General features: G+C 44.8%; 1 long non-coding RNA gene across 1 annotated transcript; it reads right to left on the reverse strand.

Moving 5' to 3' along the window:
• Positions 1–5158: 5158 nt before the first annotated feature.
• Positions 5159–44673, reverse strand: LOC144771515 (uncharacterized). Its single transcript, XR_013599318.1, has 4 exons — positions 44553–44673; positions 40046–40177; positions 31702–31803; positions 5159–5256 (listed from the first exon to the last, which is right to left on the reverse strand). It is a non-coding gene; the product is annotated as an uncharacterized LOC144771515 (long non-coding RNA).
• Between the last annotated feature and the right edge of the window lie 27416 nt (positions 44674–72089).

A 72089-nucleotide genomic window follows, 5' to 3' on the forward strand; every position in this document is an offset into this window, starting at 1 on the left:
GCGGTAGCCAGAGTATATGGAGGAGGGGAACACCCAGGAACAACACTGGTGGCGTCGGTGCATGCTAGGAGTGAAGCAGAGGTTCTGTTGAAGGTATTAGATGAAGATGATAAACCCCTGCACGAACCGCACCATATAGCCAATAGATTTTGCAAATACTATGCTGAGCTGTATAGGTCCCGAAGGACTCCTGATGACGCAGCCATGACGGACTATCTGGAGCAAATCAAAATGATGTGGATCACCCAAGATCACAGGGAGCATTTATGGCTCCACTGTGCCCAGAGGGAATCCGTGCAGCGCCAGCAGATATGACGCCTGGGACGGCACCTGGCACGGATGGCTTAATAGTGGCTTTTTATAAGACATATCAGGATCTCCTGATACCGCATTTAATTACGCTATATGAAGCGATGGTACAGACTGGAGTAATGTCCCCATCATTGCGTGAGGCCCTCGTAGTTGCAATTATAAACCCTGGCAAACCTAATATGTGCTCCTCTTATAGGTCTTTATCGTCGCTAAATGTTGACGAGAAAATATATGCTAAAGTTGGCTGATACTACCAGGAGTGGTAGGGCCGGAGCAATCGGGATTCATCCCGGGCTGGGGTCTGCATACCAAACTCAGAACGCTGCTGGGTACAGTACCGCTACTGGATCCTGAAACAGAAGTGGCAGAAGTCTTTTTAGATACTGAAAAAGCATTTGGCTCCATGGAGTCTGGATTCATGAAAGCAACCTTGTGGGGATTGGAGTAGGAGAAGTTTTCCAGCAATTAGTTATGACACTATACAACAAACCAGTGGCATATATTCATATTGTTGCAATTATGACGTCCAAAATTTCTATCACAAGAGGCACCTGACAGGGCTGCCCATTATCGCCCCTGCTCTCATATCAGAGTCACTGGTGTGTGCGCTTCGAGAATACCATGGTCATAGAGGGCTACGATCCCCAAGCTACAGGCTGGTCATATTAGTATACGCTGATGACACATTATGTTCCGGAGCCAGAGAATAATCTCATACCTATGCTAGGAGAAGTGGTAAGATTTGGGGGACTTTCGGGACTAAAGGTCAACTGGGATAAGTCCATTATTTTTCCACTTACCACATCTACGAAGCCGCCAGCGTCAAAATTCCCCTTGCGATGGACCGCAGAGGCTGTGCGGAACAGCGAAGCTGAACCCACCATAGCTGCTTCGGTTGCCACCGGGGCAGTTGTCTCTGCCCTTTGTACTATTAAGATTGCAGTCTTTTGTATTTGGACATATTTGATGTTCAATAAAAAGACAACTTTGAAAAAAAAAAAGAAAGAAATACAAATTCACACAGACCCAGCAAAGGTCATACTGGAGAACTATGGCAAGGCGATACAAAAACTGGAAGCAGATGTGAATCGTTGGATAAAACTACTGCTCTCCCTTATTGGGCGTATAGCTACTATGAAGATGATAGTTTTACCTAGGTCTTTAATCCTGTTTTTGAATATACCTATTCTTCTACCTAAATCAGTCTTCACAACACGGCGCACAGTACTGACAAAGTTAGCATGGGCGGGAAACCAGCCAAGGGTTCTGTGGGAGGTCCTCCCTCTACCGTATGACATGGGAGGTCTTAGTGCACCAGACCTAGAATTGTATTATAAAGCGATGCAAAGCTCCTTCGCTTATTACTGAATTCATGGCTCACAAGATATGCCTAACCAACACTTAGAGAGAGATGCTGCATACCCCTACACACTTCCTCAGAAGCTTTTCAAGGCTCTAAGTTGCTGATATGGAGTCTTTCACTTACTAAACAGTACAATACACGCATGATGGGACTTGCTAGATAAACAAGCGAGCACTCTCTTACATTGCCCCCATGTCTGGTTGGAGTGGTGCTCTTGGTTTTCACTAGGACTGGAGAAGAGTGTGAGAACTGCTCTGCAAAAGCAAGGGGTTACAAAGATGGGAGATCTGTTCCAGGATGGGGTGGTGGGGAACTGTGGGAACATCCCGAGCAAGGAACCCAGCCATCATCTCTAACTCCATATCATTGCCATAGAGTCCGACATGCATTGAGGGAACTGTTAGGGCAAAACTTTCAAGAGCCCCCTGACATGCCTGCACTGTCTGCCATAATACAGAAAGTAGCCCCTGATAAGTTAGTAACCGTGCTATACACTTATGCACAGAAAGCCCGCAGGCCCAGCGTGAGTAAAGCCAGATTGGACTGGCAAAGAGACTTGAGTAGGCCCATAGAAGATAAGGTTTGGCAGTACTGCTGTGCAAAAACTAAGGAGGTGTCTTTACATGGGAGGTACCAGTTAATACACTTTAAATACATAAATCGTGTGTATTAAACACCAGAACGGTTGTTCAGATATCGCCTGCGGGAATCTGCAAACTGTCTGCGATGCAACGCATGTGAAGTGGGGTTTATGCACGCTGCTTGGTACTGTCCAGTGATTTTTCAGTTTTTGGAGGGCGTTTTTCAGGAATTGACTGCCATAGCAGGCCTTGCTATATAGATGGAGCCAATGTTAGCCTTGCTAGGCTATGATAAAGACATCGATATATCGGTCAGGAAGCATGTAGCCATGGGACTTATGTTGGCTAAGCGCAGAGTAGCGATACGACACTAGGCTTGGGACCCTGCCCCAAAATTAGAGGACTGGCACTTGGACATGACATACTGCAATGGAAAGTCGGATGCTTTTACTAAGCTTCAGCTGCTGGGGATATGCCCTAGGGATTACTGGGCCCAATATAAGGCCATTTAGCAGGCAAAGGTGAAAATGATGAGGAGGAAAGGTGGATTGAGGGGTGATGTCTGACATGGGATACTTAGGGGCCCATTAGGATGTCGGGCGGATTGCCTCCGCCAGGGTAGCGGTGGCCACCTCCACCCTGGCGGAGGCAATCCGCCTGACATCCTTCCCTGCATTCCCCCCCGCCATATTACGATGGCGGAGGGGACCGCAGCGGTGGGAAACACCGCCCGCCTGTTTTCCGCCCCGGTCGCCTTGCGGCCGGGGCCGAAAAGGGATAACATGGTGGCTGTGTCTATCAGACACCGCCAGCCATATTAGCATGGGCATTTTGCTATGCCTTTCCGTGGCGGCAATGCCGCCACGGAAAGGCAGGCGGACTTCACTCTGGGGGCCCCCTGCGGGCCCCCAGAGTGAAGCACAGTAGGGGGTTGCACACGGGGGGTACCTATGGTACCCCCTGCATTTGCATAATGAAAGCGGCAGGCACCGCGCGGTGCCTGTCGCTTTCATCAGACAAATGCGGAAAATACAGGATGTGCCCGCCACTGTGGCGGGCACATCCTAATGGCACTTCCGGTACCCCCGCCCTTAAGGCGGGCGGTCCCATTTTCCGATAGGGTGGCGGCATCCTAATGTGCCCCTTAGAATGGGTAGCATAATGCAGTGGGGTTGGCTGTTTAGTTGGATGACAGTAACGCCGCAGACAGTACACCTGATATCAGGATATGACACGCCATGTATGCTGTGGAAGAGCACACAGGCAATGGGAATGGATTTGCGGGAAGATCAGTCTATGAAACCAATGACTGAAATAGAAATGTACACTAGAGAATGCTATCTAACACTAAACGCTTTGTAATACTGTTTGTATTATGCAAGATAATGTTGGGTGGCGGGCTGTGGAACACTCAGATGTCTATGTGTAACTGTTCAAATGTTAATAAAAATGTTTTTTATTAATACATACAAAATACAATTATTGGCATAATGGCCTCCCCTAAGTAAAATACTGGCAGTGGCATACCAGAATGAATTCTTGGAATACGGTGCACCCCTGGAATAATCCTGGTACTGGCATACCTGAGGAAGATTTTGGCATTGGGGCACCTTTGGAGCTGGCTCATTGGACATACTTCTTAACATAAGAGAGGGAAATTGTGGTATATGGAAGGTGGCAGCAAGGATAAAAAAAAAACAGATCCTGAAATACTAGAGGTAACTTTGACATACAATATATTAATGGAATTAATTGCAAAATTCTGACACTGCCATATTTTTTGTAATTTTTGGCATAATGGTGCATCCATGGCATATGAGAGGCCTGCATGATAAACTGCTGGCTCTGGCGCAATGGAGGTGCTCTTTAGCATCTGGGGGCTCCCATAGCACATGCTGAACACAATGGGGGTTCCCCCTCATTAGGGTCAGGTGTTGTTGCCTTGGCACACCATGTAAGGGTTTGGATATGAAAGAGTGTCCTTTCAAAGTCTATGGCTTTTTAGAACAATTATGTGAAAATTGTACTTTTAAATACACAATTTTATCCATTAAATTAAAATTTTCTCAGGGGGAGAACCTCAAAGGCCTTCTAGAAGAGGTCTGGCTTATAAACAATTCAAGGCGATACTTCCCACTACTTTCAAAGGTCATGTAGACCCCCAATATAGGTGGTTTCTAAAATGGACATTTTGTGTTGAGTTATGGTAATCATGCAGCTATGGTACTTTAGCTAGGACAATCACTGTAATGTCTTAAGGTCATCGTTTAACGCTTCCTGGGGATATTCAGGGGAAAAAGTCAAATGATGTCAATTCCGGTGAAGTCATTAAGATGTGATGTCATTTCCGCTACCGCTGACATTTTGGTGAGTTGACGTCCATGTGAACATGTTGAAACTTACTCCAGACACCTTATTATCATGAGTGGTAATGAATGTGGCTTATATGGCACTCAAAAAACTCAAGCTGAGTTGATGGTTCAGCAAGGCTGGGGGTCTTCTTGACTTTCATATTTGTATGCTTTAGCCAGTGCATTAGCTGGTGTGTTACACGAAACCCACTGTGAAAATGTGTGCACACCTTTAGATAATAATAGGCAACTGTTTTTTTTGGCTAAATCGATGTATCATTGTGCAACAACTATAAGATTAATTCCGATCCATGTCCTTGGAAACGTGATAATGGGTCGATGTGATGGCTTGCTTAATGTACACTGCATATCAACCTTAATTCAAATGCTTGCGTGATGTTGTCAACCAAAAACAAAAGAAAGCAATTGAGACGCAAAAAGACCTGAGTCGAAGTTAAAGTTAAGTAATCAGGGAACATTGGACACTTGGTTTAGAAATTACAACCATATGGATAAGAAGAACGCAAATAAAAACACTTTCAGGCTAGAACTCAATTTCCTATATTATTTATTAAGCCAGCCACTAATATCAGGAAAAGCTGGTAGACATTAACAGGCTCGACTAGATTCCACTGTACTTCAAGGAAATCTGAGGAGAAAAAAAAAAAGGAAAATAATTAGCTGGTAACAAGAGTACAATAATGGTGCTTCTGTTCATGAAAACCTAGGGCCTCATTAGGATGACGGGAGGACTTTGCCCGCCCGTCATCCCATCGTAAACCGGGACCGCCCGCCATAAGGGCGGGGGTACCGGGGGTGCTATCCTGTATTTTCAGCATTTCAGCATTTTCTGCACCGTCCGCCACAATGCTGAAAATGCACTTTCACATTGTCATTTACAAAGTGGCAGGCACCGCGCGGTGCCTGCTGCTTTGTAAATGACAATGAAGGGGGGTACCACAGGTACCTCCCATGTGCACCCCTCACCTGTACTTCACTCAGAGTGAAGACCGCATGCCTTTCCGTGGCGGTATCGTGGTAGTTTAGGGAAAGATAGTGTGCTCAAGTTCGTTAAACAGAATTGATTGATGCATTTTAACTTCAATTTATTTTTTTGATCCCCTGAATCATCAAAGAGTTAGATATTTGCTTTTTATTATAGAGAGTAAATCTCTTCAGGAGATTTGGACTTATTGTACTTTGATATGATTCTGCTCAGGTTGATTTGCGTTGCCTTGTTTCTAATTCTATAGTTAAACTCTACTAAACTCCGCTGGAGTAGTCGATTGCATTAATGTGTGGCTACATGGGTTGCACTGTATTGAGATGCTTACTAGTGATTTTTACCTTCCCTGCTTCCTTTGTGTAATGAGCTCAGACTTTAACAATCTTCAATCATTGTCTGTACTCCCCTTTCTCTAACCTTCAAATCTCTCCACCACCTTATTCTGAGCTCCCTTTGCCTCCAGTGACATAACACAAACAGTATCTGTTAACGGCTCAAACCTTGCCCTGCTTGACCTCAAATAAGCCTTCTCTCTGGTGTGGAGGAGTGTGGCTCAATGGTTAGAGCGGCACACCCTGATGCAGAGTTCTGGCCAGGGACCAGGGTTCGATTCCTGCCTCGGTGGGCTCACGGGCTTGAGAGAGCGCAAACTGATTTAAATGTATGAGTACACCACACTTACCTGTAGTAAGCACAAATCATGAAGAGAAATGCCATGAGTGCTAATAGTATCTGCAAATATATTCTGAATGTATAGCTAATATAGAGATTTAAGTAGAAGTGGAACTAATACAGAAATGTGTGACATTATATGATTTTATTAGACGTGATTATTTTTGAATCCATGTCGTGAAGCTGCTAAAACATAAGATAGTATGTGGTTAAAAGCAGAACGTGGTAGGCCTCAGGGCCAGAGCTGGAGGGAAAGGGAAGGTGGTTCTTTTCACGACACAGATTATATTAAGGTTTTTGGTCATTGCATTTAATAGGCCATGATTTATAGAAATGTTTACTTAATAATAGAATAAGAGTATTAACATGCTTTAATTAAATGAAGAAGTTGAATGCTATAATCATAATGAGAAATATTGTAGGCCTGAAATGTTTTAGCATTTATTTACACGTACATGTCTGGGCTGAGAAATGTTGCAAGCCTTTTTCTTTTAGAAGTCTATGAGAGTTGGGTTCTTGGCTACAGATATCTGTCTGCAACAGGAAAGGGGGGATCCAATTATAAATGAATGAATAGAGGTCTGTTCAGTGGACGGCCCAGACATGGAGGAGGGTTCTGGAATGTTTAAGGGGTATCAGCGGGCCGGAGAAGAGACTGAGAAGCAAGGTCAACTCTAACGTCTGAGGCCCAATACAAAGCATCATGGAAAAAGCCTGAAGTTGCACCACGTGAGAGGCGTTTCGCAAGGGGCGTCTCAAATGTTGTTGACTGTTTTGTATTAGGGACAGCACCCCTGGGTGGAGTTAGAGCAGAGACCTGAGGACCCTTTAGAGAGCGGATGGGTAGGCAGTGAGGGGTCATGACTGGAGAACTTTAGGTTTTCACCAAGAGACTTAGAGTGAGTGACTTCCCTTGGGGGTCATTCACTGCTGACACCTTTATTAGGTTGGGATTTGGTTAAGTAGGGATACCATCTAGAACAGGGTAGGGACGCCTAACCTGTGTTTGTTTTCCTCCAACCTAAATGAAGGAGAGATATGCGTCTATGCTGATAGCTTTGTTATTCTTAGAACTTGTGTTAGTGATTTCTGTTGCTCGTTTGAGGGCTTTTCGAGAGCACATGTATGTAATTGGACCTGTGTATCTCGTGAATCTCATTCTGAGATGCCTGTATTTGCAGCTCATTATTTCTTTACAATAAACTTTTGAAAGTTAGAAGTTGTCTGTGGTCTTTGGGAGTAGAGTCCTTTATTGGGTGAACTAACTTGCAGATGGGTGTACTGTTTTCCTCCTAGACAGGCAACAAAGGTTCAGTCGACCAGATCGAGGTTTGGATCAATAGATATAAGGTATCGATCAAAATCTCGCCCTTTCAGTTGGTAGCTATAGAGGATGGTTGCCTTCTTGAGGACGGTGACCTAGGCCAGGTTAGCTTACCCCAAGGCCCCTAGAAATCGATGATCGGAAGAACAGCCCGCAGATGAAGATCCGGATGACGTGAGACAGAAAAAGCAGCAGTATCGGTCGAGAGTGAGTATAAAGGGTTATGCGTGTTAGATTGCGGTGTTTTTTGTATTGTATCTATGTTGTAATGTCTGGCGGAGTTGAATGTCTGTAGAGTGACTGTGGAACAGGTTGTGAGCGCGCGCAACCGGTGGAAATCTTAAGTTCAAGGAGAGCTTAAGTGGTTCGGGTGTATCGGACACCCAGAGTAATTGTCAACTAGTGTGAAGGGGGTCATGAGGTACCATTGATCACCCGAGAGACCGAGATAGGGGGAACGTAAGAGTGAGTGCGTGAGTAACGGACGCTGGTCGGAAGTTACTGTGTGTGTAAGCAACCTATCAGAGAGACGATAGACATCTCGTCAGTTGTGTTGACAATTACAGATAGACTGTGGACGTACAGTCGAGAGAAGTGACCGCTTGGTCGGAAGTAGTCATTTTTCGGTGTATGAATGGGACGCATGCATAACCGGGAGACGAGTTGAGAAAGGAGGGGTGCTGCTGCGAAGCGGAGAAAAGAGACGTCAGGTGGTGTCGCGCAGTGATTGGCTGACCGGAGAAAGACCGCGCTGTGATAGGCCAGCTAGCGAACACGTCAGACAGGGTCGCGACGTGATTGGCCGACAGGAGAAAGACCGCGCTGTGATAGGCCAAGCTAGCAAAGCCGCGACAGGATTGGTGGATTGTCATCAGGAAGTAAACAGAGTAGCGAGGCTGGATTTTGTGCGCATAATTATGAAGTGTTTTAAATGGTTGAAAGCGCTGTTTAAAAAAGAGAAGCGGGGATCGTATGAAGGGGAAGAAGCCCCGCCGGAGGGTACGCCAGCTCGTTATATGGCAGTAAATGTTGGGTTGCATACGATCCTTTGGATATCAGAGTGGAGTAAGATTACTGAAGGAAATGAGGAACTGACGTTCCCGAAGTACGGGACGTTCAGATTAGAGGTGTTACATCGATTGAAATCAGTCATGACCTCAAAGAGACCCTTGCCTAGACCAACCCAGTTTGAAGCTCTTGAAGCATGGATTAGGGCAGCGCATGAAAAGAATATGAACAGACGACAAGAAAGGGTGAAACGCTCGGTAAGGGCAGTGCAGGATGCCAGGTGGGATGCGGATGCTAAAAGATGGAGAGTGCATAATTTGGAAATAAATAAACTGTACCCAGTGTTAGAGGCGCCAGTAAATAAAAGTCCCCTGGAAGAAGATGATGAGAGCGAAACAGAGGACAGCCTGATAAACAGATTACTGACAGACAGGCCACCCCCGTATAATAGAGCAGGGGGAGAGGTCGAGAATACTGAAGGAGCAAAGGGGGGCAATGCAGGAGAGCATAGACCGCTTCCCAGTTCAGAGTGGGATCCTGAGCCAAAGAAAGAGTTGTTCCAGCCTAGTCAGGTGCAACAGGTAGTCGGTAGGTTTGTGGTACAAAGAGCGCCGGAAACGGAAAGCGCCACATCCTACCCATTACCAGATGCACTACAGGTACCTGTTACCATAGGTCCTATAATATCGATATATGATCAAGAGAGAGCAAAAGGGGAAGAACGGAAACGGAAAGACAGAGAAAGAGCAGAGGAGGCAAGGAGGAACGATACCACTAATTCCCCGAGTCAGATGCCGATACCCAGAGAGTGGAGCACCCCGATGCACACAGCAGGGGACCCAGGAGGAGATCCTGGGGGCCCTAGATGGCCAATGGATCTGAGGGGATCGGGACGAAAATCCTTTCAAGAGCTAAATGAGTACATGAAGCAGTGGGATGAGGCAGTGAAGGCTCAAAAGTGCATCAATGCTGCGGAAGCTGAAAGAGAAAGTCAGGACAGCAGAGCACGGACTCACTGCGGGGCTGGGGAGAGTAGCCCGGAGTGGGACTGTAGAGGGAGTAGGGGAGTCACCCATTGGGCCCGGAGTGGAGGTAGAACAGACCTGGAAAACGGGGGCCCCGGGAGTGGAGGGGTGGCGCGCCCAATACTCAGTGAAGAAGAGAGGAGAGCACAAGAGTACAGAAACAGCTTTAAGTGTCCACACTGTGTACCTGGCACCAGAGAACTGAATGGGAGTTGTGAGAGGACGCACCATAGTCCCTGTGATGACAGAAATGAGCGCAGCCCAGGGAATATGGGGAACCAGGAAGGATCGTATCGGATACTGAGCGATACGAGGCAAAGGGAGTGTAGCGACCAGAGAGAAAATAACAGAGAGGTGTGCAGTGAGAGGAGAGAAGAAGAAGAGAATGGGCAAAGCCAGAATAGGGGTAACAGGCCCGTGTTCCATCACCTTCCAAGATCGGATGGCCGAGCATGGGACCTGGAGAGATGGGAGCAAGGGAGGCCACCCATTAACTCTCCTGAGCCCAAACGCAGAGCTCGAAGTTGGGATGGTAGGGAGACCAGCGAGCCCCCTTCGAAAGACATATTGCGAGCTGAGATAAAAGCCAAGAGACTTGATGTCTCCAGCTTAAGGTCAGATCTGGATGACATGGTAGATGGTACCCTGCCTTTAGAAAGAATGGAAATGTATGAACAGGATGAAATACTGTATATGGCAAAGGACATCACTCGAAAGGCGAGAGCAGTCCATGAGAAGTTAGTCGAACTAGCAGGCAAATATATGGTGGACTTGTCAAGAACCAAAGCATTACAGGGTAACCACAGGCTACATTACTCAGATCGAGACCTAGATGAGAGGAGAACGATTGGGCTGAAAACACACATAAGGGAACTGATTACTGGAATAAGGACATGGAGGGCACTAGATAAGTGGGAAGAGAGGTGGTCCAAGAAAGGGACCGGCAGGAGAAGCATGATTGGTATGACACCAGGACAGCAGGGAATAGAAGCTTACCCTTTGCGGGAAGTTGCAAATGGGAACTATGTACATGTCCCTTGGAGTAGGGGAGATTTAGCTGCTTTTACCACCTCTTTCCCCAAATTACGAGAGAACCCTGTGGAGTGGTACAAGCAAGTCGAGAGGTTTGTAAAAATCTCTAAGGTCCTTTGGATAGATCTGAACACGTTGTTTGACATTGTAGTACCTGGAGATCTGTGGACAGCATGTAAGGTTAGCGCTGAGTGGCCCACAACGGAGCCAGAGAGAGATGCCAAGACTAATGGGCCGTCCGAGATTGTGATGGCAAAATTCGAGAGAGTGATGACTTGGCTGAAAGAAAAGGTGCCAATGCAAGACATAGATTGGGTCAGAATAGACCGAACGAGACAGGAACCCAAAGAGACAGTCCACGAATATTACGAGAGATTGCTGAAGGCGTTTAAACAGTATAGCGGCTTGGATGTAATGGACCCAAAAGACATAGGACAATTCGTATCCAAGTTCGTTCTGGGACTGAGACCGGATATTAGTTTAATGATTCAGCAACACTCGATTTGTTGGCAAACTAAACCCCTAGATGAAATACTGAGATATGCCAGGTACTGCTGTGATGAGATAGATTCCAAGGCTAAGAAACTAAAAGAAAAGTTGATGGTGGTACAGATGCAGGCAGCAGGGAAAGGGGGACCGCAGCAACAGCAGCAAGGAACAGGTACAGGAGGAAAGAAGCAGTACAGTCAGAACAAGGGTAATGAGGAGAGTTCCACCTTTAGACCCAGAATAGACATAGCTACCTTGAAGAAAACGACTAGGTGCCACCAGTGTAACGAGCTGGGGCATTGGAAACGCGAGTGCCCCTACAATGTAGAGATAGGAGAACAAGAGATAGAGGAGGAAGAGGTTCAGAGCGCGCCTACAAGAGGGGTAACGCCATACCAAGGAAAGGTGCTCAAAGGGGGGGCTCCTCCCCGAGCCCAGTTCCCGCAACCTCCTCGAGTAGGGAGTATGGGTAAGACCTATAGACAAATGCCCCTGTTTGTGGAAGGGGAAGAGTGCTATTATGTGGACCCATTAACCGGACAGAGAGTGGAAAGAGAAGACTGCACCCTTGGGGCAGCCTTAGAGGTAGATCAGAGGGGACCCTATGTGGAAGCAGAAGTAGCAGGGTGCCCTACGACATTTCTGGTGGACACAGGAGCCACTAGATCCACGATCAGATCAGCTGCAGTTCCAGACCTGCCCATGTCTGGAGAGACTATACAGGTGGTAGGGGTCGCAAACAGGAGAATTACCAGCCAATTGACAGAACCGGTGCAGGTGAAAATAGGGAAGTACAGTGATGAGCACCAGTTTGTGGTTTGCGATTCAAGTCCTGTGTGTCTGCTAGGAAGAGACCTGTTGTGTAAATTAAATTGTACTATATACTGTACACCTCAGGGAGTGGAGGTATTGACTAATGATGATGATGCAGATTTCAAAGTTGCAAACTCCAGAATATGCGTGGAGCTGTACCCTACTTTGACAGTAGACGAGCTTCCCTGGGACTTGAGAGAGACAGTGGCACCAGAGGTATGGGATTTCACTGGAGAAGAGATTGGATTGGTCAAAGGGGTGGACCCCGTGAAAATTGTAGTGAAACCGCATGCTGAGTTCCCAAGAACACCCCAATACAAATTGACTCCAGAAACGATTGCAGGCATAAAGCCCGTGATCGAGTCCATGATTAAACAGGGAATACTGAAAGAAATCGTGGGTAGTCCATGCAACTCCCCGATTATGGGTCTGCAGAAACCAAATGGGAAATTTCGGATAGTACAGGACCTTCGAAAGATTAATAACATAGTCGTTTCGTGTTGTCCAGTGGTACCAAATCCATCAGTGATACTGTTTCAGATTCCATTCCAAGCTGAGTGGTTCACAGTGATCGATCTTTGTCAGGCTTTCTTTTCGATCCCTTTGGACGAAGATAGCCATTTTCTTTTCGCATTTAAGCTGGAAAATCGCGTCCTAACATGGTGTCGTATCCCTCAGGGGTATACAGAGAGTCCATCGATCTTTAACCAGCTTTTGAAGAAAAATCTTGAAAGTCTAGTGCTGCCCCAGAAGTCAGTTCTGGTCCAGTACATAGACGACCTCCTTGTGGCGTCAGAAACAGAAGAAGCTTGCAGAGAAGACTCCATTGCTTTGTTAAATCACCTAGCTGCCAATGGGCATAAGGTGTCCCCGGGAAAATTGCAGTACTGCCTGACAGAAGTGCAGTACTTAGGACACAGAATTGAGAAAGGCAAACGAAAAGTGTCACCAGACAGGATAGAGGCGATCATGAAAATGAATGCGCCTAAGACACAGAGAGAGGTCAGGATGTTTCTAGGGATGGTGGGTTATTGCCGACAGTGGATCGTGAACTTTTCACTGAAAGCAAAGCCCTTGCAAAAACTGACGCACAAGGAGGTGAGTGATCCGGTACCATGGGACAAAGACTGTTTGATGGCATTCTTACAGCTGCGAGAGGACCTGTGTCGTGCTCCGGCATTGGGAATGCCTGATTACAATAAACAATTTTTTCTTTACTGTTGTGAGAGAGAAGGTTGTGCGTTGTCTGTGTTGGTCCAAATCCATGGGAATGCCCGTAGACCAGTTGCTTATTTCTCGGCTACTTTAGACCCAGTGGCCGCAGCGTTGCCCGGATGTCTCAAGTCCGTTGCTGCAACGGGTGTCAGCATTGAAAGATGTGAAAATATCGTTATGGGGCACCCGTTAGAGGTGTGCGTGCCACATTCTGTTGAACTGTTGATGACCAGGACCAAAACACAGCATCTGACCAACAGTAGGCTCACGCGCTATGAGCAAGTTATTCTTGCTGCAGAGAACGTGACCCTCAAGAGATGCTCTGTTTTGAACCCTGCTACATTGATGCCACTTCCAAATGATATTGAGGATGATGATGAATGTACAGACCATGACTGTCTCGATGTGACTGAACTATGCACCAAACCTAGACCCGACATCGTAGATGAGCCACTGACCGACCCAGACGAAGTTTTCTTTGTCGATGGCTCATGTGTAAGAGACGAAGTTGGGCAGTTGAGAGCAGCTTATGCTGTTTGCACAATTGAAGGAGTTGTGGAAGCAGGGTGCCTGGAAGGAGTACACTCCGCTCAGGTAGCCGAGATTATTGCCCTGACACGTGCTTGCTTAGCAGGCAATCAAATTCGAGTTACCATATACACCGACAGCCAGTATGGGTATGGGGTAGTTCATGATTACGGGCAGTTATGGTCTCAAAGAGGGTTCATGACCTCTTCAGGCTCTCCCATTCGCAATGGAGAGTTTGTGCGCCTGTTGTTAGAAGCATTGCAATGCCCAGCAAGTATCGCAGTTGTAAAGTGCATCGCACATACCAGAAATGAGGACTTTGTTTCGAAAGGCAATAGATATGCTGATGAAGTTGCGCGGTATTGCGCGGAACAAGGTTACTCTTTCACAGAGGTGGATGTGGGTGGAATAAATGTAAGAACTGAATTAGCCATGATACTGGAAACTGTTGATACTTGGGATGAACTGTCAACCATGCAAGAAAATGCTCCTGATTCTGAAAAAGAAACATGGGAAAAGGCAGGATGTGTAATGGGTGAGACCCATTTTTGGGTCTCAGCAGACGGCAGAGCAGTGTTGCCCAATGAGATGGTGAGTCCAATGGCTAGGCTCATACATGGTCCCGTACACTTAGGGAGAGATGCTATGCTGAGAGTGTTTAGACAGACTTGGTACAATCCTAAGTTTAGAATAGCAGCAGAAGCAGTGTGCCAGCGTTGTGTGACCTGCCAGCAGCTGAACGTAGGGAAAAGAACACCAGTTGCACTAAGTCACATAGGGAGGTCTGGAGGTCCATTCAATCGAATGCAGATAGATTTCATTGAAATGCCAAGGTGCAACCGCCTCCGCTATGTCCTGGTGGTTGTTTGTGTGTTCTCCAGATGGGTTGAGGCATACCCTACACGTAGGTGCGACACCCTCACAGTGGCCAAGTTACTGCTTAGAGAACTCATCCCTCGCTTCGGGGTGCCGGCCTTTTTGGAATCAGATAGGGGAACACATTTTAACAGCGAGCTTGTGAAGATGATCTGTGTAGCACTAAATATTGACCAAAAGCTGCATTGCAGTTACCGACCAGAAGCCTCAGGAATTGTGGAACAAATCAATGGCACAATCAAGGCCAGAATAGCGAAAGTGTGCTCCTCAACGACCCTGAGTTGGCCTGATGCCCTGCCATTAGTTCTCATGAGCCTTCGTAGTACCCCAGACAGAAGAACAGGGTTGTCACCACATGAGGTGTTAATGGGGAGAGCAATGAGGCTGCCATCTATTCCAGCTACTGCACTGTTAAATATCACAGATGATATGATCCTGGACTATTGTAAGGGGCTGTCTGACGCCATGCGTTCTGTGTCCCTTCAGGTGCAGGCTGCAGAGGTTCCAGCGTGCCAGGGCCCGTGCCATGACCTGAACCCTGGGGACTGGGTCCTGGTAAGAAAACACGTGAGAAGAAGCTGTCTGGATATTCGTTGGCGTGGGCCCTTCCAGGTCATCCTGATCACAAACACAGCTGTAAAGGTGGGAGGCCTGCCCAATTGGATCCACGCGTCACATACGAAAAGGGTTCCAGCACCTCTGGAAACAGCTCCTCTCTCGGATAGACGTCCAGCAGAGGACCGAGAAGCCATAGAGGGGGCTAGCCAAGCTGTAGAGGTGCCAGCGGAAGCAGGGAACGAGTCTGACCAAGCTGAGGACGGTCAGTACAACAGCGAAACAGAAGACGCTACAGAAGGAGAAAGTAGCTGGGAGTACGAGTCTGACCCTGACAGGTCTGAAAGAGAGCGAGAACAGACCATAAGGAGAAGGAGTAGAAGGGCACGTGGAGAAGCTAATTGGCCGCAAAGAAGGAGCTCTAGCCTGAGGTCAACTCCAGAGTTAACCCTTCCTCCGATATCAGAAGACTCAGACCCAGAAGAAGGTGCTCAGGGCGCTGAAGCACCGGACCGAAGAAGGTCACGAAGAGTGCGTGTGCCTAACAGAAGATACTCCACACCTGAGTGGACATATCTGGCGACAAATGTCTGTGAAACCGGAGACAGGGAGGATCCGAGCGGTGGTGGTGTCCAGTTCTGAGCCCATTATCACCGTGGAAATACGACTGTTGGTACCCGGTGTCGAACAAGAAGGGTCACTAACATTCGTGCTCCCCAGACCTCCCCGCCTCAGCAAGTTAAAACACATGTTTCTTACAGAATTGCAATTCCCCGACTTTGGTACAACGATAACAGCACATGAAGAGCACAATCTTCGTTTGGAAATACTGAACTATGCTATTGAAGCTGCAACCACAAATCTGATAGTAGACTGTTAAAGGACTTTGTAAATAAAGCAAGCAGAAAAAGAAGATTACCTAGCGCCCAGGAAGCAGAGAATTTTAGGGAACTTCCCTTGAGTTGATGGAGAAGGGCTAGGGTTGTCTTTTTGAACTGTTAAAGGACTTTTGCGAAGAAGGTTGTCAGCCTCCAGTTGTGTGGATTCTAAAGACAAAAGGATTGAAAAGAGACTGTAAAGGAACGAGAGGAAAAGAACTTTTTGCAAAGATAAAGAGAGAGCTAGATTGTCTGACGAAATGGAGGCCGGCACCCCGAACCGCAGAGCTAAATGTATAATAGGTACACTAATAGTAGGAGTGATAATATTAATAGCTTTAGTGGTAACAATTTCTTATGTAAAGGGACATGAAGAAGAGGCAAAGGTAACTGATGTGAGTTCTGCAGAAACGCTTACACCCACAGTTGCTGGTGAGAAAAGGGAAAACACTCAAGAGAAAGCGTTATTGGCTGCAGAAGCCCGCAGGTTACATGTAGACGAGTCCCAAGGAGACTTTAGGTCAAATGCTTATGCTAAACTTTTATATGAATACGTGGATGCCATGGAGGTTAAGGATTGCTACGTCTGCATGCAGTTGCCTGCGTCTGTAGATGAAGGAATTCGCTATCATCACCTCCCTCTGACATATGGCATTACATGTAGCTTATTGCTTAGTATATTTTATGAGAGAGATAGTTTTGAATACTATTTCTCTAATTATGATTCAGTGTTGCCAGAAGTCCCGAATTATAAGCAGATGAATAAATGGGATTACTGGAAGAGTGAAGACAGATTGGCCAAATTCTTCATTCCTTGGATTACCTTAGATACTTCACATGCCCGTAGAAATAACCTGACATGCAAGGTGTCAGAAGTCGAGAAGAAGTTCATAGGGCAGGTGGATGATCGTTACAGGAGACAAAAGATTTTGAAAAAATCAGGACAAGGGAAAATAGATTGGACCGAGGAAGAGAAGTCACATAAGAGAAAGGGTAGTAGTGGTCCAATAGCTTTAGATAAAGCGAAGAGAGGAAAGTTATGTCTTCACCGAGCCAAAACGTATTATGAAAATGTATACGTAGGTGAAGTTGACTGTGAGCATGCTTTTAATTTAGAGTACTACACTAAGGATTTCCTGAAGGGAATGCAAGTGATTCCAAATGTGTATTTTGTATGTGGAAGAAATGCTTACGTGAGACTACCTGACAACTGGTATGGATCATGTTACTTGGCAATTGTCTTCCCCAAAATATATCATGCACAAGACTTAGTGATCATTGAGGGTCAGACATCATCGAGGGGAAGGAGAGATGTAGGTGATGCCGAAATGGTTGGAGATGTCTTTGGAGCTATGTTCCCTCTTTTGGGAATAATCCTTAATGATGTTAAAATTAGACGACTGGCAACAGTTGTCGACAGGTTGTCTGCCAGCACTGCTCAGTCCTTAATGCTGGTAGAAGGAGAGATGCAATCGATAAGGGCTATGGTTCTTCAAAATCGTCTTGCATTAGATGTCCTACTAGCAAAAGAGGGCGGAGTCTGTAAGGCTTTGAAGGTCCAGGAATGTTGCACTTACATTCCAGACAATTCGAAGCCCCTTGAGAAAGTTATTAAGAACATAACTAATATTCACAAGGAGATCGAAGACTTGAGTAGAGAAAATGTCTGGGAAAAGGTGGGCCACGGAATGAGTACAGTTGGAGGGTGGTTTTCCGCCTTAGGCAAAAGCTTTGTATGGTATATCCTAAAGCCTATCATCATAATATTGATCTGTGGGATAATATTGTGGGGATTGGTGAGGGTATTCAAATGGTACAGAGCAAGAAGGTCAGAAAGGGCCCAAAGAGAGCAGCTGCAGAGATTGGCTGCCATACAAGATAATCAGTACAGGAGCCTGAGAGCTCTGGAAGCGCAGAGAATGCCAGCAATAACTGCAGTTTAAATGTTAGTGATGACCCCGAGAGGTCATCAAAGGGGGGAACTGAGAGAGCGCAAACTGATTTAAATGTATGAGTACACCACACTTACCTGTAGTAAGCACAAATCATGAAGAGAAATGCCATGAGTGCTAATAGTATCTGCAAATATATTCTGAATGTATAGCTAATATAGAGATTTAAGTAGAAGTGGAACTAATACAGAAATGTGTGACATTATATGATTTTATTAGACGTGATTATTTTTGAATCCATGTCGTGAAGCTGCTAAAACATAAGATAGTATGTGGTTAAAAGCAGAACGTGGTAGGCCTCAGGGCCAGAGCTGGAGGGAAAGGGAAGGTGGTTCTTTTCACGACACAGATTATATTAAGGTTTTTGGTCATTGCATTTAATAGGCCATGATTTATAGAAATGTTTACTTAATAATAGAATAAGAGTATTAACATGCTTTAATTAAATGAAGAAGTTGAATGCTATAATCATAATGAGAAATATTGTAGGCCTGAAATGTTTTAGCATTTATTTACACGTACATGTCTGGGCTGAGAAATGTTGCAAGCCTTTTTCTTTTAGAAGTCTATGAGAGTTGGGTTCTTGGCTACAGATATCTGTCTGCAACAGGAAAGGGGGGATCCAATTATAAATGAATGAATAGAGGTCTGTTCAGTGGACGGCCCAGACATGGAGGAGGGTTCTGGAATGTTTAAGGGGTATCAGCGGGCCGGAGAAGAGACTGAGAAGCAAGGTCAACTCTAACGTCTGAGGCCCAATACAAAGCATCATGGAAAAAGCCTGAAGTTGCACCACGTGAGAGGCGTTTCGCAAGGGGCGTCTCAAATGTTGTTGACTGTTTTGTATTAGGGACAGCACCCCTGGGTGGAGTTAGAGCAGAGACCTGAGGACCCTTTAGAGAGCGGATGGGTAGGCAGTGAGGGGTCATGACTGGAGAACTTTAGGTTTTCACCAAGAGACTTAGAGTGAGTGACTTCCCTTGGGGGTCATTCACTGCTGACACCTTTATTAGGTTGGGATTTGGTTAAGTAGGGATACCATCTAGAACAGGGTAGGGACGCCTAACCTGTGTTTGTTTTCCTCCAACCTAAATGAAGGAGAGATATGCGTCTATGCTGATAGCTTTGTTATTCTTAGAACTTGTGTTAGTGATTTCTGTTGCTCGTTTGAGGGCTTTTCGAGAGCACATGTATGTAATTGGACCTGTGTATCTCGTGAATCTCATTCTGAGATGCCTGTATTTGCAGCTCATTATTTCTTTACAATAAACTTTTGAAAGTTAGAAGTTGTCTGTGGTCTTTGGGAGTAGAGTCCTTTATTGGGTGAACTAACTTGCAGATGGGTGTACTGTTTTCCTCCTAGACAGGCAACAAAGGTTCAGTCGACCAGATCGAGGTTTGGATCAATAGATATAAGGTATCGATCAAAATCTCGCCCTTTCAGGCTCAATTTCCGCAGACCTGTTAATTCTTGCCTCGGTGCCTATTCTAATCACTGGCCTCACGCTGCAACTCTGGGCAATAGCTTGCTTAGCCTCCACACCGGCCCCAACAGCGCTAAGGATGCCTGGCTTCACCCACTTCACAGGGAAAGCCAGGAGGGTTCCACAGCGGTATGAGTATCAGCGCCAGGAAGCCGCATAGGTGACACCGCAAGGTGACCGTCTGGTGACAGTGCGCTCTATAAGTACCATGACATTTGACATTTACATTCCTTCCCATACCATGGTGGGTGATGGTCCGCTCACTGCACCAATGTGAAGGGATTGATAATATTCCTTAAAAGTGCACATTCCCAGCGATGACGTACTGCCCTGGAGGCTGCCGTCTTACACATCCTTCAGCCAGCCATTTTGCCCCTCCCAATCACCCCTGCATGGGGCACGCATTGTGCCATTAATAGGCCTCAGGCTCGGTGGGGGAGAGGCTAGGCTGGTGAATTCTAACAGTGTCCACATGTTCAGTGTGAGTGGCAGTTTACTGAGGACTGTTGAATGTATGAAGGCACATATGTAAGTGGAATGACAACGGCGCAAAGCTAAGAACAAACCAATGGAGACCGAGAGGTTTGTGAAGAAAATGGAGCAGTATATCAAGGGAGGGTTGGATTGATTGAAAAGAGGTATGGAAATATGTGGCAGGAGGTAGGCAAAATGTGTTTGGCAAGTGGAATGGGGAAGTTGGCAGGGAGGTAGGCAGGGTACAGGTGAAAGAGGCATTGTCAAGGGGTGCAGGCTGTGTAGTGGTTTCAGGTGAATGCACTGTGTATTCAAGAAGTGTGGCCAATAACCCCATAGCATGTCGCCTACATATTTCTTTTACTTAAACCTGAATTGAGTAACTAACTAGGAATCTGCAAACCATGACTATAGCAACAAATGCAGTGGGAAGCAAGTACACTTTCATGAGAAGATTGCACAGCCTAACATCTTTGAAGAAAGTCCTGCCATGTAAGAAGGCTTTTTACCTGGGTTGGAATATTTCATCATTGTCTTTACAGGGCACTAAAAATGTTAGGAAGGCGACCCGGGGGAGGCAGAAGATGTCTGACTGACCACCCCTAGGTCCGCCCCTCCGTCGAGAAGTAGCCGAGCATTACCGAGAGGCCTCCTGAATGAGGGCCCTCTCCTAGGATCGTACAGCAGAGTAATCACAACACTACAAACGGACACCACACAGGAGGTCAAGTTCTCAAGCTTTTATAAGTAATAACGGTTGCGGGTTCTTGGCAGTATATACAGCTGGATCGAGGGATCCGTAAAGTCTCGGACAAGGAGGGTAAGATAGCGGGACAGTCTTACTCTGGGCGGAGGAAGGGATACCCTACGCACAGCTCTCAATCCTCGAGCTGGGGGGTTCCGAGAGGTTCGAGCCGCGGCAGCGCCAGCAGGCTTGCAAGGTGGTTCAGCGAGGTAGGCCGCGGCAGCGCCAGCAGGCTCTCAGATGGTTCAGCAAGGTAGGCCGCGGCAGCGCCAGCAGGCTCTCAGATGGTTCAGCAAGGTAGGCCGCGGCAGCGCCAGCAGGCTCTCTGATGGTTCAGCAAGGTAGGCCGCGGCAGCGCCAGCAGGCTCTCGGATGGTTCAGCAAGGTAGGCCGCGGCAGCGCCAGCAGGCTCTCAGATGGTTCAGCAAGGTAGGCCGCAGCAGCGCCAGGAGGCTCTCGGATGGACGTCGGTTACAGGAAGGATGAGTCGTCTGGTGTCGGCCGTGACAGCGTCAGCAGGGCTTCCAGTCCAGGATACAACTGGCGTCCTACTCCGGGGCGGGCCCAGATATAGGACGGAGGTCCTTTGATGTCCGGACCCTCGCGCCTGGCGGCCAGAGGGGCCAGGATGATGGTGTCCAGACACCCAGCAGGGGGGTGGAGCCAGCGCCCAGGGAGGCCGGAGGGCGATCGATACCATGCGTCCGGGGACGGCTGGAGGGCCATCGAAACTCCTCTCCCTCCGGGATCTGTCGAGTGGCCACTCGACCACCTGGGTGGATCTTGGTGCCTCGATGTCTGGGCTTCGCTGGGGCCGAGGCTGGGGCCGAGGCCACGTGGTCGTGACGTGGTGGGTCCAAGATGGAGTCGGGCACGGCCTCGTGCTTAGGTCGTGAGGGGCCTACGCTGGGGCCAGGCCGATGATGGGGATCCGGGATGGTAGCCGGATCTGTGGTGTTGGGGTGTGCAGGGTCGGGCAGAAGGGGCCGCCCGAGGTCCGGAGGAGGGCTGATGTCGTCCTGGGCCCGCCATGCGGGAGGGGTAGGACCACGCCATGAGGCCGGGTCCAACACGCGTCCCCCCCAGCTGAAGGCAGGGGAGAGTCACCCATTTTCTTGGGGATTCTCCTCGCCGAGGCGGAAGAATCTGGACAGGCCGTCGGCATTGGCGTGGTCGTTGCCGGGGCGATGCTCCACAGTGAAATCCATCCCCTGCAGAGAAATGGACCAGCGCAGCAGTTTCGGGTTTTCTCCCCGCATCTGCATCAACCAACGCAGGGGCTGGTGGTCGGTCTGGACTCGGAAGTGGGTGCCGAAGAGGTAGGGCCGGAGCTTCTTGAGTGCCCACACCACGGCAAAGGCTTCCCTCTCGATGGTGCTCCACCGCTGTTCTCTTGCCAGGAGGCGTCGGCTGATGAAGGCCACAGGCCGGTCGATTCCTTCGGGGTTAACTTGGGACAGGACCGCCCCGATTCCGTGCTCCGAGGCGTCGGTTTGGACTACAAACTCTCTGCTGTAGTCGGGGGCCTGGAGCACAGGGGCGGTGCACATGCCAGTCTTTAAAGTCTCAAAGGCTGTCTGGCACGCGGGGGTCCAGTGCACCTTCTGGGGTAATTTCTTTGAGGTCAGTTCGGTGAGGGGCCCCACAATGCTCCCGTAGTCTTTTATAAATCGCCGATAGTATCCGGTGAGCCCCAGGAAGGCTCGGACGGCGGTCTGGGTGACCGGGGGCTCCCAGGCCCGGATGGCGTCTACCTTTGGTTGGAGGGGAGCTACTTGACCGCTCACTACTTGGTGTCCTAGATAGGTCACGGACCCTTGGCCTATCTGGCATTTGCTGGCTTTGATGGTTAGTCCGGCCCGCCGGAGGGCCGTCAGGACTTCCCAGAGGTGGGACAGGTGCTCATCCCAGTGAAGGCTGTACACCGCAATGTCATCTAGATAGGCGGCGCTATATTCTTCTAGTCCGGCCAGCACCTGATTCACTAGCCGCTGGAAGGTGGCCGGCGCATTTTTCATGCCGAAGGGCATCACTTTGAAGTGATAGTGGCCATCTGGCGTCGAGAAGGCCGATCGCTCTTGTGCGCCAGGAGTAAGGCCGATCTGCCAATACCCCGTCGTGAGATCGAAGGTGCTGAGGTACCTGGCGGCCCCTAGGCGATCGATCAGTTCATCCGCCCTGGGGATGGGATGTGCGTCTGTCCTGGTGACTGCATTCAGCCCCCTGTAGTCAACACAGAACCGGAGCTCGGGCGCTGTTCCGGGGGAAGCGGCTTTCGGGACCAGGACAACGGGACTGCCCCAGGGACTGTTGGAGGGTTCGACTACCCCCAGGGCCAACATCTTGGCCACCTCGGATTGGATGCAGGCCCGAACCCGGTCGGGCACTCGAAAAGCTCGTTGTTTTACAGGGGGGCTGTCTCCGGTGTCCACATCGTGGACATACCACCGGGTGACCCCCGGCGTGAGGGAAAACAGATCCGCAAACTGCCCCAGCAGCTTCCGACAGTCTTGTTGCTGCTCTGGGGTCAGGGTAGAGGAGAGCCGGACCCCTTCGAAGGAGCCGTCTTCCTCGGTGGTGCTGAGGAGATCTGGTAGTGGCTCGGAGTCGTCTTCAGCTCCGTCATCGGTCGCCAGCAGCAGACTCAGTTCAGTGCGTGCAAAGTGCGGCTTGAGCCGGTTAGCGTGTAGAACCCGGAGGGGGTTCCTGGGGGACTCCATGTCTACCAGGTAGGTGACGGGGCTCTTGCGCTCCACCACCTTGAAGGGCCCCGTCCATTTGTCCTGGAGGGCACACGGTTCAACCGGGGACATGACCCAGACTTGCTGGCCCGGCTCAAACTCGATGGACGAGGCGTTCTGGTCATACCAGCGTTTCATCTCCTCCTGACTGGCCTCCAGGTTGGCCTCGGCAAGTTCCCTGAACTTCCGAGTCTGATTGCGGAGTGTCAGGAGGTACCGGTAGACATCCGGTGGGGCATCTCGAACTGCTGTCTCCCAGCCTTCCTTGACCAGGCTAAGGGGGCCTCGAACCGGGTGTCCGTACAAGAGTTCGAACGGGCTGAACCCCAGGGATTTCTGGGGTACCTCTCGGTAGGCGAACAGGAGGCAGGGCAGCAGGACATCCCATTTGCGCCGGAGGGGCTCTTCTAGGCCCTTGATCATTCCCTTCAGTGTCCTGTTAAAGCGTTCCACTAGTCCATTTCCCTGGGGATGATACGGGGTGGTGAACTTATATGCGACCCCGCACTGTTGCCATAGGGACCGCATATGCTTCGAGATGAAGTTGGACCCCCGATCACTCACGACTTCTCGGGGGAAGCCGACTCGGGAGAAGATGCTCATGAGGGCTCGGCCCACCACGGGGGCCGTGATGGTTCGGAGAGGGATGGCCTCAGGATAGCGGGTGGCATGGTCCACCAGGACAAGGATGAAACGGTGCCCCTGCGAGGTGCGAGGGTCCAGGGGCCCTACGATGTCTATTCCCACTCGCTCGAAGGGGGTGGTTACCACAGGGAACGGCTGGAGCGGGGCTTTGACTTTCCCCCCGCTCTTCCCGCTGGCTTGACAGGTCGGGCAGGTCCTGCAGTGGTTCTGTACATCAGTGCGCATTTTTGGCCAGTAGAAATGGGTCACCAGGCGGCTGTAAGTTTTGTCCTGCCCCAGGTGCCCGGCGAGGGGCACATCATGTGCTAAGTTCAGGAGGAAGTCTCTGAACCGGAGGGGTACAACCAGCACCCGGCCGGCCCCTAGCTCGGCAATCTTCTGCTCACTGTAAAGGAGGTCGTTGTCCCAGTAGACCCAGTGGGACCCCGCGGGGTCTCCAGTGGCTTGCGTAGCGGCTTGCTGTCGCATCCCCTCGAGGGAGGGGCAGGTTTTCTGTTCCTGCCGGAACTGTTCGCGGGTGGGGCCACCTTCTTGGCGCCATTGAGCGAGTTCTGGGAGGTGGTTGAGCTCGGTGAGATCTTCTTGGTCGGGCCCTTGGGGGCCGGGCTCGGTGTCGGCGTCCTCGGGGACGACGGGTGGCGGAGGTGCGGGCCATTCTAGCTCCTCTGTTGGAGCTTCCCCCGCTGGGGCGGAGGCTCGGGCGGACATGGAGCGGGTGGTCGCACAGACCCACTCGGGAAGGCCTAGCATCCCCAGGTGCTCTCTTCGTTCGACGCCAGCCCATGGGGAACTTTCCAGGTCGTTCCCAAGGAGGCAGTCCACGGGGGCATCATCGCGGACAGTCACTTTCAGCACGCCCGACACTCCCCCCCACTCGAAGGGGATGCGGGCCATCTGACACATAGTTTCGGAGTTATCTGCGGATCGGACTGGGCACAGGACGTTAGGAAGGATCTGTTCCGGGGTCACCAGATGGCAGCGGACCGGTCACGCTGGCCCCAGTGTCACGGAGGGCTTCGGTCCGGCGACCATTGATGGTGACCCACTGGCGGTACTTCTGAGTGTTGCCGGGGATCGGCCCTCGGGGGATCATGTCGTGAGTACCCAGGCAGGCTAAGGTCATGGCAGCGGGCTCCCACTCGGCCTGCTCGTGGTCGTCGTCCTCTTCCTCACTTCTTTCTTCACCTAGGGCAGCTGCCGCGATCTGGCGGGCTGGGGGCCCGGTGGTGCCGGGTCGCTGGTTCATCGGGCAGAGGGGGTCATTCGCATAATGACCCTGTCGCTGGCATCTGTGGCACGTAATGTTCGGGCGGGGCCCCGGCCTGGCTGGGGGGCCCCCTCTCCGGCCCAGGGATGGCGAGGTGGAGGTAGAGGATGACCCCTGGGGGGCGTCTCGACCCCGGCTCTGGCCTACTCCGCCACCTCGTGGTCGGTAGTTCCCCGGGGACCCCCGGCCGTAATCTCCCATGGTGTTCCGGGGAACTCGGGTGCTGGCCCATCGGTCTGCCTCGACAGCGAGTTTTCGTGGCTCAGTCAATTTGCTGTCGAGGAGGTGCTGCCGGAGTTCGACGAAACAGTTATTGGACAGGTGTTCCCATAGAATGAGGTCGACCAACTGCTGGTAGGTGGTGACCTGGCAGCCCCGAGTCCACCCCTCGAAGGCTCTACTGTAATAGTTCACGTATTCTACCCACGTGGTACCGGGGATTTTTTTGCAGTCTCGGAATCGCTGCCGGTACATCTCGGGGGTGAGTCCGTAGCGAGTGAGGAGGGCGGTCTTCATGTGCTCGTACGAGGTCCTCTCGGTATCAGGGAGCTCCAGCAGGGCGTCTCTCCCTTCGTTGATAAACTTCCCCCACAGGCCGGCACCCCAGTCCCTGAGGGGTACTCGATGGGCAGCCATGGCGACCTCGTAAGCTTTGAACCACTGCTGGATATCGTCATTCTTATAGTACTCTTTGACGACATCCTTGGGTATGTGCACCTTCGTGTCCACCGGGGGAGGTGAGGTCTTACCCCCGGAGGTGGTAGTCTCGCCTGCCTTGGCTTTAAATTCTAGTTCTTTGAGGACGCGCTCGTGCTCGAGCATGAGTTTCTTCTCCTCGAGGTCTCTTTGTCTTCGCTTTTCTTCTAGGTCTCCTTCTAGCCGTAGCTGCTCGAGGGCTAGCTTCCTTTCTGCCAATTGGATCTCTCCTTCTTGTTTGAGTCGAGCAAGCTCCAACTCGTAGAGCCGGTTCCTCTCTCGTTCTCGGGCGTCTTCGTGGGAGAGGCCCGTGTTTGGGTTTGCGGGTCTCTCTCCCGCTGGGTTCAGCTGAGCCTCCGGGCCTCCGTTCGGGCCCGGTTTATCTTCACTCGGGGGTGGCGCCTCCCCGGCGTCCACCCAGGCCTGCAAGGCCGATTTGAAATCTTCTTTGGTGCTTAAGCCTGTGGTAGCGATGCCTAGATCTTTGCAGAATTGCTTCAGCTCCTTGTGACTGTAGTCTTCCATTTTCTCCTTCTGGAATTCTGTGCTCATGGTCGCAGTGGGTTTTTCTGGGTAGCGAGTGAATCACTCTCTGTACGATCTGCGTGGGCTCGGATCCCAGCGCTTGCCACCAATGTTAGGAAGGCGACCCGGGGGAGGCAGAAGATGTCTGACTGACCACCCCTAGGTCCGCCCCTCCGTCGAGAAGTAGCCGAGCATTACCGAGAGGCCTCCTGAATGAGGGCCCTCTCCTAGGATCGTACAGCAGAGTAATCACAACACTACAAACGGACACCACACAGGAGGTCAAGTTCTCAAGCTTTTATAAGTAATAACGGTTGCGGGTTCTTGGCAGTATATACAGCTGGATCGAGGGATCCGTAAAGTCTCGGACAAGGAGGGTAAGGTAGCGGGACAGTCTTACTCTGGGCGGAGGAAGGGATACCCTACGCACAGCTCTCAATCCTCGAGCTGGGGGGTTCCGAGAGGTTCGAGCCGTGGCAGCGCCAGCAGGCTTGCAAGGTGGTTCAGCGAGGTAGGCCGCGGCAGCGCCAGCAGGCTCTCAGATGGTTCAGCAAGGTAGGCCGCGGCAGCGCCAGCAGGCTCTCAGATGGTTCAGCAAGGTAGGCCGCGGCAGCGCCAGCAGGCTCTCTGATGGTTCAGCAAGGTAGGCCGCGGCAGCGCCAGCAGGCTCTCGGATGGTTCAGCAAGGTAGGCCGCGGCAGCGCCAGCAGGCTCTCAGATGGTTCAGCAAGGTAGGCCGCGGCAGCGCCAGCAGGCTCTCGGATGGACGTCGGTTACAGGAAGGATGAGTCGTCTGGTGTCGGCCGTGACAGCGTCAGCAGGGCTTCCAGTCCAGGATACAACTGGCGTCCTACTCCGGGGCGGGCCCAGATATAGGACGGAGGTCCTTTGATGTCCGGACCCTCGCGCCTGGGGGCCAGAGGGGCCGGGATGATGGTGTCCAGACACCCAGCAGGGGGGTGGAGCCAGCGCCCAGGGAGGCCGGAGGGCGATCGATACCAGGCGTCCGGGGACGGCTGGAGGGCCATCGAAACTCCTCTCCCTCCGGGATCTGTCGAGTGGCCACTCGACCACCTGGGTGGATCTTGGTGCCTCGATGTCTGGGCTTCGCTGGGGCCGAGGCTGGGGCCGAGGCCACGTGGTCGTGACGTGGTGGGTCCAAGATGGAGTCGGGCACGTCCTCGTGCTTAGGTCGTGAGGGGCCTACGCTGGGGCCAGGCCGATGATGGGGATCCGGGATGGTAGCCGGATCTGTGGTGTTGGGGCGTGCAGGGTCGGGCAGAAGGGGCCACCCGAGGTCCGGAGGAGGGCTGATGTCGTCCTGGGCCCGCCATGCGGGAGGGGTAGGACCACGCCATGAGGCCGGGTCCAACAAAAAAAAACTAAATTCCAGATATTCCAGAAATAAGTGCCTGGACTCAGTTTAAACCTAAAGTCAGACCAAGTCACCTTTCCTCTAAAACCCCTCTAAACATTTAGGCCTGTATTTAATTTGTTCATTCCCCTCTGTAGCTTTTGTTGCCGCATTCATGTCTGGGGTATACCAGAGTCTTATAAAAGTCCACATTTTTGTTTATTGCAGTCTTGAGAGCACTATTCTTGGCAACATGATTTGAAAGTAGGTGTTAATCAAGGCTGCTACCATTTGTTTTGAGGCAGAGAGGTACAGATCAATGTAGACTACTACAATTTTCCATTTTTGTGACCCTGGGAAATGACACAACCAGAAACGAGGGCCACATTGAGTGTATTTGATCGATGAGGTGGCCATGACAAGTAATAGTTGGCAGGGGTTTGACATGCAGGATCAAATCCATTTTAGGGCAGTCTTTGACATTCAAAAGCATTTTGAATGTCAATTCAGAAGAAGTTTATTGCCCACTATGTGAAATACAATTAGTCAAGAAGGAGTAAAATATTAGATTGCGCAGTAGCAAGAGACATCGAGGCCCAGATTCTCAAAGAATCATGGAACGCAACAAACCAGCCAAATACTGCACTGTGTTGCATGACAGAGAGTGAGCAGGAGAGCGTCATAAATACAGAGATGTGCCTCTTGCTTCCCCTCTCCCTAGTGCCGGCATTGATTTTAGCTGCCCTTCGCTGGGCACACACCGTAGAGCCATAGTGCTAGGGTGCATGCCTGAGTCTTCCATAGGTTTTGTGCTGGAAGAGTATCATTCTAGTGCAAAATACAATGCTGAGACATACTTTAAAGCTTTTCCTACTTTGTCTATGAGCTGCAAGTTGGGGAAGCAATACCACTTTCTTAGCTTTGTTCATCTTCGTCTCTAAACCATGTCTACTAATGTTAGTAGATAGAGTTTACGTCAAAATGCATGGGTGGTTGCATGGGAACACCTACGTACCACCTATGTAACGCCACCTTGACGCAAAGTAATGCAAAGCAGCATTTTGCGGTGCTTTATGTTACTTATACATACAGACGAACACATATACAAATTTGCGTTGGTTTAATAATTCCCAAAAAGGTTTAGCATTGGGTCAGCTTTAAAAAAACTCATGCTAACCCTACGCTAAACGTTTGTGAATATTGGCCTAAGAGATTATTTGTAATGTCAGCAAGAACAGAATTGGCACTTGTAAAGGGCCAGAATTTTGACTGGGGGCCTCATTTACAAGGCCCCTCTGCCGCCGGGTCATCACTTTTAGTGACGGTCTTGCAGCATACACTGCATGGCCATATTTACAATGCTAAATATAGCCGTCCTGCAAGTTACTCTGTTGCCTCACCCTGCGATAGGGAGGTGTGCCATGGGTGTTATAGTAAGTTTTACCAGGTAACACCCATGGAATTTGACATATTCCCAGATTTACAAGATTTCGCAAACTTTGGAATCTATCAAAAGCCTAAGCCTCCCTAGGGGTGGCGTAGGGCAGGTGCAACAAAGACAAACAACAATATTTGTCCTTGTTTTTTTCCTCCTTCAATGTGTGGTGTATTATGTAGCACACATAGAAATAGGAAATCGCCTCCAATGAATGTTTTCCTGCACGAAAACAATCTCCCCTAAAAGGCAGACTCAGCATGGCGCAAGGGGCCCTGCATTGGCGCAAGGGCAAAGGACAGGAATGGACTATATCTGATAGATATGGTGCATTTCCTGCCCCTTTCTTTTGCTGTGGGGCAGCGCAGCACAAAGGCTGGCGGCGCTTCTTTGCATCAAAATTTTTTTGAATTAACCCTCAGTTTCCATGTAGTGTGAGAGCTGCCATATGACCATGTTTTATACGATTGCTCGCAGGGACAGCATTGTGGACATGAGCTATTTTTGCTAAACATTTTGTAACAACATTTTTTGCCTATTTAGAATGTCATAAGTGTGTTTCTAGGGTGCTATGACCTACTAAAAAGATGCATTATTTATTTCCAATATGTCAGGTGGAATGTAATGTGGAGGTCCTAAGTGGTTACTGCAACGCTTGGCACAATTACGAGATTTAATGCTTTCTTTTTCCCAGATTAGTATTTGGGATACGGTAGGTTTTCAGAAGTAAATCAAGAGGTGGGGTTGTAGACAGCACCTATTACTTTCAGTTACATCATCCCCATGCAAATTTGAATTGCCCAGTCGTTACATTAATTGCCATTAAAAACTAGTGCCTTGCATAGTGTGCTATTTTGGATTTGATAAAAGCCTCTATTATAGAACATAAGTTTACTTCTGGTAAACGACAGGAGCATTTCTCACCTTTCATATCCTAAAACTCAAGTGTTATCACCTATCGGCTGTCCCAAGAAATATAGGGGCATATTATCAAGGGATTTATCTCCGCTTTTTTTTGCTTTAAAAGCCAAGAAAACGGAGATAAAATTATCTCCCTATCAGCAACAGGGTGCTAACACGCTAATTCGCATGTTAGCACCCTTTTTCTCTACGCTTCCTCTTGCATCTCTAATGAGATGCAAAGGGGGCGTTCCAGAGAAAAATAATAGGAGAAATGTTGTTAAGCGACATTTCTCCTATTATCAAGGATTTCGCTAACCCTGTTAGTGATAAAAAAAAGCAGGGCTAACCGCGGTTAGCACTGCTTTTTTTACACCTGGTATTTTCCTGACTTAGCCATAATATCCTATGGAAGGTGGATATCATGGCTAAGTTTGTGAGCCCCTATTATCAAGCTAACGCCAAACTTCGAGAGATTATCGTTGGTTTTCCAGCGATAATCTCTCATTTGGCAGTTAGCGCAAGGATTTTTATCACTTCTGAGATAAACCTTGCTAATAGCAAGTTATCTCTGCGATAATTTCCGGCGGTGCTTAGCGTTAAAATATTTCTTGCTAAGCATCGTTAGCGATGAATATCGCTAAACGTTGGTAATATGCCCCATAATTTCCCATCCTGCGAAAAGCAGGAGCACGTGCTTCTCTAGTGTTTGAAAGGGACAAACAAACTCCATAATGGGGAACTGGAGAATGTGTTTCTAGATAAACATATTTTTTCTATGTATGAAAAAGGTTCTTGTGCAAAGTTAACAACTCTGTACGTGTCATTCGTGCAGATTTCCCATTTCTGCGTCGTTGTGAGAATTTTGACTTCATGATTTGGGAAAAATCCATGAGTTTGTATTTGAATCGGGATTCCGGGATGTGTGGCAAAATCACACCCTCATGGTTTTCCGTGAAACCATTTCTCCAGATGTAAAGTAACAGAATGTTTCCTCGGAAAACAACCACTAATTTGTACCTGCATGCATGAAGTACCACAGCAACACAATTTTCCTCAATACTTCCCCATTCATCAGGAGAAAACATGGAAGAGTGTGGTAGTTCTGCAAACAAGAACATCCAAACACAAATTCACCATTAGTTTCAGATGCAGAAATACCAGGCAAGTCCCTTATACTGGAGCAATCAATAGAATCTGCATTAATGACTCTTATCAATTGGAAAACGCTCTATGCCCTCTTTACTGCTGGGTTTCTTTGTAAATCTTTTCAAACTTAGAAATTAAAATCATATAAGAGTAATCCTGTCTTACGGGTTCTTTTAATACTTAAATTATTTTTACTACATTTGATTCAGTATAAAAGTGAATATAAAACTGCATGGAGAGAGGTACATGGCTTCAGACTGTATATTGAGCAGGATCACGTATGCCTACTTTATTGCCCATTCTTACCAGGCTGAAAAGAGTGATCCAAACAGCTACACATTTAGCCTTGCTTTTTCTTCTTTGTGATTGTTGTTTTCTTTTTCCCAGGGCCCTGGGCAGAAGCAGCTCCTTGTGTACACAGAAACAAGAGGGTTGAATAGGTCATCTCATATTTTCTGGCACTTATTAAAAGATGGTAGAGTGGAACAAGGTCATAGGAATACCATACAGCGTTGCCGTGAGAGGCAGGCATTCAGTCGTAAAACAGCACCTGGCAATTTATTAATCAGGAAGGAGGAGAATATTCAGTACTATCTCCTTTCATTCCCACGTGAAAACGGAGAAACTGAGGGGCAGATTTACAAGCCCCATGCGCCGCCGGTGCATCACGTCGCGTGATGCACCGGTGGCGTATCCTGCTAAGGGATATTTACAAGCACAGGTAAAGTCACCCTGCGTGACTTAACCTACGCTTGTAAATATCGCCCCTGTTCACGCAACACTTTGCGTGTTAGGGGCGGGACATGCGTGTTGCTGTGGGTGTTCCCACGCAACACCCATGTCCACTGAGGCATTTTCAGATTTACGAGAAATACGTCAGTTTGCTGCGCCACGATAGGGGTGGCGTAGCCACGTGAAACGAGGACAAATGTTTTCATTTCATTTCATGTCTCCTCATTTTTTCAAGAGGCAAATGCCTGCAGTGATTGCTTTTGTGCAGGAAGGTGCCCCTTCCTTCACAAAAGCAATCTCCCCATGGCACAGGCATCCTTGCACCTCCGTGCAAGAGTGCCTGCGCTGGCGCATGGCAGCTGTTTCTGCGCAAGTACAGGGGAGAGCACAGGAATGCGATATATCATTATAAATATGTTGCATTCCTGTGCTCTGAAAGTGCCGCAGCGTGGCGCTGCCAAAGGGCTTGTGGAGCCACGCTGCGGCACTTTCTTGTAGCTCTGCCCCTGAGACTGAACAAGAAAAACTTGTAGAGATGAAAACACAGAGGCAAAAGTTGGATGGATGGCCAGTGTGTACCCTTGGCATAAGGAAACAAGTAAGAAACGAGGCATCTTATGAAACAAAATAATTTGTTACAGGCGGGGGTAGTTAGAGCTAGTCACACACTATTGTGAATAAAAAACTGGTGCAAATCATGCTCGTGTCGGTGCTCTCTATAGTTTCCATGAGATGTGTACAGTTTGCACTCATGCATGTGTTTAAGCAGCCATTTGCCACCAGTTGCTAACTGGGCTCTCATTATGGCCGGTCTGTTAATAATCCAGTAACGGGTCATCCCAGAATTACCAATACTACAAGTACTAGTAAATCCGGAGGGCAGGAGTTAGGGAGTGGGAGGTCAGTTACTAGTTAAGAAATACAAACACAATCAGTAATTCTGGGCCAGAATCTCTCATTAATCCTTTACTTCGGGCTGGGCATGCTGTTATCAGCCCCGCAGTGAAGGCCTTGGGTTCTTATAATGAATGTAAAACCATCAGAATTACTGTTTCTCAATTTTAAGGCCTGATCTGTAAGTCAGATTTAAAAAATCTAGGCGCAGCCTTCAAAATTCTGATTTGCACCAGCTTGCTTTTGAGTCTGATTGTAGCGATCGGGTCACACCACCCTTTCTGAAGATGCTATTGTAATGCAACATGGGGATGTATGACGTTATAACGCATACTATTACTCCGCAGACCATTACAACGCGACTTTTACTCCGCATACCGTTACAGCGCATAGCGCCTTGGGGCGCTGGATAGTGGTAAGTATAATTTACTATTCTAACTCCAGTCCCCGTGGACCCTAGGGAAGGTGTTGGATAGTAAATTATACTTATTCCCTATCCTAGAGCGCCCCCCAGCGCAATGCGTTGTAATGGTATGCGGAGTAAAAGTCGCGTTGTAATGGTAGTGCGGAGTAAAAGATCCGTTGTAACGGGTGTATACCGCAACATGGTGATTTCTTGCATAGTTCTTTGCAGGGCCTCTAAAATGCTACTAACCATCTCATTCTGAGTGCCGCGTTGGAGATAACTGCAATCGTATATACAAAAAAATACAATTAGCAAACTTTATTGGTTTGTATTTTGTGCCCGATAATAGGTTTTTTTCAGAGTGCAATGGGAAATAACTTGCAGAAAAGATTTGTGACTTGTATTGTCACATAGTGTTTACTGTATCACACTCCTTAGTACAGTTATTTTATTTGGTATTTCCGGGAATGAATAATGTGGGTACAAATTAATTGAAACGTGCAATTTACACACTAACCTTAACTTAATATCGCATAAAATTTTGTTTGCACCGAATTTTAATGTTAACGTGGCAATCATAAATGAAGCCTTCAGTCTTTTTGAATCCCAAATAAACAAAGGACTTGGCAGTGTGGCAGACCCATGAGGGTTAGACATCCTCTGCACACCAAGAGGTGGAAGATATGGGACAGTCTACATTCTAAATTACTTATGAGTTCCTTTAGAGTGGTGGAACAGGTAAACCACCACAATTAACTGATGCTCCCCCTGAGCTTTGCCCCACACATTTACGGTCGCCTACCTCATTTAGAGTTAAGGAAAGCAGAGGGTTTCCTCTAATTGTGCGGCAGCTGTGTCTATTCGTAGATGCAAACACAAGGAGACACTATGCACACACACACAAGCATACACATACACACTCATCTCATGTTCTCCACCCTTTTTGCCTATTCACACGCATCTTTCATTTGCCTTCACAGCATTCATCCAATCATGTATATCTGTTGTCCATATTGTTCTAGATGTCATAATGACATGCATGGCTTTCTTGGAGATTTGCATAAACCTACAGGAATACACATGGAAAGTCGTAGATTTCCATGAATACTTCTGCAGTCTTGCAGCTGCTTCTCCCATATATTATATGGGTTATGGATGATCAACAGGAGTAACATTTATGGAAATTATGAATATTTGTCTTTCTTTCACTACTAACATTGTTTTTACTTTGTGAAGAAATCCATTTTGAAAATGCAATCAAATACATGTCAGTTTGAACACCTTTTCCACCATTTTGGTGCCCAGGTCATATCCTAGGCTGACGACACCCAGCTCCTGTTCACGTGCAGGAATGGAGAGGCGTTTGATGGGGCAAAGATCAGGGACTGCCTTGGTTCCGTTTTTGCGTGGTTCCAACGGCATAGCCTAAAATGCAACTCAGACAAGTCTGAGTTGCTTTTTTTTGGCTGTGCTCCGGACCCATGCTGGAAATCCTGGTGGCCTCAGGACATGTTTCCTCCCGGCTCGGTATCAATGCAGGCCAAAAATCTTGGTGTGGTCTGCGATGTAGATCTGTCCTTTAGATCTCAGATCAATGCATTATCAGGGAAATGCTTCAGCATCCTGAGAATGCTTAGAAATTTTTTACCGATGTTATCACTGCAATATAAGAGAATTGTAGTGCAGGCATTAGTTGGATCACGTTTTGATTATGCTAATGTCCTGTATGTAGGTCTGCCGAAATATCTGCTGGCAAGATTGCAGATAGTCCAGAATTCTGCTGCAAGGGCAATCTTTGGCCTCCCACGCAGAGCCAGAGCTTCTAGTTTGCTTAAGGAGTTACATTGGCTCCCTATCTCTAAAAGAGTTATTTTTAAAACTCTGACTTTGGCCTTCAAGGCCCTGCATTCTGTAGGCCCTGCGTACATCAAAAAGAGATTGGCCTTTTATGCTCCAAGGAGGATGCTGCGATCGGCTTCATCAGCCACGATTGTGGTCCCGTCCATTAAACGTGTCCGGATGGGTGGTCGGTCCTTCCGCTATTTAGCGGCCCTCCATTGGAATGGGCTTCCGATCTCTTTGCGGAAAGCCAATAGTCTCTTTACCTTTAGAAAGGAGCTAAAGACGTGGCTCTTTTCTGCGTGATCGTCCCGACTACCTGAGTTGCTGAATGGATACCCCGGTCTCTGATCTCTTTGCAAAAGCGCCGGGACACCCGTTGGGTAGCCGTGCGCTATAAAAGAGTATGCACATAACATAACATAACATAACATTTTGAACCTTTCTGCTCTCTCTTTGCACGGTGCATTGTGTGCTGCCTAGGGCCAAGGCAGGCACCCTTGCACCATATTGCAAAGGTGCCTGCTTGCCGGACAGGATTGTTTTTGTGCTGAAGTCTTACCTTCCAGCACAAAAACAATCCTTAGAGGGATCTTCCTCTTTCTATGTGTGATGCAGAATGCAGAAGGCGTAGAATTTTGACACATTCCCCGGTTTACTAGCTGTAGTTCACCTGGGAATGCACCAAAATCCATGAGTGGATGCTTGGGAACACCCACGCTTACACCCATGGAACACCTTCCTGCCTGAAATGTAACATGGAGCAGCACAAGCTGCTGCGTTCTATTACATTTCTTTTTACTATGTGGAACAAATCGCCCCGTACATGGCTTTCTATATGTTACTGAAGCTAGATAAATCTGGGCCTTAATTTTATTTGTTGTCATTTATATAAAGCACTAACTCCACCCAAATGCATTGCAGCACTTTACATGAGCACTACTTACATCAAGGTCACATTCATTTTGTGGGATCTGAGGGCCCGATTCACAGAACTAACTTAAGACAAAATCCTAAACTTACTACCATTTCGGTATTCACAGAAGGCATTTAGGAGTCCTAAAGTTAGTACTCCTAACATTACTACTCCTAAAATGAGACTTCTAACTTCTGTGAATACCGAAATGAATAAGTGCCTTCTGTGAATACCAAAATGAGAAAGTGCCTTCTGTGAATACCAAAATGGTAGAATGTTTAGGATTTTGTCTTAAGTTAGTTCTGTGAAACGGGCCCTGAGAGATTAAGGGATTTGCCTAGAATCATAGATGTTGAGCCAACACTGAGACTCAACCTGGTTCCTCAATTCCATAGCTGGCAGAGCTGGTAGATCTGGCTGTAATGACACATCTTGTCCCCTAGTTGGTAAACACCCTCCTGTCCTGCCCTGAAGTATGCCCATGTTTCCATCTTGAATGTAAACTTATGGCTTTGGATATTCTGAATACATAATTCTCCGATCCTCGTTCTGATGATCAGGCCGCAGTGTAAAAGCGTGGGGTCACAAAGAAAAAGTCCTAAACTTTTCACCACTTTCAAACCATATGAGGGCTGCCCATTATATTTGTCCATAAGGTTGTGTACCATTTCACAAACAAAGAAGGGGAGGCAATCAAGATTGTGGTTTTGGATGGGTTTTTCTTGAGGAAGTTGTGAGTTATTGATGTCCTGACAACAGTGATGGCCGCTTTTAAATGCTTTGCTTTTTATTTTGAAGACTCTTGAGCACAAGCTAGGTAACAAAATATGAGTATCATCCGCATACATGTAAAAGCTTCCTCCTGCAATTGGGCAAAGAGCTGCATGTCCATATTAAACAAAAAGAGCAAGAGGATTGACCACGTGTGATCTCCCTGAAATATAAGATTGTATCCACTTCACAACTGTGCTGGTGATGCCCTCTGCTTTCAGGCTCCTAATCAGAATGTTGAGGTTAGTAGACTCAAAAGCAGCTATCAACTCTAAGAAGACAAGAAGGACGTCTGTCCCTTAATCAATGTGCTCAGGAAGATCATTGAGGGGCAGTAGGACGTCCAGCTTGGTGCTTTGACCTGGGTGGAAGCCTGGCCTTTGCTCATCCATCAGATTGTTCGATTTTGCAAAACCCTGAAGCTGACTGACACAGGGCCACTCTTTCTAGAAGTATGTCAATGTACAGGTGCAAGGAGCGTGTTAATGTTGACTCCCAGGGCGGCTACTTTAGCAGATGGCTGCTTTTCAGAGGCCTGGGAAAATGTCATGCTTTAAGGAGATGCTAAAAGCAGTCAAGAGGATATCTCTTGTGGCTCAAAGGAATGGATTTAGAGGTCATGTTGGCTGTTAGGTATGGTCTGCAAGCATTCCTCTTAGACGACTGTTTCAATTATAGATTTCAATGATGATCTGGGCATAAGAATCGGGTCACCGATGCACTTGTGTCAGAGGCGTTTCAGATGTTATGGCACCGAGATGCTAAAGTTTAAAAGACACTGCAAGCTTGGTGGTATTATGAATTCCTTTAGTCAAGAAGGACATTTTCTCAGCTTTAACGTTTTCTCTGAATGCCATCCTTATTGAGTGATATGCCTCGTTATGTGAGTTTGAGTGTACTCTTCATTTCCTTCCGACTTTTGAAATTCTAGGTTGCAGGACAATTAAGGAGTATTTCAGCTTTATTTAGGTTTGTGCATTTTTGATCCCTGATAAGCAATCATATCCAGGAGTGAAAAGTTAAAATGTAGAGCAGAATTTTAGGCTGGAAATATGCGGGTGGTGCACCTTGTTGGCCTCATAGGTTTATTAACTCTGTGGGAGCTTAGTCTGGGCTGGTCATAAACTGGCTTTTTGATGCATAGGAAACCAATTTTGCAAGTCGGAAAAGCATGACCAACTCGCAAAATGAGTTTACAGACACGCGCAATCACAATTATAAAGGGGCATGAGAAAGGCATTAGTTCCTAAAGTCGAGTAGGTATGTATCAATTTTTTGCAGTTGCGGTTTCAAATCACTAATCAGTTACCTATATCTCAAAGGAGGCGGTAGCGGATTCTCATATAGGGAAGTGTCCTTGGACACCTAATTCTGTGTAAATGGTGTTGGCGGCCTCATGAGGAACAGGCAGCGGCCAGGCATGCCAGTCTGCCCTTTCCTAAATTATCTTAAGCAGCACCATTGAGAATGCAAACACAGGGATAGTGGTCCGCTGTTCCTTGTTTATAAACTGCCACAGGAGGTTGCAAACAACAACTTTCCTAATAAATATTCATTACGTATGTTGTTCTGAAACCTCCAGTGACTGTACATTTTGCAATATGACTGATAAGAACAAAAGTTGCATCATAACATAAGCGACAGGTCACTAATAGTAATGCAATTTGAAATCAATATGTGTGACCTTTCACTCTGTATATCACACCCCAAGATCTTAATTTTCAGATATGCATTGCATACAGAAAGCTTTACTTATTTGGGGACAGCATTAGTACAGTGCCTCAGCAGCATTGTAGGTGTCCTCTACACACACGCACACACCCACACTCACTCACACACACACACACACACACATGCATGCTTACAAACACACAAACACAGAACACAAACTTTGCAACTCAAGCACAGCGCAAGCAATAGCACTAGTCAATCACAGTTCCACACACAAGCACACACAGTAAACACAAGTGCGGACATTTCTATCACACTCTTACAATTTATTAACGGAAATAAAGAAATGAGGAACCCCTCTGTAGGGCAGATGGTGCGTTCCAAAAAGTGTGTGGCCCTCGAAGGTTGTTGTGGCCACACATACACCTACCTACCAATTCTGAATGATGCATTCGGATTTTTCCCTTTAAGAAGTGCTGTGCCTGCACTGAACTGAGGAGAGCCGCACAGGATGGTGAAAATTCAGGATTCCTGACAGGTACTTATCGTTAATGGCCCAAAGATGGTGCCACATTCAGCAGCAAATCCCTAAAAGACCTTGCTGCTAGTGGAAAGATGTGCCTTATAATTCAAATTATAATTTCGATTTTGACACTGTCAGAGACCTAGCATTAACAAAGATATTAGGAGTAGCTTTCATGTGCTAATGCCTGCAAATAGCATTTGTGCATGCTTGGGTTTGCATGTGATAGTACATTAAAGCCAGACCTATTGGAATTACATATGCTTGTTTTTTTAAGGAGCCCCTCGGTGCTTTCAAAAATAAAATTTGGCATTCAGTCAATGACATAGTGTCTCCTTAGTGCACTGTTCACTTTTATAAATGGCAAACGTGTACATGTATAGCTTTCCTTTTACCTTCTCCCTTAGGTAGTTGGTAGAAGATTCATGGTTTGTGACCACAGTTGTGGTTGTGAATCATTTTTTGCGTTCTATTGCAGTTCAGTCGGAGTGATGTATCCCTTTCATGCGCATTCCTCCAACCAAGCTGCAATCAGTGCAAAGGACTTTTGGTGAGTTTGAAAGTGATTTCTGACTCATATTGTGCCATTAGTGCATTGCAACTTGCAAATCTGCAGTCGCAACACCTATGGCCAGTTGAATGGTAGGCTTTGTGCTCACATCTTTTTACTCATGTGGATAACATTTTAGCCAACCTCATTTGGACTTTGGTATGCAAGCACAAACTGTATTGTGGTTTGACACCATAGTTCCTATGCAAGACCTTATTTGAGACCTTTATGAAAAGATCCGAAAAGCCCATGTCCATTATGTGACCTGAAAAGAAAGTACTTTGTAACATTCCCCAAAAAACTGCGTCCATGATAATGATATAGATGTTGAAAGGGCGAATACATTACCAGATTTCTGATAGCAGGAATTTGCACCAGGAGTGTTTACATCATAACAGCAATTTTCACTGAAGCACTGCTCTTTGCTGAGAACTTCGTCACTTTTGCATTGAATCCGGTTGACCAGTGCAGTTTTGCATTCTGGGAGAAAGCAAACAGAAAGTAAGAGCGTGTCCCTCATCTCCTGTTCTAGAAACTATTCAGTACCAAAGTCCTAATGCTGAAATAAATATCGTTATTTTGCAAACATACCAAAAAGATATTTCAAGATATTTTTAAAGAGTGCACAACTACTTTGAATATTAAGGCTGGCATTCAGAGAAAGTCATAAAGAAAGGTTTTGTGCAATGTGGATAAAGGAAATGTTTTTAAAAAAAGAGCTGAAGTGCTGCCCTGAGTATAAAATAGCCAAAAATGTGGATATTTGGTGCAAATCTTAATTGTTGGAGGGTGGTTTGTTGGTGGTGGTAAGTGTGCATCTACCACCAGTAACAAGGCCACTCACACTGTACTGGGTCCTGAAGATGGTCTCTAGAAATTTGTTCCTTGCTCAACCCTTGGTGGCTGACACCAAGCAATAAGGCTTAACTTAATAGACATGCATGTAAAGCATTTAAAGCAAACCCAAGGAGATGGTGGACGCAGTGCTGAAACGTTTCAGGCACTCAACCCCAGTTACTGGGGGTGTGTGTCTGAAAAGTTTCAGCGCTCCGTCCATCATCTCCTTGGGTTTGCTTTGTAAAGCATTTAAAAACACCAATACAGTAAATCAATAAGACGCAACACACAATAAAAATCCCTCTGCAATTTATACAAATAGGATACATTTGTATCTCTAAAATGACACCAAAATGACCATAATCCAATATATAGGAAACCAGAGATAATACTTTTTAAAGAATAAGCACTATCTAGTGTTTGGAAACCAATATTACCAATCTGGGTCATCTGGTCCTGCTTAACCGGGACAAAGCCAAAGTTTCAGGCCAACCACGATGGAGCCCCACAAAAATTTTACCAGGCACACTTAGAAACTTTTCTGGAGCTTTTTCCTCCGAGGGTCCTTGCTGCTCTTCACCTGTCTGGATTCAGTAAGGGTTCCCAACTTGAATTTCAGGGAGCTCCCAGTAAAATCCTTGTTTCTCAAGGTGACCTATGCAGACAGCAGCACCAAGCTCCCTCCCATGGCTAGGGTGGATTTGGAATGGGGTGGTATGACAAGTTTAATGAAGGTAGCTGTGTCTCCTGTATTCCCATTACAGTTTTTTCCGGGAAATGATCTTGAAGCATCTGAGTGGCCAGATGCGGAGAGAGAGCTCCATATGAAAATATTGGAGCTCCCTGAGTGGGTATGTACTGTGGCCAGGACACAGACTATCCAGAAGGGAAAGGTTGAATGCTTGGACCCTGGAACAATGGGAAAAGCATCCCAGGACAAGTGCAATGGGGCTGGTGAGTCAGCCCAGGGAACTCCAGAGGTGCAGAAGGAATCTGACCCTAAGGGGAAGGATATGGCCTCTGAGGAAGAGACACCATCCCTGCCAGAGCTGTCAGGCTTGGAAGAACTATTGTGAGAAAATTATAGCTAGAAACAGATAATGACCAAGGACTATTGTAATAAAAATACCTCTATATTAAAAGTGAGAGCATGTGAGAATAAATTTTCACATGTAGATAAACTAACCACCCTATTCTAACAAATGTGTGCACACAAGATTCAATATAAAAAAAAAATATTCTCTTATTTTATATATTGTTCATAGTTTACTTGATAAATGACATATTGACATATTCATATAAAATGTATGATCATGATTGCAAGAAATGTGTATCATCAAAATAGCATGATTGTGCATATATCAAATACAAAAGACGGAAGGTTGATGGAGGCAGTGCGGCAGATGTCTACTACGCGCATTTCGGCATACGTGCCTTCTTCAGGTAGCCGTCTATTGCACATTGAATGATAGACTGAAACGTTGATGATGTACTATAGCTGCCAAAATGGTGATTTCTAGTAGCTGAATATGTAGAGGAGTGAGGTCAGACAGGAATGGATGTTCACATTATCGCTGTTAATTCCGACCATAAGATCATGGGGAGATTTCTTAGTATGAGACGCAAAGATGTGCTGTAGTTAAAGTTCCTGTTTTAAGTGGGTCATAAGACGGTAGATTATAAGCCGTGGTGCCAAAACGGAATTTGGAGTTGGATCAGCTGTGATTAAGCAAGGATATATTCCTGAAATATCGGATAGGTATGAACGAATTTCCCGTGTAGCCGGGGCGCCGCAGGCCAGGGGGGGTAATCGGATACAAAACCGTGTGACTTGGAGGCTTGGAAGAACTGACAGGAGCCGGTGGACCCTACAGAAATTAGTTTTGTCTGTGACCCTTGAGAGGTTTGTCTTAATGCAAGAGGAGGGGGATCACAGTGGATTGTACAGAATATACTGGGGAGATGGGCTGCTGTATACTGAGGCCAGAAACCACAAGGAAGGAGCCAATAGGGAAGTAGTGGTGCCCAAGAGGTACAGAAAGTTCATCCTGACTTTAAGTCATAATACCCCCTTGGCAGGACATTTGGGGTAGACCAAGACTTGGATTTGGTTTGTGAAAAATTTCTACTGGCCCGAATGTCTGAGAAGGTAAAGGAGTTCTGTAGCCCTGTTTTATTTGGCAGGCCAGTGCCAACGCAGGGGGAAAGACAAAGGCTCCCTTGATACCACTGCCAGTGGTTGGGACTCCCATTGAGAGGGTTGGGGTGTACATTTCTTATCTCCTAGATCCACCTACTGCATAATGGAATACGTATAGCTCGGTGGTAGTGGACCATGCCAGGAGATACCCTGAGGCAATACCCCTCAGAACAGTTTCTGCTCCTGCAGTGGCTAGAGCCCTAGTGGGTGTTTTCACCAGAGTGGGTTTCCAAAAAGAGGTTGTTTCAGATAAGGGCACAAACTTCCTGTCTAGCTATCTGAAAGCGATGCTGGATAAACGTGGTGTTACCTACAAGTTAAACCCCCCATATCACCCCAAGACTAATGGTCTGGTGGAGAGGTTCAACAAGACCATGAAGGGCATGATCAATAGGTTGTCTGACAAACTCAGAGGAAGGTGGACAGTCTACTCTCATGCCAACGGTTTGCCTACATGGAGGTTCCACAGAAAGGGTTTGGTTTAAGTCCCTTTGAGTTGGTGTTTGGGCATGTTGTGAGGGGGTCGTTGAACCTGCTGAGAGTGTCTTTGGAGCACCTAGAGGAGTACCTGATATACAAAGATAATGTCATCTCTTTTATACCATGCCCATGCAAACAAAGTCGAGTTTCAGCTAATTTACTTTTTAAAAGCAGTGCTGCAATTCACAGCAGCTTTTAAAATGACCTACGGCTCTAAGCAGTGCAAGCATGCAATTGCAAAAAAAGGCTGCTGGCCTCTGAACTGCCAGGCCCTAATATATACTAGGGACTTATAGGTAGTTTTTACCCTTTCATCCTATTAGATACTAGGGGCTTATAGGGTAGGTCATTCCAATTATAAGTGTACCTCAATGCATGTGTGTATGCTTAACACAGCAGTGGCCCTGGGCCAGATTAGCATGTCTCAGGGAACAGTCAGAGTCAGCTTCCATCAGTACCAGTCAACACAAACAATTGTGGGTGAACAGGCCAAAAGATGACTTTCTAACATAAATCAAAATAAAAGCTAAGATTTTCTATAATGGATATGGAATTTCACTTAATATTCACTCCTGAATAAACACCATTAATCACGAATACGCATGCCCCTTAAGTGGAAAGAGCAGAAGCAAACTTCTCCTGTTTAGCATATAGATTTATTTCTATTTATCTAATCTACTTCACAGTCAGATCACTTCCTGCATAAACTCAAGGGTGTATTTCATCACACTGTGGTCGGGCATCTGTTGTGTGTCACCACAAACGATGATTGGGAGTTTCACGCTCAAATTGACATTTGTATTTGCACAAGTGAAACCATTTTTATGAATCAGCCACTGGAAGTTTTGTAAAGAAATTATACGGTGGATTTCACACTACATACAACGTTTATACAGTTACGATACATATTTCACTTTTGTAACATAACAGAACTATTAGTGGTAAATCATTTATTTATTCGAATGTTCACATATGTTTGTGTTTTGCCAAAACATAATCGTAATAGTTTTTTCGTTTTTTGCTGTATCTTTTAATGGCATCTTAAATCAAAGACATTTCATAGCTCTCCTATCTTGAAAATCACAACCTCGAAATAAATGGGACTCCAAACTGCTCTGAGACTTTACAAATATATATGAAAAAAATCCTTTATCCAAGCTATAATTATGTAACACAGCATCTTTTCTTGAAGGTATGTGAAAATAAAAACAAAATATTATGTAGTGCTATTTAAAAACCACATCCATCAGCCTTGCTTTTCAAAATGCTTTTCAACTCCGTTAATCTATATCAAAATTAGCTGATTTATACTAATCGGATAAATTGATCATACATTACCTGCAGTAGTTTGTGCATTTGCCATGATGACTCCTATAATAAGGGCCAGAGCAAGAACATGGAACACCTTGTGAGCCATGGTTTAGTGTAGTCTGAATCCAATATGCTCGAGCCAATTCAGAATCTGGATTGCTTTTCCAGAAGTTAATGCCACTTTTATATCCTCACATGTGTTTGCTAAATAATTTCATGTGTTTGCTTGAGTAGCGTCTCTTTCACATCAGCCACATAATGTATTATTCAAACAAGTCAGCAGTTGCATGATGCATTAACAAACAACAAAAGGCACTTTTTTTGTTGTATAATGAGGATACTAGGTTGTGCCCATCCCTCAGTGAATTTGATACTCCTTTCGATGCTTGCTGCAAATTTTAACCTAGGTTCAGAATGGATTGTGGTGTACAACGCATTCACGTTGGTGCATTTATATTATGTCAGAAAAAGAACACAATGGCAGTGGTAAAAGCAAATTGCTTGCACATCCCAACAAAGAATACAAAAGTCCTGTGTGCTCAAATGAAACAACACAATGCCACCTAAATAGTGTATACAGATGTAAATAGAAACAGAGTTTTCATATAGAAACAAATTTACAAAATCCAGAGCACTACACAAATACAGTCATTGCGATCTGTCTATTTCACAGACCAGCATTTATTCACAAATAAGTCCAATCCAAAATTTCCTTGACATGCAAGTCAGAGAACAGCCGACACGTGTTTCCTCGTGATGACACATACACACCGAGACACTTGAAGAGTGGTTTCAGGTTCTCAGTCTCCAAACCGGGCCAACCCTAGCCAGTGGTGCTTTGTTGGCCCCATTTCAATGCTTGGGCCATTTAGACGCTATTTGCAAGGTCTGTTAAAACGTCAGACCTTTCTTGAAATACATCAGTCCTTGGGGCTCCAAGGACTCCTTGGATTTTTTTGCAAAACATTCATACATGACTTACCTCGTAATTGCTTCTTAAAATCTATGAGCCTTTAATAAGTCATCATCATGACAACACATGTGTCGGCTGTACCAGTTCCTCCCTGACCTGTTTTGTGAAATCCTCTCGAAATTTTCAAAATTAGTTTGCCACCCACTTTAGCTGCTGTCTTGAAAATTTCGGGGTGATCCGTCAAGAGGGGGCCAAAGAAAAAGGGGGGGTCCAAAAAACACATTTTCTCTATGTTAATTTCCATAGGGAACTTTGGACACGGCTATAGCCCAAACTGCTTAACTGAATTACACTAAATTTGGCAGGAAGGTAGCTGTTGATTTAGAAAGTGCTCTTTTTGTTAAATGGTGTAAATCTGTCCAGTAGATGTGGAGAAATTGAAAGAAATTTCCAGTTGTATCTAGGGATGCGGAGGATCTGCGACCCCTCCCGATCTCGTGCAGAGATATGATTGGCTGCCAACACTTCAAACCAGGTAGTGTTGGCGACTATCTTGTGACTTGGTGAGTCACAGAAAAAACATAAAAAAATATTTTTCAAAAAGAGAAGGAGGCAGGGTAGAAATACCCTGACCCCTAGGCCTCTTGGAGAGGGTCCCACAGGGACCCCTCAGGACCCAAAGAGCATTTTCTAAAAAAACTTTCAGCTGGATCTGCGAATCCTGCCCCCCCCCCACGAAAAAAGAAGCATGGGCTTCCGTGCTTTGTTAATTATCGGCCCTCAGGTGCAAAAGAGGAGGGGGGCACACATCCCCCTTTTTGGGCTTATTTTGTCCAGGGACAACCACCTCCAAGGGGCCTTTTTTAAACAATAACGTGGGAGTGGCTGGTTTGGCCTTCACGCTACCGTAGGGACCACCAACTCCCAGGGGCTTATTTCTTTTGAAATGAGGGAGCCTCTCAGACCCCCCCCCAAACTCTGGGACCGCCACCTTGCTGGGGCTACATGCTAAATCAATGTGAGGGGATGTGTGTGTGTGTGTATATATATATATATATATTCACTGAAAAAACCATAGGTTATAGACCATATATAGTTAGGAATTAGCATTTAAAAAACCTTATTTTACTCACACAAAACCATTGAAATTCCATATATAGTTAGTTGTACTAACTATATATCGCGCACCCGCAATCCACTGCTGATCATGTCACATATTACATCATTCATGACATGGTCAGTGACATCACTGATGACATCACTGATGACATCTCAAATGACATCACTGATGACATCACTGATGACATCTCAAATGACATCACTGATGACATCACTGATGACATCTCAAATGACATCACTGATGACATCTCAAATGACATCACTGATGACATCACTGATGACATCTCATTTGACATTACTGATCACATCACTGATGACATCATTCATGTGATAATACGATGAACCTCTTCAGACTCTAATATAACCTTAGATACACTCAGTGTAAACAGACACTCATAGACTGTCACTCATCCATGGAGTTACTCAGACACTTAGTCAGTCATGCAAAGAATCAATCACACCTCCATTTCCTCAACTATACAGTTATACACACCTTACTTATTCAAACATATACTAAAACATATTTACTCACTTATACAATCCTGGATACAAGTTCACAATGATCCATACAGCCACTCACACATTCACTGGGTCTTATGCACAGTTATTTATATATGTCAACTCTCACATGTACTGTATTTTACATATGTACTTACTTTAACATGTAGCACTGAGATATCCATTCACTCACCAATACACTCATGCACACAGTCAACTGCCCATACAGCTGTTTCCACATGCACTTTTGAACCCATACATCTAGTCAATCAACTGCTCACACATCTATGCAGAGAGTCATACACCTCCCAGCCACCCACACACACACTCAGTCTCCCATACAAATGCTTGGGCAACCAATCAATAACCCATATAGTTAATCATATAGCTACTGATCAACACATGCAGCAGTTTACAGAACAACAGACATAATGATGCACAAATTAAGACAGTTTAGTCACTAACCCATGCACTCAGTGAGACACATTTAATCAGTCACTCATACAGTCAGTCATGCCCCTACTAAATACTTCATCAAGACACTTATACATCCACTCATTCTTCAATATGTAAGACATATTTTAACTTTACAGAATTATACAGTCACTGGATGTAGTCATCAGTGATGTCATCAGTGATGTCATTTGAGATGTCATCAGTGATGTCATCAGTGATGTCATTTGAGATGTCATCAGTGATGTCATCAGTGATGTCACTGACCATGTCATGAATGATGTAATATGTGACATGATCAGCAGTGGATTGCGGGTGCGCGATATATAGTTAGTACAACTAACTATATATGGAATTTCAATGGTTTTGTGTGAGTAAAATAAGGTTTTTTAAATGCTAATTCCTAACTATATATGGTCTATAACCTATGGTTTTTTCAGTGAATTTTCAAGGTTTTGTAAATGCTAATTCCTAACTATATATGGTCTATAACCTATGGTTTTTTCAGTGAATTTCATTGGTTTTTTAAAAGCTAATATCTGTAGCTGTAAAATGTATTCTTCTTTAAATCCAAAAACATATTTTATATTTGCTAATTACAAATTACCCATTCATTTCCATGCAGCAGGAGGCCCATAGGAATGAAGGTGCAATTTGCGATTAGCAATTACCTCATCGCAAATTACGAATTTTTCCGACGGTGCAGGGGTGTCTCAAGAACACCCTGCTGCACCCCTGAAAAAGAAATTTGGGGTCATATGGCACACATAAATTTTGAAAACATTCCTTTACCTCAAAAACGATTTTCAACTCATAATTTGAAAACACTGCACATGGGGAAATGACTTAAAATGTCCTTAAGACACATAAAAGCATTTTTTGATTGCCTTTGCAGCATGTTTCAGTCACCTTTAACATGCCTATGTAACGGAAACATTCAAAATCTAAATTTGCCATGCACAGGTGGGAGCATATTTACAAGCAATTTGCTCCACAGACAAACTTCTTACATTGAAATGGGAAAAATAACATCAGAGACTCTCAATTACCTTATAAAGAAGCAGACACCATTATGTCCTTCTCATCAATATTAAAACCATTGCTTTTTCTCAAAAACGATTTACAAGTCATAATTTGAAAACACTCCACAGCTCCTATGCACATAAAAGCCCTGTCAGTACTAATACTTCACATTTTCTCCAATTACAATTTCTCAAAGAAACAAAATCTATTTGTGAAACACTTGAGACAAAGCAACATTTGAAAAACACAACTTTCTTCATAATTTTCTCCTTAAAGCACACTATTTTCTATCTAAATTAAAGAAATCTTTTCTCACCTTAGCAAATACTTTGAGTTTCAAAACAGTCTCAGAAACACACCAATTTGTCTTCAGCAGAGCAAAAGGTATGCACTCCAGAGTCTGCAGCTATCAAAAGCACAGAAATGCTGTAATTCCTCACACATATCTCTCATGTCACCCAATCAAAACTCTTCCCTCACTTTTTTTCAAAGCAAAACCCTTCCCCCATCTGCCCCCTCTCTGCTTTTTCTGCATAGCAACCACCTCTTGCAAGACCTCTCACACAACAATGTTGCAATTGAACTCTGAACTCTCAGTGCACCTGCATATCCAGAGCATTCTTTCATTTAATGATTTTTTCTTCGCCACTCAAAATACATCTTTCAACGAACTCATCCATGCACACTAACTTTCTGTTTTCAGCAATCAAAATCCACCAATCACTCTTACTGCTTCATTAACACAGAAACTCCTCAGTTTTTTTCATTTTACACTCTCATTTTTTCAACTGCCATTTCATTGCCACACTTCATCTGACTGCAGCAGAACCTTCTCTCACCATGTTTTCTGTCTGGATTGTTGGACATAGTTACATCTATTGGGCTCAAAGGTACGCTGAAAACAGGAATTTACCTAACCTCAATTTACAAGATGTGGAAATTAAGTGGTTTGGCCACAGAGGATTAAAATGTCACCAATTGATACCATTGGTGAAAACTGTAGTAATCTAATTTATCTTAGTACATCCTCTCAGACAGCTGCTCAGCAAGGATGAATGAGTTGTGTGTGTAGAATGTCAGAATGCCTGATGACAGTGTGATTGGAATGTGAGAGTGCTTGCTAGTGAGGGAGAATGACAGTTGGAGAGAGTGGGCTGAGCAGCGGTCATGCAGCTCCTGGTGGGTTTCCCTTTACCAACTAAGTTACCTTCTTAAGATCTTCTGTGGAACAACTATGGACTACAAATAAACCTCTACATGATTATACCACTTGGCTACACCTTGTCATCTATCCAGAATTAACATACAACATTTTGGCGACGCTTGGAAACAAACCCTATGAAATCTATTGAAGGTGAGATGAATTGCGACATAAATATTATATACATATGACTAAAGGTAGACTGGCAATTTAAGCAAAATACAAGATAAGAAAAGAATGCCCTTGAGGATCCCACCAGTGTCCTTTAACACACGGACAGCCTACTAAGGGCAAATCAATTTTTCTTGTAAATATGGAATTAAAAAATATATAGACAACATTGCAGTCACATTTGGAAGTTACTGTCTACATTTTTGGGTGAGCGCTACGATGTTCTGCAACTTCAATTTAGTCTCAAAAAAATGTTAAAGGATGTTACCAACGATATTATTATCAGATTGTTTATTGAAGTTCTAGCCATCTGCTTAAACTTTGTGAAAGTTAACACCGGAGGTGCTCGTAAATTTGATTTATAGAGACAAGGGACAAGGAAACCCTGTAAACTTTTCAGAGTCTGCTGTTCGTTATTTTAAAATCTGACGTTTGGGAACATTTTGAATTGAAGAGCATACCTCCTATGGAAAGCGCAAATGAAAAACGAAGACAAGCTTTAAGTATTTATTACTTTGACACGTCTGTAGAAATCACACGCAGCTTGTTATTTCAACTTTAAAACAGGAATTTCAAGAAAGACAGTGACTCGTTGCCACGAAGCAGTTAGGCTTCAAATCCTTAGCACGTCCTGCATTATTCAAATACTCCTATTCATGCCACAGCGCGCGCTCTTACCTCCGTACTGCCGTTCTTCAGGGCATCACCAGTGACACTTCAATGTCTTCACGTATTAGCAGCTGCTGACCAGCACAAACGTGCCGTGAGCCACTCAGCACAGCGTGAGGCAACGTGACGCCATTTTAAGAGAGATGGTTTTCATTGTGGTGAAAATATCTACTGTTCACGCTACTGGAGGTCAATAAAATGAAAAGGAAAATGGTGAAAAAAAACGGTGGAAAAAACGGCAGAAATACCTACTGTTCACACTTCAAGAAACATTGAAAGACTTTAACATCTTCCTTTTACCATGTTGTGTGTGACATTTCTGGCATTAAGTGATCGGAGCAAAAGGTATTTGAACTTTGACATTTTCTTCCGGAGCAGAAGGTATTTGAACTTTGACATATTCTTCGAAATCGTCAGAGAGCACGGAATTTTCAGCCATAGAGTGTGTCATGCAAGACTAATTAATTAAAGCAGAAGGCATTTGATATCTCGGGTGAGACAGTTCGCTCACCGGCGTCCATTCAACTTAATGTGTTTTTTTTTGCAGGAATTGTTGTCATTCTGGTACTATTTGACAGTATTTTAGCTTTTGTTCATTATCATTTTGGGTTGGTGATGTATCGGATTATAATGTACACTGCTATTATTTACCTGTGTATGTGGTAGTTAGAGGAAAAGTCGTATTCTGGTGTTGTTTGGGCATGATTACTTTATGGGTAGAGGTGTGTAGGAGCAGGTCTCCTTACTTTGGTCTATTCTCAGTGTTGGGTGGTGCGCACACTCTTTCACTGGTCCCTCCCTATATGCACCTGTTCTTATGTATTACACAGAGTAAGTTTTATTCTTCTCAGCAGTTGTTTTGTTGTTGCAGTGACTTTATTTTATTGCACTTTAAATAGTGTAACTTAAAGTGATGTTCAACCCATGTTTAAAAAATACAGTAGTGTGTCTTTAACTCTTTTGGCTGTACTTGGAATACAGCAGTGTAGGTTATATTCCTTTTTACTGTGTTTTGGAATTTTCCTGTTTTTGACGTCCTATAATTTTGAGTACCTTAGGTATGGCATTCAGAGGACAGTGTACTCCATTTTGTGGCGTAGCTTATGCCTGAGCAGTGTTTGACACTCTTTATTTTGTTGTGAAAGAGTGCTTCATGGAGTATGTGTTTTTAAGAATCGTTTGCATACATTCTTCTGGTTTACACCCGTGGTGTCGTGGTGTGTGTTGTATTTTAAGCTAGTTGAACAATGACTGTAGTGTAGCGTATATACCTCATGAATTTCATGTGTATCCTCTACTTTCTTTGTTCTACACTAGCTAGAGCACCCGTTTAAGGTGCGTTGTGAGGAGTGTTTACCTCCTGGTTAGCAGTGCACTTTTGTTTAGTGCCTCAATTGCATTTTGGATTTGGATGCCTCAGATGCAATTTGAATTTAGATATCATCCAAGATAGTGGAGATGTTTGCGACATTGATAGTGCTGTGGGATATTTTAATATCATTTTTATGCACTTTAGTCTTTGTCCCATCCATGGATTCATAATTATTTTAACAATTTATGTCATTGGTGGAGGTGTGTGTGACATTGATTATCCACACTATGCCTCCTTTGTGCGTAGTGCGATAACATAGTTGGGCTGGTATATCCACACTATGCCTCCTTTGTGCGTAGTGCGATAACATAGTTGGGCTGGTACTTTTTGTACCTTTCTTATCAACCTGTTTCTAACTATGCTTTTAACTCGCATCTTGTTTCTTTTTCCTTTTCTTTATTTTCTTGCTTGTACTCGTTGCTGGAAAGTTTATTTATGCACATGTTCATGTGTTTTTCCCTAAGAGAGGAGAAGTGATGTGCTATCTTGTGCTTTCTAGCATTCTGTACTCTAGGCTGTGCTAATTCTTCTTTAGCATTTGCAGCTTCTAAATTCTCATCTACTTTGCCTTCTGATCTCTGAGCTGTGCTAATTCTTCCTTAGCTTTTATTACATTTAAATTTTCATCTATAACTTTAGATGTATAATGCACTATGTATCTTGTTCATCATTTATCTTTGTATTGGTGCATTATTGCAATCTTTATTGTTTGTTCACTCTAAGGGAAGAGGATATGTAGTAATCTAATTTATCTTAGTACATCCTCTCAGACAGCTGCTCAGCAAGGATGAATGAGTTGTGTGTGTAGAATGTCAGAATGCCTGATGACAGTGTGATTGGAATGTGAGAGTGCTTGCTAGTGAGGGAGAATGACAGTTGGAGAGAGTGGGCTGAGCAGCGGTCATGCAGCTCCTGGTGGGTTTCCCTTTACCAACTAAGTTACCTTCTTAAGATCTTCTGTGGAACAACTATGGACTACAAATAAACCTCTACATGATTATACCACTTGGCTACACCTTGTCATCTATCCAGAATTAACATACAACAAAAACCTTTATGCATTTGCCAAAACCTGACCTGTTAATTGTGCACTGTGGAGGTAATGATTTGGGCACTTTGACTGGGGAAGGTCTGGAAATGCTTTTAAAGGACACCTTTGAGCAATTGATGGCACTTTTTCCTCAGACTGCCTTGGTATATTCAAATATATGCCAAAGACAGAAATGGAGGTGGTCGAACCAATTTTTTCCACAAATTGAGAAATCGAGGAAGCATGTAAACAAATCTGTTTCAGCTTACATGAGAGACCATGGAATGGGCTCCCTGTACAACAATAACTTGCGTTACTACATGCAAGATATCTACAGAGGAGATGGAGTTCACTTCTCAGATGAGGGCAACAGAGTTTTCACTCTGAATTTAAGACTGTGCATTGGTACCTACTTATAAGTACCTAAATGTACCATAAACCCAAAAGCTCTTCTCAGAGCTACCCTACATCTGATCACTCACAATTATTAATTTACTCTAACTTTTTTCACTAATTTTCAAGAAAGTACGCTCCCCAGAACGCTTCCCGGTTCGCGAACCGGGCGCACTCCACGCAAAAAAACTAAAAAAACGGTATATTTTTTTTTTGCCCTGCGAGACCCTTTCAAAGCCTCCACATCAAACCTAGGGGGTCAGGGACGATCTACTATGCCCCCTTATGGTCATTTGCCCCTTCGCTTTGGCCTCCTCTTGTCTCTCGATCCTACCGAGAGACAAGATGGCGGCCGCTACGGACTGTTTGGAATGTTTACAGACGCTGAAAAACCAATCAGCTTCGCAAACCTCCGTAACGCGAAAAGTACGCGAAGCGGAGCGCTGTTACAGATATATATCTTTTTTTGAACGTTAATTTCTCAAAATCCACTGGAGCACATATATTGAGACCTAGCAAAGGCACATTGGGCTACCAGTCCCTACAATTTTGCCAAGTTTCGTGCAAATCCATTCAGCCGTTCGATTATTATTATTTTTTTTTTTTTTGCCCCGCGGGGCCCTTTTAAAACCTCCACATCAAACCTAGGGGGTCAGCGACAATCTACTATGCCCCCTTATGGTCATTTGCCCCTTCGCTTTGGCCTCCTCTTGTCTCTCGATCCTACCGAGAGACAAGATGGCGGCCGCTACGGACTGTTTGGAATGTTGACAGACGCCGGAGAACCAATCAGCTTCGCTTCACAAAGCTCCGTTGCGCGAAAAGTACGCGTCCTGGAGCGCTGCCCGGTCCGCTGTTACAGATATATATCTTTTTTTAAACGTTAATTTCTCAAAATCCACTGGAGCACATATATTGAGACCTACAAAAGGCACATCGGGCTACCAGTCCCTACAATTTTGCCAAGTTTCGTGCAAATCCATTCAGCCGTTCGGGCTAAAAGTGAGGCCAACCGCCCTATGGAAATTAACATGGGAAAAACACGTTTTGGGACCCCCCTTTTTTCTCGGCCCCCCCTTGACGAACCCCCCCAAAATTTTCAGGGGCTGCTCAGAAACAAAATGTGCCATTTTCCTGAAAATTTCAGCCAATTCCGTCCACAAACGCCAAAGTTATTAGACATAGAATTTTCAAAAATCCCATAGAGAAAAAATCCTAACTATATATACCTACTGGCGACCGCCAGTAGGTAATATATATATATATATATATATGTATATATATATATATATATATATATATATATATATATATATATATACACACACACAAGAGTGGCGTGCTTAAGCCACTTCAGCGTCGGGCTCACGACGGGGTTCGCCAGCCCCTCAAATTGCACACACTCCTGGCCTCAATCCATTCGCGGAAAAACCAGAGTCGGAGCCCAATTATAGTACGGTGCTTAGTCAGTGTTTATTCAGCAGAAAAAACACACCCAACGCGTTTCGAGATCAGCCGATCTCTTGCTCAGTATATATACTGGTGGTCGCCAGTAGGTAGTAATAGTTAGGACCAAGATTCCATAGGAAAAGCATTTTTTGATGTGCTTATAACTTTGATGTCGTTTGACGACTCTTTACTAAATTTTCCAAAAAGTTTCTGTTTTCAGATCAGCTCCTATCTTGAAAGTTTGGGGGTGAATCGTCAAGGGGGGCTGAGAAAAAGTGGGGGTCCCAAAACGTGTTTTCTCCATGCAATTTCCATAGGAAACTTTAGACAAGGCTACAGGTCAAACTGCTGAAAGGAATTACGGCAAATTTGGCAGGGAGAAAGGTCTTGGTCCATAAAGCACACTTTTGTTCAGATGGGTTAAATCAGTTCAGTAGTTTTTGAGAAATATCACATTTTACCGATATCGATATTTCAGAATTCTGATTGGCCGAGGCGTTACGAGCATGAACTTGCGGCTCATTGGCTATGAACGGTTGAAACTAGGAAGTGTTGGCAGCCATTTTGTGACTCAGTTAAAAGGAGTAGGGGGAAAAAAAGAGAAAAATTATATAAGAGGGTATAGTAGGAACACTGTGGACTTAGTTTAAGCAGTCTGTACGGTGCAGAGGCAGGAAGTTTGGATGTTGTGTTGGCAGTGGAAATCACGTCCACAGAACAACGTTATGCGGTATTGCGGCAAGGTTGCATAGGCTCTGGAAAGCCCGTTGGGAAAACAATGCGCCATATTGCGACAAGCAGTGTGTAGGGTGCACACACAGGTAGTGTGACTGTTGCGTAGGCCGTGGAAATTATGTCCACAAAAGAATGACAGGCTGTATTGCGGCAAGGTTCAGTAGGCTGTGGAAATCATATTGGGAAAACAACAATAGGCCGTATTGCGGCTTTCCTTTAATATAATGCGGAGTACTGTTTACTTATAATGCAGTGTTCACTTTTATCACGTATAGTGTCACTTTGTTAGAGGAAATTTAATATTATGTCGGAGGGCGTGTTCTATCCCTGTGAGCGGAGCAAAATGAACATTTAATTGGCTGAGGTGGTCCAACAACGAGCTTAATGTTCATTGGCTGTGAGCCATTGAAAGTAGAAGTGTGGACAGCCATTCCCTTCCGCGTAGTAGCAAGGACATCTGATTGGCTCTCATGTTCCAAGCAGGACCTTCCAGAGCTCAATGTTCATTGGCTGCGAACCATTAAAATTAGAAGTGTTGCCAGCCATTCCCTTCCTCTCCGCGGAATAGCAGGGACATCTGACCGGCCGGCGTGTTCCAAGGATGACCATGCCAAACTTAATGTCCCTTGGCTGTAAACCCTTGAAAGTAGAAGTGTTGTCAGCGATTCCCTCCCCTTCCATGGAGTATCAGGGACATCTGATCGGGTAACGTGTTCCAAGCAGGACATTCCCAAGCTTAATGTTCATTGGCTGTGAAGCCTTAAAAGTAGAAGTGTTGGCTGCCATTCCCTCCCCTTCTGCGGAACACCATGGACATTTTATTGACTAAAGTGTTCCGAGTACAAGTTTGCTCCTTATTGGGTGGGAACGGTTCATTGTTGTCAGCCATTTTGTGACGCACTTCAAAGGAGTACAGGAAAAAAAATTAGTAGAGGGGAGGGTAGGAACACTATTAACAGTGGTACCAAGGTGGTGGACAGGGACTGTGAAGGTAAAACTTGTTTTTTATATATTTTAAGGGCCATTTATATAATTTGTGTGGGGCCTAAAAATCACTTTGGAAAAATAACAGACTGTGTTGCGGTCTTCTTTTTATTAAGTCAGTGGGTGGCATACTTCAGAGGAGCAGTATTTACTTATAATGTGGTGCTTACTTTACTGACGGGGAGTGCTACATCTTTGGAGCAAATATTATAATATGGAGGAGGGGGTTGCAAAAAGATAGGGCGCTGTTGCAGTCTTCATTTAAATAAGGTTCTGAGTAGGCTACTTCTCGGGAGCAATGTTTAGATATAATGTATAATTAGAGTGCGGCGTTTACTTCTGTCCTGCGTAGTGCTACTTCCTTGCAGCAAAATAGTAGGTGCAGCCGCAGCCGGTATGGGAGTACCTGCTGGGCGGTGACATGGGGAGGGGCAGGGTGGGGGGTAGTAATGTATGGATTACAGACCTTAACAGGTAAGTAAACATATAAATAAAGAAAACGAATTTTGCTGCGTGCACTGCATCACCAAATGCGATGCAGTGCGCACAACGAAATTCGTTTTATTTATTTATATGTTTACTTACCTGTTAAGGTCCGTAATCCATACAAACCGGCCGCGGCTCAGTAGGTGTGGTTGCGCTGCAAACATTTAAGTCTAGGTTTAAAAGAGTTTTTATTAAGCAAACACACATACACTTTCTTAGGAAAGTGTAGCTGTATATATCAGAGGGGTGACAAATAAAAACATAATTCATAAAATATCCCTTAAGGGTGGCCACACCCTCCTTTTTTTGTCGCCATAGTTTGTAAAAGAATTGCCTCATGTTCTGGTTAATATAAGAGGGCATCAGTTACTTTTAGATAAAGTAGAAAAGAAGTGCTACAAGAAACACTCCCGCACTACATTATCTCAGGTCACAACAACAATAACAAGTAAAAAACTGTTAAACACAAATGACGTCATATTACTTAGAAATGTACGCTTCATCAAAACATTGAATGAAGCATTATGGGGCAGATTTATGAAGGCCCTGCACCGCCGGTGCGTCACTTTTTCCCATGTTAAAAGTGACGCACCGGCGGCGCAAGGCCTTCATAAATCTGCCCCTATGTATACAATTTTTTTTTTAGGGACTTCTATTTTATAAAATTTTAGCAGTGTTACAAACTGTGAGGTAGTAAGTTATCAACGGAAATAACTGTAGTAAATGTTGTTAATGTCTCGTACCGATAGATCTCCAACCCCTTTAAAGTACTCTAAATTTACAGTATTAAAATGTGCATGGTGAGTTTATAGTATTCCACAGGAGAAGAAGAAAATGTATATTCTGTAGAAGTCGTACAGTTTTGTCCAAGTGCTTAGAGATAACTCACTGCTCTGTTAACAGATCACATACTCTTTTAAGAATATACAGGAAAGTAGTAATATATACACTACTGTTCCTATATATTCTATAGGGAGAACGAGAATGGGAATCACAACAGAGAAAAAGAGAAATACCAAAATATCAATTAAGAAACATAGGATTTATCAAAGGTATTCAGTAAAAAAAGTATCTGTGCAAACAATCTTTTTTTAAACTGAAATTTTGAAAAATATTCTCACTGAAAAAATATCTGATCAAGTAAGTTATAAAGGTGTAAGCTGTATTTCAGATGGTTTACTTTGGCGGCGACAAATCTCCAATTCCTCCTGTGTGGAAATATGACACACTACTACTAAAAAGAGAGTGTCACTGATGCCACACAAAAAAGGAAAAGGAAAATAAATTCATAAATACAAAACAAGATCAATAACGAAATATTTTCCAGCTGTGAATATGTTCAAAGCTTTTTTTCTCGGGAACTTCGAAATCTTTTGTGTTCCCGCCTCAGCTCATACACTCCTCTGAGATCATAATGACTGTGAATATTATTATATATATATTCGCAGTATATGATCAAAGGGGGGAAACAGAGTATGAAGCAGAAGCTGGTGACGTTACATATAAATCTTTAGGCTTCGCACCGACGGGTCACCAACACCTCTGAGGTCTAGTATAGTGTCATTATTATAATATACAAAGTCACACTACATGAGCTCAATGGAGCCAGAAAAGGAACAGTGTTTCCTCTAGTCTATCTGTTTCTCAATTCAAGCTGCTGACAATACATATAAATGGCAAAAACAACCAATAACACTTTTTTCTTAATACAAATCTTTAAATATTCCGTTCATCGCGGCTACAGACCAAATGGCTGAACGAAATTACACCAAATTAGGCAAAGTTGTTGTCCTTGGTTCAGACTCGTGCCTCTTGCTTATATGGTGTAAATCTGTTCAGTAGTTCCTGAGAAAATTACAATTAAAAGTACATATATATCTATGGCCTTGTTGGATCCGCGCATCTTGCGCGGATTATAAGCGCACTGTCCCGATCACGCGCAGAATGCTGATTGGCTGTGAAGTGGTACTCAACATTCGAAACCAAGAAATATTGGCAGCCATTTTGTGCCTCGGTAGAAGTGAGGATCTAGAAATTAGTGGAGCAAGTGTTTAAAATGTATAAAGGGACCGGTAAGAAATATTGTGATCCTCTAAACCTGCTTAGGGTTTTCCTCGAGGACCCCTAGGATGCAAAAAATCTCTATTTTGTTTTGAAAAAACAGAGAAATGTGCGCTGGGTGCATGGATCCGCCGTAAAAAAAATAAAAAATGAAGTGCGGGCTCCTGTGCTAGCTTAAAAATTAGCTACGTGGGAAGGAGAAATCACGGGGTCTAAAATATCGCATTTGAAGCGGGGGCCTGAGAAAAAAGGGGGATCCCAAAACGTCTTTTCCCCATGCAATTTTCCATAGGAACCATTCATCACGGCTACAGCCCGAACGGCTGAACGGAATTACACCAAATTTGGCAAAGCGGTAGTCCTTGGGTCAGACTCGTGACTTTTCCTTAAATGGTGTAAATCCGTTCAGTAGTTCCTGAGAAAATTACAATTAAAAATACATTTATATCTATGACCTAAGTGGATCAGCACATCTTGCGCGCACTCTAAGCGCACCGTCCCGATCACGCGCTGAATGCTAATTGGCTGTCAAGTGGTTGTTAACATTCGAAACCAGGAATTGTTGGCATCCATTTTGTGCCTCGGTAGAAGCGAGGATCTAGAAAATAGTGGGATAAGTGTTCAAAACGTATGAAGGAGGCATGTAAGAAATATTTTGATCATCTAGACCTGCCTAGGGGGTTCCCCCCCCAAATTTTTTTTGGGGGGGAGCAGCAGAGAAATTTGTTTTGGGTGCATGGATTGTTATGGTAATAAAAATAAAAATGAAGTGGGGGCTCCTGTGCTTGTTTAACAATTAGCTACCTGGGAGGGCCAAATCCCAGGGTCTAAAATATTACATTTGATGGGGGTTCAGAGGTGCCCTGTAGCTCGGGGACCACCATTCCTTGGTGCTACAAAATAAATGGGTGAGGGAGCTCAAAGGTTAGTCTAAGCCCTGAGGATTACCACCCTCTGGGGCTTTTTATATTTTGAGAGGGGGGCCGTGTGGTCTCCATTCTGGAGCAGTCGATGGCCTTGGGGAACACCACCCCCCAGGAGCGGCTCCTGCTGTGTTTTTGGGTGTCTACCCCCGGGATACTGCTGTTTGGTATTGCACGGCGGGAGTCGAGGTTCCCGTTGTGTCATAGCAAACTTGAGGGCATATTAACAAGTGCCATTTTGCCGCAATTATTTTTTAAAAGCCAAAAATGCAGTGAAATTTATATCGCCCTATTTACTAGGTGACACTAAGATGCATTAATGCATGTTAGCAGCCGGTTTGCTAAGGGCTCGCCTTGTATCTCCAATGAGTTGCAATGTAGGTGTTCTCAGTGGCAAGGTAGGTGTTTCTATGAGAATATAAAAAGGAAGAGGAAGGTATGACAATAGCGTTGTATTTACAAGGCGGCCCTGGATTTGAGGACCGATAGGAAAACTCTCACTAATTGCAATTTATGTCGGATCCTAAAATCTGTTCTGAAGTAGACTTAAGCATGTTTAATATGTGAGGTGGATTGCTATGTTGAGTCCACAGTCTTGTATCAATTAGCTTTTCACTTGCGAACATAAATTATCACTGTATTTCTCGCGATACTGGGGGCATATTTACAAGGACAGCATTAAAATTATCATCGCTTTAGCGTTAGGAAAGTGTTGTTAAAGGGGCCATAATGGCTTTATAATAAACTTTTGAGAATTTGTGAGAATTCCAATAGAAGCCCAGGTTTACACTCGAACATGTTAACGCTGTCCTTGATAATATGCCCCCAAGTTTGCTATGGCAGGGTGAGAGCCTCGGCTCTCTCTCTTGCATAGCAATGTTGAAAAAATCTTCCGGTAAGATAACAAAGGATTTTGAAGTCCATTATCGCCGTTTTAGTTGTAGTTTGCTGCCGTTTAATCTTTAGGTTGTTTTTTCCCTTCCGTTCCTGTTTTATTACTGTTATGTTTTTTAATTGCTGAGTTGCCGACATAAAGCGCCGGGACACTCTTGTTGAGTATCCGTGCGCTATACAAATAAAAGTATAACATAATATAACATAACATAACAAGCGGCGACAATATTAACGCCATCCTTGTAAATATGCCCCTAAGTTTTGTAATGTCGACAATCCTGTCTCCCTTTTAAATAGGCACCAAGTATTTAGTGAAGTGCATTGTGAATCGTGAAGCAACACTGTCTAATTGTGATCGATAAATAATTCGAAGAGTTGTTTACTTCCTTTGCTCGTAATGTACATAGGGGCAGATTTACAAGTCCCTTGCGTCACTATTATATCACTTTTAACATGGGAAAAGTGACTCGAAAGTGGCGCAAGGGGCTTGTAAATCTGCTACACAGTGTTCTGTCTTAGTTTGCTTTCCTGTCTGTCATGTAGAGGAGCCTGGGTAAATATAACAGTTTCTGTACAGCCAGTGCCTTTCAACCCTACCCCCAAACTGCTTACTGCCTGTTACTATAGCAACAGTTTATGGAACTCTTAAGTGAGCTCACAAGTTACAAGTTCACCACACAATGTTGCTACTCCAAACAGTTACTGTGCTGGAGTTTTAACATTTTTCCATAGGAACCATTAATCGCAGCTACAGACTGGTATAGAGTTAGCTTCAGTTTTATACTTCTAGTTATAAACATCATTTCTATTTTCAATTGTTTAATGTTTTCTAAGCATATGATTATCACACTAAATAATAGTGAAATGTTGTCAGAAAAAGAAGATGTTTATACGTTTTTATTAACTTTTATTAAAACAACAATAAATAACTAGAAACATAACTTTAACATAACAATAAAATAAACAAAATGTGAAATGGACTCCAATAGAAGGAGGGTAGGTAATCTGCAAAACAAAAATGAAAATAAGTGTTTAAATTTAGATTGATGTGACTGAAGGAGGTCAAAGATCACAAATGAAGGTAACACTTGGCAATATTTGGTTATTTGCACGTCTGCAGTGTGCCTGATATATTCCACCTCTCTTATAGGCCTATGTTGAAGAGGTGTCTGTACGGTAGTGCCTACTGGGTCAGATTTAGAGTATGGACCAACAGGTCTTTAAAATGATTCAGAGATGAGAGAGAATTAGGTGAGAGAGCATGTTATTATGCAGGACAATATTGTTTATTTCGAACGCATTTAATCGGAGGCATTGTGTATCTAGGCCGCTCTGCTTACCTTGTGTAAAGACTGTGGTGAACAGAGTTCACAACTTGATTTTTGCTTTGGTTCTACACTGCAGACTGTATTAATTTCAGCCTCTCAAACTCTCTCACATTGAGAAACAATGCGAGAGAGAGTGAGAGAGAGAGAGAGAGAAAGAGAGAGAGAGAGAAAAAACGACATTAAAAGTGTGAGAGAGAGAAAGTAATAGATTGGGCAGGAGAAGTAGTGTTAATACTGGAGAAAATCTTCGCAACTCACCTTTTTGCCTCCGTTGTGTATCCAAGCACGTGCTGGTTCATAGTGCACTCTCAAGTTTAGTGATCTGAAAGATAGTATAGAGTTAGTAATAGCAGAGTACATACAACTGCACAAGTATATTTCTGCTTTATGTCTTTGCACACTCAGGATACTGTATTACATCAACTTCCACTGCAAGGAGGTATCTGTGCGCTCTTTTTCTCCCAAAGTACTATACCCCATGCACTCCCACTGCATAGGGGTGAGTTCTCACTACTGCGTACCCAGACTGTTGCACCCCATTGACTCCCAGAGTCCGGAAGTGAGTGCCGTTTCTTGCGCACTCAGGGGCAGATTTACAAGCTCCTTACGCCACCTTTGCGTCATTTTTCCCATGTTAAAAGTGAAGCAAACGTGGCACAAGGGGCTTGTAAATCTGCCCCTCAGACAGTTGCAACCTATCTATTCTCACTGCCCGGAGGTAATTGTACATTCCTACGCAGTCAAGCTGCTGCACACTACCCACTCTCTCCGCCCTCAGGTGACTTCTTGTTGCTTCGGAAACAAGCTTCTTTCCTCACCTTGTGCCATTGACGTGATTCAAAGAGGGTGCACCACGTGTCCAAGCAGCTTTCTCAGACGTTGTTACGATGGCCACGCATCATCGCAGAATCCTCGAACGTTGAGCTTTGGAGGTGTTGGTGGGGAACGCTAATTTGTGAAACACAACCTGTTAGATAAAAAGGAAGATAACATTGTGCGTCATTTCTTTATCAAAGGAGAGATGAAGTGAAAGAGTGACTGAAACGAAGATTCGCAGCTCACCTTTCTGTCATCGGTGTGTCTTTCACCACGTGCCGGGACATAATGCACCCTGAAGCTCTACATCTAAAAGATAGTAAAAGAAAGATGTAATGATTGGTAATTGTACCTATCTTAATGTGGAGTAGAATTACATCGCCCTTTCACACACCTTCCCTCCAGCATTTAAAAAAGAACTATTTGTACAGTTCCAACTTGTTTAATAGGCTTAGATTTTTGAAAAATGAGTATAGTAGTAATGTTTTTTATCCGGTTGTGAAAGCAAATGGCGCGCAGTGATATACGGGGTTTTGATCATCATGAGCGACGGACATTTGACTGATTATACAACCTTTCCTGCTATGGAAACATACAAATGCAATAAGATCCAGTCTGCTGCATCCCATCTGGTCCTTCCGCTGCGCACCCAGGCCTCACTGCTCACCTTTTCGTGGACAGGACACCTTCTACATCAGTCCCACTCTGCCACCAAGAAGTCTCACATATGGTGCTGAGTCTTGATATCTCTATGGCTAAGGACATACTCGTGCTCCCATCATCTTCGCAGGTTGCTCACCCGCTCAGTCCTTGCGGTACCACTAACTCAGTGACCAAAGAGGCCATGCACGTAGTGGTGGGCCCCCCTGCTTGGTGGTTTGGGCCTACATGAGGCATCTGAACCACTAGGATGGGTCATCACAGCGCTTGTGATGAGAGCAACTCTAAAAAGGAGTAGAGCACGTGCTGTCGTGTATTTCTATAGGTTCTGAATCAGTCCCCCTATTCCTGACCCTATTCTGGTTAAACTAACTATCAAGTTAACTAACAGTCAGCACATGAGGCAAGAAAAGCCCCCATGATGCAGATACCGTTATCTGACGCAGTCACACTACGGCACAGGAACGTGTTATCTGATTAGGTCATAACGCTTGAGATCTAATTAGACAAGCGACATTCCTCCAGCCCCTGATAAGGCATACGACGTTCTCATAACAAATCAAACCTATGACAACCTGGATAATCCGTGCGCCCATTGTTTTGATTTCACAGAGAACTTTTGCAAAAGAATGTGCTAACGAGCAAGTCGTATGACATCTTTATTGACGTACCTATGTCCATCCTTACGTCAATCTCGGCACCTTTAAGGTATAAATATTGCCGACCTTGCCCTATGCAAACACACGCGTGGTGACAAGACGGAGCAGCCACCCTTGCCGAAGCCGAGAGCAGAAGCAGACCCCGCTGGCAGCAGCCCCGCCTTCCTGACGCGCTGAGAGACGCGCTGCTATCTCAAGCCGAGAGACCCAGCACCGGCGCTTTCGGGCAGCCCTCGCAGGCAGCCTGGAATATCGAGAGCAGAGAAAGAGATACCATTCCTCATTCATCCTAAATTCCAGGTACAGAACTGAATAACCCCTCACAGAGAATTCTTTAGTTATTCACTTGGCAAAAACAAACTTAACTTAAACTGTAACTTTCTATTCCCGCCCACGCATTAGACTTAGGTCAGGTACACGGGGTAGGCGTATTTAGAAACACCAGTTGAGTACGTTTAGTCAAATGTATATGTGTATGTAAATATATTTTAATCATTTTAAACATCATATGGCTCAGAAACCATATCAATGTTTTTACAGTATTATTTTATACTATTGCTTTTAATGTATGCACTTTACTTAACTATAAGTATTGCAATAATATCGATCAATTTCTCATGTATGAGAAAAGAGACTGATCAATAAATAACACCTTTTTATTGAACACGCCCGTCTCTTCCTTTTCTCTACATTCTGATGAGACTAAGAATGCACGTACTGACTGAGTAAAATAATTGCCTTATGCTCACACGACTCTCGAGATTGACTCTTGATTAGGGGAGAGCAAAGTTGTCATGTTCTATGGTTGTCAGAAACTAAATCCCTTCTTGTCTAATCAGGGGAGGTAATTCTTTCCTGAACATTCGAGAAAGTTTCTAGCGAACTCTGAGCTTAGCTGGCAAACCCAAAAATTAAGTCTAGTATCGACAGTAGTAGACCTAGTTAGCGTCTGGCCTAGGCCTTTACTGCTGTAGGTACTATTCCAATGCGCAGAGCCTATTGGGAAGATAGGAACTACACTACATGGCGCCCAACGTGGGGCGCCATGTAGTGTAGGTACTATTCCAATGCGCAGAGCCTATTGGGAAGATAGGAACTACACTACAGTGCGTCCCGTCTTTTTTATTGGTAGGGTCACGTGTGTAGTGACGTATGTGCTGGATGGGTGTGGTGTGGGTGTATACCAGCCATGAGGGAGTGTGTGTGTGCCATTCTGACAACTAGACCTGGAAGTAAGCAATCACTACAATGGAAATCTGGGCCATGTACGTGCCATTGTTGTGTTTTCTTGGAATTGGAAGCGGATTGGGCTGGACTGACGTATGCCAGTGCTGCACGAGGTTAAAAATGTAAAAAATGTAAATTGATACTTGTATATCGTACTACTCACCCGCAAGGGTCTCAAGGCGCTTGTACGAATACAGCTGTGGAACCCATCCTGGCTTTCCCTGTGAGGTGTCCACTCCTGGGCACCCCCAAGGTGGAGGCCAGGCATCCTTAGCGTTGTGGGGGCCGTTGTGGAGATTAAGCAAGCTATTGCCCAGAGTTGCAGAGTGGGACTCCATGATTGGAATAGGCACCGAGGCGAGAATTATCAGGTCTGTGGAATTTTGAGCTCAAGACCCGCCGAGGCGGGGAATTGAACCCTGGTCCCGGAGTAGACCTCTGCATCTGGGTCTGCAGCTCTAACCATTGAGCCACACTTCTCCACGAGGTTTTGAATGATGACTCCGGAGCTATGGGCGTGGTTCCGTCGTGAGCTATATGAAAAATCTACTGATTTGGGTGTCCGTGTTGTTGTGCTGCCGTCACCCAGGTCTTACATGCAAATGTGTCATTATGTCTGCAAAGTCCCACAATATGGCTAACATGGAAGGTACAGGGTATCAATGACCCTATATTCATCCATAGATGCACACATAAAAAATGGTGGACATGACGCATTTCTGCGAATATGAATGTTGTTGAACATTCAGTGGAGTGTTGTAGCTGTAGTAATACAGGGCTGTGAAACTTTTAGGTTGCAGTTTTTGGCACATGAAGGAGTAATGATGTAATCAACGTGTGCCTGAAATTGTTGTCTTCAGTGTCTTTGCACTTGCAGCATGATTTTTATTATTCAACTGAATCTATAAGTGATATAAAAGAAGTTTTTGAAGGAAGCATACTAAAGGGATATTGTATAGGTTTGATAGGTGGTATACTTAGTTTGATTTGCACTGAGTTAGAGATACCTGAAACCACAAGGTTCTGTGGAGCCTGGGATGATGCGTGTTCCGGGTAGGCTGTACTGATAGTTATGTTTTTTGTCTTGTGCATTCTCTTGTGCATTCAGTCTTCGTAACGCCACGTGACAATTATTTTTCGGGCACTGAGTTACTAGTACCTTTGGCGCTTAGCGTGTACTTATCCTGCGATGATGCGTGGTCGGGGGCACAGTAACTGGAGTAATGTGTTTTGTCGATTGGATTCTGCATGAATTCCATTTAAAAGGGACAGTATGCCTCACTGTGACATAAAACTGTTCACTCTTCTTTGTGATGATTTATGGTGCACTGAGTTAATAGTATCTTTGACGCTGAGCTTGTACGTATCCTGCGATAATGCGTAGTGCAGGGGGGCTGCACTGGGAGCAATGTTTTTTGCCTAGTGAATTCTGCCTTAATAAGGCTACTGGGAGATGACTTGCGGTGCAGTGAGTTAGTGGTACCGAAAGAACTCAGCGTGTGCGCACCCTGCGATGATTTGTGGTTTGGGGGGGTCGCAGTGGTATAATGTCTCTTGTCTACTGGAATGCGTCATGTACAATCGCCATTCTATCTGACCCATGAGCCCTCACAATGTAGATCGAAGGCTGTAGTCATCACTGACATCAAGAAAACCTTTTTGTCATATCTTTTAACAAAATCTGAGGACATAAAGTACAATTATCTCTACCTTAAAAAAAATCAAGGCTAAATTTCATGCTGTCTGTAGTGTAGATGCAAAGCTGAATTCAAGTTGTGAACCCTGCTGCCTGCAGTGTAGATCAAAGGCAGTAGTCAGCACAGTTATAGACTAATGCTTTTTGTCACATCCATTTACAAAATCAGAAGACATAGGGTACAATTGCCTCTACCTTAAATAAAGCAAGGCTTGATTCAATGCTGTCCGTAGTATAGATCCAAAGTTAAATTCAAGTTGTGAACCCTGCTGTCCGCAGTGTAGATCTTAGGCAGTAGTCAGCACAGTTGTAGACAAATGTTTTTTGTGACATCCTTTTACCGAATCGGAAGACATATAGTACAATTGTCTCTGCATTAAATAAAGCAAGGCTTGATTCAATGTTGTCTGTAGTGTAGATCCAAAGCTGAATTCAAGTTGTAAACCCTGCTGTCCGCAGTGTAGATCGAAGGCAGTAGTCGATACAGACATATGTCTGTGGTGCTGTGGTGTTGAGTTCGGAATGGGCCTGTATCGAGGAGGCACGTGGTCATGGCGGCAGCCACGCGGCAGGGTGAGGACCTTCACTGTGGCAGAGTCTTTTCTCTTTTTAGAAGTGAACCACGCCCCAAGCGTAGGCGAATTATTTATACTCTTACGCTGGAGTTGCTTACATTGGATCAGCCCACTCCGCTTATGCTTGAAAGGGAACGGAGACAACACAGCTACATGACCGAGCTATTTCCCAGAGTCTGAGATAATATGGTTTTGTTCACTGTGCAGTACACTATAGGTATCAATACTATATTTTCACATGGAAAAGTTTTTTGTTTCTATAGTGAGCTGTGTATAGCATATCACTGGTACACTTGGGATTCGGTAAATTATTGTTGATGGGCGAATTTACTTCCTTATACATAGTTGGTTGCCACATCTCTGAACATTCAGCTATTGTTCGTTTGAGAGGATATGGTATCTTGGGAAGGTCTGTTGTCCTGTTTTGCGCTGCCTCTGAGGTAGTAGGGGGGAGGGATCGGGTGGGGGGGGGTGGTTGTGGTGGCGCTGGGTGTTGTGATTTTGTTGTGTGTCGGAGGTGCATGATTAGTACCTCTATCACATATTTGTCTTTAAATATATGGGTGTGAGTTGGGTGTAATTCACGCAGTAGATAGTTGACCTCCTTACACAAGTTAAATGTTGATGTTAATTTGTTACTGGCAAGTGGAGCTATTGCCTGTTTTTTTAGTGGTTTGTGGCGATTTTGTTGGCGGAAGGAATCAATTGAAGAGTGGTGATATTTGCAGTTTTTGCTAGGTTGAGAATGGGATGATAATTAAAAAAGGTAGAAAAAAACAGATATGCTTAATGAACATTATAATTAGGAAATATCATTTAAAAAAACCTTTGAAATTCACTGAAAAAACCATAAGTTTCAGGCAGGTTATACTTAGGAATTATCATTTAAAAAACCTTAGAAATTCATTGGAAAAACCATAGGTTTTAGGGGTGTTATAGTTAGCTGGACATTTCACTCATAAACAACCATTGAAATTCCTCTGTTATAGTTAGTTGTACTAACTGTAACTCTCGCGTCCGCAATCCACTGGTGATGATGTCACATATTATATCATGCATGAAATGGTCAGTGACATCACTGATGACATCACTGATGACATCTCAAATTACATCACTGATGACATCATCCACGTGACAATCAGATACACATCATCATACACTACTATAACCTTTCATCACTCACTGTAAAGTACGGAGTACCATATTTGAATCCATTGACACAGCAATACAAGTATCTAAGAACCCACTCAGTGATTCCTAGATCTACACACACATCTAATCAATTAACTATATATTCACTCATACATGTTGTCAATGATCAATAGAACACTATCAAATATACTTAATATACACCTACATAGACATTTTACACCAGCACACATCCTGTTCAGTTATGCAGTCATCTTACTCACTTTTGCAAACAATGTATCTTATTTACATTTACTCAGCTACACACTTATACAAATAGCACTTTATGTATTTATATAGATAGTAACTCTTACTTAGTGTGTTATGAAATCACTATTACAAGTATACAGTTATCTATACAGTCACTCATGCAATCAATGAGTTTTATGTATACTTATTTATAGACAACAACTGTCACATACACTGCTTTTTATTTTTTCTACTTTGTTGGACATGTACCATTGAGAAATATATTTGCTGATCACCACACCCATAAAGATATTCACTCACCCAAACAACTATTATAACATGTAGTCTTAACGTCATATACCTACTAAATTAACTATTCACAGATCTTTGGGCAGTCACAGATCCCCCACGGAACCACACACACATTCACTCTCCCATACAAATATTCAGTTAACTAATAAATAAGTAATATAGACTTTCACGTAGCTAGTAACCAACTGGTGCAGCAGTTTACACAACAACTGACCAAGTAATACAGATATTCACACAGTTTAGTCACTATCCAATATATTTAGTGAGACACTAGAAATTACTCAAGTAAACAATCGATCACACTGCTACTAAATCCTCTATCCAGATATTTATATATCCACTAATTCTTCAATGCAGATTGGTGTGTATATAATACATATTTAAATAACAAACCAAACCACATTCACTGGATGATGTCATCAGTGATGTCATTTGAGATGTCGTCAATGATGTCATCAGTGATGTCACTGGCCATTTCATGAATGATGTAATATGTGACATCGTCACCAGTGGATTGCGGGCGCGAGAGTTACAGTTAGTACAACTAACTATAACGGAGGAATTTCAATGGTTTTGTATGAGTGAAATGTCCAGCTAACTATAACACTCCTGAAACCTATGTTTTTTTTCAATATATATATATCTATATATCTATATATCTATATATCTATATATATATATATATATATATATATATATATATATATATATATATATATATATATATATATAGATATATAGATATATAGATACATATATATATATATAGATATATATATATATATATGAAAAAAACACAGGTTTCAGGGATGTTATAGTTATTTGGACATTTCACTTGTACAAAACCAGAGAAATTTGGCTGTTATAGTTAGTTGAGCTAACTATAACTTGCGCCCCCGCAATGCACTGCTGATGATGTCACATATTCCATCATTCATGACATGGTCAGTGACATCACTGATGACATCACTAATGACATCGCAAATGACATCACTGATGACATCATCCAGTGATTGTGTGTTTCTGTAAATTATAAATATTTTTTATATATATGCCAAGGTGTATTGAAGAATGAGTGGGTGTATCAGTTTCTGAATGGATGATTTAGTAGGTGTGTGACTGACTGTATAAGTGAGTGATGAAACGTGTCTTCCTGAATGCATGGGTTAGTGACTAAACTGTGTGAATGTCTGTATCAGACTGTCAGTTGGAGTGTAAGCGACTGCATGGGTTGGTGAGTAGCTACTTGAGTGCCTATATTTTTTATTGATTGGTTGTCTGAGTATCTGTATGGGTACCTGAGTGTCTGTGTGGGTTGGTTTGGGTGTGTGTGACTATTGGAAAACGAGGCAGTATGTGTGAGGACTGCACAAATAACATGACTACATTTGTCCTTCACCGGGGACCAAACACCCAATTGTAGCGCATGACTCCCAGAGGGTAGCATTAGGCTTACTCAAGGGAGGTGGTGTGTGCTAGTAATTGCCATTACAGGTGCGCAGCAATAACACTTAATAATTTATTGTCGAGTCTGTACTTTGCTTTATAATAGTAAGAGTACATTTATTAACACACACTACTCAATATTATGCACCAATTTACAAATATATATAAGCTGTTGAAATTACTTTGTGACATTGCATAACATCTCCACCCCTCCCACAGGGGGGGGTGGGGTCTAGTACCACCACTCCCATGTATGCACATCATCTTGCCCACAAATGCAGTTAGTTGAACCTAACCTGGAGCGAGTACCCTGTGCACTGGCATCATCCCAGCAGCAACCGACCCTGTTACCTCAACCAGCGTTTAAAATAGGTACACCTGCCCTGGTGACACACAACCCTGACCGAGCAGTTCCTACTGACCATAAAGTATACACCTCTACGTCTTAAGGGCTAACAGTCTGGGTTCTTCACCTAAGCGCAGCAGCAAGAACGCATGTTTTACCATCACTTTAGAATGAAAGTACTCATCATATTTGTTGGACATTAGAATGCTTTGCAAATACAGCCCCTAAAGACATCAAAGATAAAATCACAGGATTAAGCATATACAGCCCTGACACCCTAGGAGCAATGTAGAACAACATAACCCCATTTGGGTTATGACATCACCTTAGGCAGGCACTTCATATTACACACGTGACCTTCAGTCCCTCTGGAAGAAATAACATTAATAAAGGCACTATGGGTGCAATTACTCCTCTTCACCTCCAGGGGATGCCCTTCTCCAGACATCCACAACCCAGCATTTCGCTCCTTGAGGCAGTCCCTAGGGCACCCTCAGGGGTAGAATAAAAGTTCCAGCCATGGGGTTGCAGATGACTCCTTGCTGAGCCCTTGAGTGGTTATTCTTCTTAGTCCCCATGAGACTTAGGGAGGGACTTCCTCCTGCCGCGTCTCTTGCCTTCGGTGGGGGACCCGGTCACACCCGGACCCCCAGGTGAGTGAGCCAGCTCAGAGGCCCACCACCGGCTACTCTGGACGTTTTGGGCCCCCGACGCCTCCTCGCCCCCTCTTCCCTTCATGTCTGGGGAG

Source organism: Lissotriton helveticus, chromosome 8, assembly GCF_964261635.1.
Source record: "Lissotriton helveticus chromosome 8, aLisHel1.1, whole genome shotgun sequence".
Taxonomy (NCBI): domain Eukaryota; kingdom Metazoa; phylum Chordata; class Amphibia; order Caudata; family Salamandridae; genus Lissotriton; species Lissotriton helveticus.